At 40.7% G+C, this 72,089-nt stretch overlaps 1 long non-coding RNA gene across 1 annotated transcript; it reads left to right on the forward strand.

The window, feature by feature from the left end:
* The first annotated feature begins 2,233 nt into the window (after positions 1 to 2,233).
* On the forward strand, positions 2,234 to 53,000 carry LOC123596138. The gene is made up of 4 exons (XR_006711552.1): positions 2,234 to 3,350; positions 25,498 to 25,674; positions 50,001 to 50,092; positions 50,744 to 53,000. It is a non-coding gene; the product is annotated as an uncharacterized LOC123596138 (long non-coding RNA).
* Positions 53,001 to 72,089: the final 19,089 nt, after the last annotated feature.

The raw sequence follows: 72,089 nt of genomic DNA on the forward strand, positions 1-72,089 counted from the left end.
TCTGATTGGCCTAACTTGGGTCAGATTCCATCCTCATGGTTAGGGGCACACAGGACATTCCAAGTGACATTCCCACCAGGTATAGTCAGTGGAAAAGTAATACCCAAAAGATATGGGCACAGTTATCAAAGGAAGGCAAAACAGATGTTCGGCAGCCAAAAATAGCATCCATCTACTATATCCTTTTAGAAAGAATTGCAAGTAGCTGTACTCTGATAGTTTTTCAGGAAAGAAATTTAAAAATGGAAGAGTACGTATGTAGGGACAAAAGGACTGGGAAGAATTATAAAAAGATATAAATAATTTTCTGTGAGTTGTGGGACTAGGGTTAGTTCCTCTTTTGTTTTTTGTTCCAGTACAGTGTGTATTTATTACTTAATTTTTTTTAAGTTTATTTATTTATTTTGAGAGAGGAAAGCACACGGGAGGGGCAGAGAGAGAGGGAGAGGGAGAGAGAGGGAAAATCCCAGGCAGACTCCACACTGTCATAGTGTGGAGCCTGACGTGGGGCTTAAACTCACAAACTGTGAAATCATGACCTGAGCCGAAGTCAAAAGTCAGTCGCTTAACTGACTGAGCCACCCAGGCACCCCTTATTACTTTTTGAATAAAAAAGAAACTTTATTTTTTGAGATAAATGGAATGAAGAAGGGGAGTCCCTTTTGATGGTCTGAGGACACAATGACTAGCTACTCTATATTAATAATAGGACCATACATTTCACATAAAATGCAACAACCAACTTATATTAAACTCTAAACAGAAACAAAACAAAACACCCAAAAAGCTCAACACCAAAAGAACACCCAATTTGGAAAAGACTGCGTGTGGGTCGGGTACAGAAGGAAGAGATTTCCCTCCATTTTCTGCCTGAGCAGTCCTTTTGCACTTTGATATTTGTTTTGCCAATAAGGTGTTTCATTATTCCTCCTACCCAAAAGCCCGTGCTGTTATGAGATGCTGTTGAAGCCTCTGGTTTGCCCAGACGCGTCTCAGTGAATGGGACCTCTGGGGAGACAGGATCCTTTCTCAGGGTTGGAAAAGAGAACAAAAAAGTACAGCCTTTGCCCTGCGGGGATGTTAGAACACACTCTTTCCTAATCAGAGGGGCACTCACCTCGGTGCTGTGTTGGGGAGAATCATCATCTAATTCCAAGCCTAAGGCTGGGTCATCAGACACACTGTCTTCTCCCGGCCCGTCTTCTAGCTTCTCGCACCAGTTTTCGTGATCCAATTTCTCTGCTCCCTCAGACAGGCTGAGAAGGAAGTTATGAGCTCTCTCCATCATTTGCCACTCTCCTAGGCCCTTCCTTCTTGGCGGTTTTCCCATTTGGGGTCTTTTTTTCTCTTCTTCTCACTGTTTCTCCTCCTCTCCCCACAACCTCTGTATCTCTGGGGGGGAGTCCTGTCTGTGCCTCTGGGCCTTTCTCTTTCTATTTAGTTCTCAGAACCCATTCTGGGATTCTATTTTAGTCCATCCATCCATCCAACTGATCAGGGTTGAAACCAGAAGTGCAATCAGTCCAAGCCGCTGGAGGCACCGGCTGCGGTTCTGCCCCATGTTGCCTTGTTTGTGGGCTATTTTCTGTTTCCCGTCATGCTCTAGGAGAACTGCCTGTCAGAGCGGGGTTGTGCTTTTTTCTCCTCCTGCCAGTGGGCCCTGCCTCTGAAACCCAGATTAGAAAAGATGGGACATTAAAAAAAAAAAAAAAAAAAAAGGATTCTGCCCGATCTTGGCATTTCCTTTTTCAATAGCAGATTTCTTATGCTTTGATAATTCCAGAGTGAGAACACAAATTGGTAAGTGGGCTGTGGGGGGAGGGTTCTAGTCAAAGATAAAGTTTTCTCCTTTGGGCCTCTTCCTGTGCTCTGAATCCCGTTCCTGGCTTTTTTCACTTAGTACTCATATGGTGCATGTATACACCACCTTCTCCCTCCAGCCAGGGGGGTCCTAGAGGCCAGGGACTCTGTCTCCCAGGCTTTTATGCCCAGTAGGTGATCAGCCCCAATATGGATTAAAGAAATTTTTCTCCTCCTGGAGATTTGTCTTCAAGCCCAGCCACCCATCGAATATGTCCTGATATCCTGGGTGGTTGCAACTGAGTCCAGCTGAGAAGACAACGATGGGGGGGCAGGGAGGGAAGAAGAGGTGCAGGCTAGAAGGAGGAGAGCAATGCAGGGCCCCAGAGGTCAGGGCCTGAGTTAACGCTGCTGAAGCAGAAAGAGTAAAAGAGCCCATTGGTCCTCTCATCTCAGAGGACCTGATCCATTCCTTCGAATCTCACCACATTCAGGGATAATGAAAAGGAAATAATACTGTTAATAGTAGCTCATAATTGATGCTAATACCCCCATGCAGGGCCTGTTCTAAAGGCTTTACATTTACTTCTTTTTGTCCTCATCACAATCCTAAAATGTGTGTTCTGTTCTTGCCATCTCCACTGTACACGAGGCAACAGAGACCGAGAAGTTTGCCCGCAGTCACATGGTTGGCGCATGTAGGATGGAAATCGTGAGTCCAGGCAGGTGCTCCAGAGCTCAGTCTTGGTAACCATCAAACCTCTGGTGATTCCCAAGTGTTTATCTCCAGGACCGGCTTGTCTCCTGAGGGTCCACTGACTGCAGCCTTCCTGGGATGACTGTAGACCTGGACACTTGGTCCTATCTCTGTGCTCCCCATGGTCATCTAGAACCGCCCAGGGAGGAAATTGAAGAAGGGTCTGGTGAGACCACAGGAGGGAAAGAAGGAATGGGGAGGCCCCACACATGAGCCTATTTCTTCTCCTTCCCACCTCCCCCAACAGCACTTCATTCCAAACAACCTGGGACCCAAGGACCCTATGAATTTCCTTGTGCTTCTGTCTCCTGTGCTCTCACTTCCTCTGTTACCATGACTTGCTCCTCAATCTCAATTAGGCTCCACACTCAGCATGGAGCCCAACGCGGGGCTTGAACTCACCACCCCGAGATCATGACCTCAGCCGAAATCAAGAGTCGGATGCTCAACTGACTGAGCCACCCAGGCACCCTGCTCCTCTGGCTTCTTAATGCTGTTCATGTCCTCCTCCTGCAGGGATGACCACTGCCCAAATTTCTGGTCCCTTCCTCACTTTCTGGGCCCACTGAGGCAGTGTCCTTTGGGTGTCTCCATCAACTAGAGCAGTATCTAACCCACGCTGGATAAAACACAGACTGCTGGGCCCCTGCCCAGATTCTGACTCACTGGGCCTGGAGCAGGGCCTGGGAACGTGCCTAATGCCACGTCACAGTGCCTGCGTCATTTACCTCACTTCATCTCATCACATGGGCATTCGTTATCTCAAATCATCAACATCAGCATCATCGGAATGGTGAGTAAGGTACAATGTGGTATTTTGAGGGAGACAAAGACCTCATTCATCTAAGTTATGTTACAGTATATTGTTATAATTGTTCTATTTATTATTGGTTGTTGTTATTCATCTCTTACTGTTCCTTATTATAAATTAAGCATTACCATAGGTGTGTATGCATAGGAAAAAACATAGTATGCATAGAATTTGGTACTATTCACGATTTCAAGCATCCCTGGGGATCCTGGAACGTGTCCCCTTCAGATTAGCGGGGGACAGCTGTATGTGGTAGCATTGTTATTGTAGGGTCAGCACTGATGTCTGCAGGGGTCCTCTTGGGGGCAAGGTCTGACTTTTCTTTAGGTTACAGCCTCGAGAGCCTGTGCAGGGCCTGGCTGCTGCGAGTCCCTCCCACAAACAGAGCTTGCTCCTTGGTCTCACCCTCCCTCTTGCCCAGGCTGGGCCAGCCTCTCTCTTTCCCTCTGGATCTAGCTTCTTTAGAAGTGCATGGGGCCATCTGAGACATGAAACACCAGTGTCGTACTGGGCAGCTTCTTTCATGGACTCCCATTAACAATGCTGTTGATCCAACAGTAATCTTGGCTAGACAGGATCTGTGTCTCTCGTCCCTGCAGCTTGTGTCCTGGTGCCTTCTAGGGGGACATTTCCTGCTAGTTGCCCAAGTAATTATTACTGTCACTGTCTGTGTGCTTTTTTTCCTGCCAAACCAGTAGGAGAAGGGAGTGCAGAACTGTGAGAAAGAACTCACGGTGCATTCAAAGAAACTGCAGTTGCAGAATTGTTTCCTGACTTGCTCTTATCTGAATATTCAGGTAAATATTCCACACTTTTGAATGGAATTCAAATTTCCAAAGAAGCCTGCATGTGGTCACTGATTAAATCCCCCACCCCCACTGTAAGCCAGTGGACAAGTCCTTGGGTGTCCCCTGAGGCTCCTGCTCCCTCTTCCATGGAATAAGAACTTTAGAGTACATGAACTCTGAGGATTTGTCCTTAGAAGTCCTGAATCCTGTCATTATGGGAATTTTGGCTGTTCCTAATTAACCTTGACCTTGTTCTTTCTGTAGCCTCAGGCTAAGCCTGCCTGCAAGAGAGTTGAAAAAACCTCAGGATACATTACTGCTGGGTAAGAGGGAGAGGAGTCAGCTCTTAGGAAAATCAATTTGGATTCAGCAAATATTTGTTGAGCTTCCTACTCTTATGCCATTTCCTGTGCTAGATTTACCTGCAGATACACAGAGTCTTCAGGAAGGCCTGTCTTGCATCAAGATGGCCCTGTAAATAAGTAAATAAGTAAAGCGACCAGGTAGACAACTAGACTCCATTTGTCCACGTGACCATCTGTAACCAGTTGCTTTCTTTGCTGTATTTAAATTGAATTTGCATGTTTGATTTAGTTTCTTGAGCCTTTGGTTTCCTCTGATCTCGCAATTTAAACATTTGCTTTCAGATTGAAGACATTTCACAAGATGGTCTCTTATTTAAGTATCTTGATATGACTTAGGGAAGAGGCCCAAATAACAGAAAATCCAGACTCTACCCGCAGAGCCTCAGCTCAAGTCCATTGTAAAGCCAGTTGAATGCAGGACTTTCTGCAGCACAGTAGGGCTCCCTGGGGAAGAAAGGAGATCCTGTAGTCTTTGGTGGATCATTGCTGGGCAGAAGGTCAATGCTCTGTAAAGTCTGTTGAATTTAGAGTCTTTCTTTTCCACCCAGAGCATCTCTTGGAGAATGTAACACTGAGAGGTGAGGTGTTCCCCCACCTCACTTCTCAGAGCACCAGGTTCCTCCCTCCCTCCCTCCCCATCCTATACAGCAGCCTTGCTGTCCTTCCCACTGTGGGTTTGGTGGGGCAACTGCCCTCGTTATCAGCCCTCTGTTTTGTGTGCCAAGCACCTGTTCAATGTCTCTAGCTTTTAAAACATAGACAATTAGGGCTTGAAGAAAGATCATAAACTTGGAATTCTTGATTGCGACTTTTGGATTCTGATGGTAGTCAACCATAGGAATTTAGGAGTGAATTGTTTAGTAGAATTTAACCTTGACAGAGGATAGCTGTTTGGGCTGTTATTTAATGTTATTAATATGGCCCCAATTCAACAGAGGAGACTCTTTTCCCAACCTTATCTTATTATCACTCTCAATGTCCTCTAGGGAGGGTAAACGGAAAAGTGGGTTTATAATGAACATGATGTTTTATATTACAGTTCATGGTACATAGTAGGCACTTAACAAATGTTAGTTCTCTTGTCTAGCTAAAATGGCATTATCCTGAAATATGGTCTTTCTATAGAGTTTCTGAAACCGAGGTTCCAACCTTTGTTCATGAGTGTGGATGAAAAAGAACAGCACTATTATTCTCACTTATTGCTAACTAAAATTCGGGATGTCTTTTGGTGATGAATGTGAATAACAAACCATAGTAGTATCAGCTTTCATATTCTACTACAGTTGTGGAAGATATGCTGAAATATCATTTGTGCTTATTTATTATTATTATACTATTTATTATGACTTATTTATTATTAGGCCCACCACTTACTATTTCAGGCATCAATAAGGAAGCACACATATCACTTAGTCTCGAATTTGTGTGCTTTAACATTTTGTTAGCTTTATTTCAATATAATTTGTTTCTTTTGTAAGCATATGCATTTATTTTGTATACTCAGAACTTTATTCTGAGAAGGGCTCCATAGGACTCACCAGATGGCCTTAATCTTGGCACAAAGATCAAGGACTTGTTTTCTTACGATATTCTCCTGGTCTTTATATGGCTTATATGTTTCTTGTTCCATCCCTTCCTCTTTAATGTTGCTTGGGATACTTAAATACCTCCTTCTTTTTCCTGATTACCCCCACCTTCTCTTTCTTGGTAGAAATAATACATGCACTTTAAAGTTTCAGGGAATAGAGAAAAATGACCATTACCTAACTATATTCACTGTCAACATCTTGGTAAATTCTGAGAAATATTTATTTTTTTTAACGTATTTGTAATTAAATCGTTAATCCCAATTTTGCAATATGCTTCATCTATTTAAAAAAAAAAAAACTAGTGAAATACCCTGTGTCATTTTAGTTTGTTCTTGCCCCCTACACCCCCTCCCTGTTAACAAGGTTAAGGATTATACTGTTGCTTATTTTTTCTGAGTTATAGATGACTCTTCTTTGCTTTTTGAAAGTAGGTAGGTATGCTGTCCTCGGAATGTATTTGGCCTCCTTTGGATCAATCTATTCTTGGTTTATGTGTATTTTTGGATCTTGCATATTTAACACCACTTTTAGTAATGTCTTCATCATTCTAATAGGATAGACTTTGGGAGAATTATAGTGGGAAATTTAAATCCCTAACAGTTTAATTGGTGGAGTCAATAGTTTTTTAAATATGCCATCTGATGCCTTCTCTCAGATAACCAGGTTCCAGGGTTCTGATATTGTAGGAATTTATATCAGCCATTGGGGGGATATGAGGCATCTCCCTCCTGAAGCTGCACTATACAGAGCTTAGGGATAGAGGTGGAAGACAGCATTTGAGGGAGATGGCAAATCAAAACCAGATAAACTGCTGGCATGAAAGGCCAGTCCCCAAGAAGCTAGGCCAAGAGGGGGTAGGGGTGGAAAACTCACATACTTTTGAACCCAAAGACTTTCGCTTAAATCCATTCACTCACATAGTGACCCTGAGAGAGCCAAAGATTATGAGCTCAATTTTTCCATCTGTAAAAATAGAGCAATGTTAACACCCATATTTCAGAGCTGGTTGTGTGGATCAAATGGAATAGTATACATACTAGTAATGTGTTGGTGTTATTTTATGACTATTCCTGGTTGATATACCAAAAAAATGTGATGGTATTTGGATGAGATGTTACAGACTATTCAAATAACTCCCCTTTCCATGAAGACTTTTAAATCCCCCCAGTGGTTAGTTGTTCCTTGTCTTTGTCCTCAAACTACTTTGTTCATGTCACTGTAGTATTACTCGCCACTGTGTTGTCATATCTGATCCGTGTCTTTCTCTCCCTCCACCAGACTCTGAGGATAGACATCTGTGTCATTTATTATTCTGACCTTAGCACCTAGCACAGTACCTGGCATATAAAGGTCCTCAATAAGTCCATGAGTATGGGCACCTGGTGGCTCAGTCAGTTGAACATCTGACTCTTGATTTCAGTTCAGGTCATGATCCCAGAGTCATGGGTTTGAGCCCCACATCGGACCCCACACTGAGCGTGGAATCTGCTTAAGATTCTCTCTCTCTCTCTCTCTCTCTCTCCTTCTGCTCCTCTCCCCTGCTCTCACCCTCTCTCTCTCTCTCTCTCTCTAAAAAAATAAGCCAATGAGTGAAGAGACATCAGTGTATAAACTGGCAGAAGAGAGAAGTTGTACACAGATGCCTATCCAGGAAAGTGGGGGACACTTAGGGAGACCGATTGCATAACAGGGCTGCACAAAGAGAGACTGGTTAGTGTTGTAGGAAGAGTTCAGGGAAGACTTCTTGGGGAAGGCAGATTTTGGGCTAAAACATGAATGTCATTTGCATATCAATTGTGCTATAACAGATAGATATATAGATATAATTTGTATATATTTTCATAAGAGCCTCAAAATGCATCTAAATTCAATGTGCATGAAATTCAACATGTGTGCCTTTGCCTGGTTAAGTGAGTCCCAAGGGAGCACTGTTAGGATTACTATATGGTATTAAGAGAAAACACACATTCTGGAAGTTCCTTGTTGCTTTACACATCCAATGATTTGAAAACCCAGCTCTACACATTTGATGTGGAAAACAAAGAAACAAGCCCGAAATCTGTTAATTGGGATAATGGCTAACCTGCTGTAACAAAGATACCCTCAATACCATGACTTAAGAAAGAGGAGTATATTGTACTCTCATGAAACATCCCTGAGGTGAATAATAAGGGTTGATGTGCTGCTGTACTTCATGTGGCCATTCATGGACCCAGTTTCCTTTCTTTCATGTTATTGGTGTGCATTCCTTAAGGCTTTGTCCTCATTTGCATGGTCCCCCTGTGATGCTGTTCATGGTAAAGGAATTAGAAACTCTCTAGGACCAGTGACTTGGCGATGGTGCAGAAGGTCCACATGTCACTGCCATTCACATCCCATTGGTCTAAACTTAGTCGTGCACTTAGCATGCATAGCTAGCTGTAAGGAGGTCTGGGAAATGTGGGCATAACCTAGAAATGCCCATGCTTAAATTTTATTCCTATGGAAGAAGGAATACATGGATTCTGGTGGATAGCCACTAGTGTTTGCCAAAGGAGGACTACAAACAAAATGATCAGCCCTTTATGAGCATATACAGGGAATTTGGGCAAACATTTAGATCAGTCTTTTATTGCAGGCCTAAGAGTTACAAATATTCTAAACCATCCAGAATCCACAGGGGGGTAGATGTTCTGATGGCTTCTCTAGTCCAATTCTAGATGGGGGATTTAGTTGGAGTCTCTTAGGACACACCCAGAACTTCTTCCTTTCCCTCTCTTCCCACACGAGCCTTTGCCCGTTTTCATCCATTACTCTTTTCTTAAATCTGCCTGCTTCCAGTGTCTTACCTTAAACTTGTGTCATTCCCTGCTCCACATGGTCCCACTGCTGGGAAGGGGCATGGGGCAGACTGAGGATTTCACATGTTGCCATTAAAAGGAAGGGAAAAGGCAGAGAAGTCCTCACCAAGGTCTGGCTTCAAGACCTTAAAGACATTTAACCTCTTACACTTTAAGGGTCGACTTCTGGTAGGTGATACTCTCAAAGAGTCTGTGAGTCTTTCTCCTCTCTGAGTTCAAGGCACAGTCCTTTCTTGTAGGCAGTAGCAGAGAGCAGGTGATGGAAAGAGGAGAGAAATGCCCACTCTACCACAATGGAAAGAACTGATGAATGAATGAGTGAGTGAGTGGATGAACAAATGGGATTCCTGCCTTGCCTCTGATTCCTCATTGTGTAGGGATATAGCAGGATGCAAGTGAGAGGTGGTCCCCTCTCCCATGGGGGTTCAGTCTGGAGGTGAAGAGAGCCCTGAATGAGTCATTCAGAGTGTCCTGAATTTTACAAGGGGATTTGACACCCATAATTGGGTGACCTTGGTTGGCATACAAGGTAAGGACAGACTCATCCTCAAGGCAAGATTCAGACTAAGATTTAAATGGCCTGAAAGAGTTAACCAGATGAGGAATGAGTGAGTGAGTGAGTGGGGTGGAGGATGGGCAGGAGAGAAGAACATTCCAGGAACAGAGAAAAATATCATGAGAACCCTGAGGCAAGGGTGAGTGTGGCCCCTTAATGGAACCAAGAGACGTTCACTCTGGCTGGAGAGCAGGAAATGATGGGGTGAGGGCACCCTGGCTGTGTAATTCTCTCCAAGGAGTTTGAACTGATTCTGAGGGCAAGAGGAAACGACTGGAGAATTTTAAGTAGGCAAGTGATATGAATAGATTTGCACTTTAAAAGAAATCCATCTGGAATCCAAGTGGAGAATAAATTGGTGGAGGGAAGGGAGAAGGGCAAAGCAGAAGGCCATTGCCACGAACTCAGAATGAGAGGGTGACCAGGAAAGATGGTGGAGAGATTGGAGGGAGGGAGGTTCAAGAGTCTTTGGGTTCTAGCCAGAGGATGCATTGGAAACCAGGGAGAGGACAGAGGATTTGCCCCAGGGAATCTCATTCATGGGCAGGGGAGCCCTAAGACCCTAAGCTTTAACTGCACTGTCCCTGTCAACCAGTGGCTGGTGAGAACAAGTCTTCTGACCAAGTGGCAATGGGTGGTTATTGATGAGGAAACCGAGGCTGTGAATGGCTACCTAATTAGCCTAACATCAAATAGGCAGAAGTGGTTGATCGGGACTCAAACCCACACAGGTGGACCCACAAAGCCCACGTCCTTCTCCATTGTAGCTGCGTCTGGGGAGAAACCCCAGTGCTGCTCTGCCTCTGAGTCTGCTTTCTCTGCACACATCCTCTCTTGCACCATGAATATTAACTCCTGCCATGTGTTATACTCAACAACATTGTGGCTCCTTCTGAGTTATAGAGCACAGTACTCTCTTACAGCTTTAGTCTCCTAAGGTAGCAGAAAAAGAGTGATGGAAAGAGGAGAGATGTGACCACTTCACCAAAATTGAAACTGTGGCCATCCTGGGGTTTGGGAGTGGAGAAAGAATTTAGAAATAGAGGGAATGTAACAGAAGAGCTAAGAGTGGGAAAAATCTCACCCTGAGTCTAGAGAACCATGACCTTTCTCATTTCCTAATCTTCCCCATGATCCAACCACATGGCAGCATAGAAAGTGCAGGGCTTTGGATTCAGGTAGTCTGGGATATGAGTCTGGTTTTACTTATTAGTGGCTCTGAGGTTTTCAGCCATTTGTATCAACTTACTGAGCCTCAATTTCTTTATCTGGACAATGGGGATAATAACATTCATATTAAGGATTCTGAGGTAGATTGAAAAAGAACATGCATGGAGAATGGCTGATCGAGGCATCTGGTGCATGGTCAGTACTGAAAACACTAAGTTCCCTCATTCCTGGGTGACCGTTTAACTTATCATCCAATGGGGACCCTTGTGAGGAAAAAAGGGGATGCTATAATAATTTCACTAGGACAATAGACAAAAACGGAACTGTCCCAGCAAACTGGGAAATATGGGCAGCCTGTTCACATCCAACTCTGTCACCAGGAGCCATAAAATCACTGCTGTACCAATTCTTCCTGGGTCCAGATTTCTGCTCTGGGGTTGCTGGAACTCTTCATTCCTTCAGATCATTCATTCATACATTCAGCAAAATAATGCTGAGTGAAAAGGAGGCAGTAGCCAACAAGATCCACTGCACGATACATCTCTTGCAGGAGCTCAGAGTTTCATGGAGGAGCCAGGCAGTGACACCACACTATGATCATTGCAAGCTTATGTGTGATGGCAGTGTGTCTGGAGGTGGGGCATGGATGCATGGAGTTCAGTCTTGGAAGAGTCCCTTGAGACTTAGTGCATTTCTTTCATTTTACAATTAAAGATACCAAGGCCCAGAGAGGTAAACTGACTTGATTAAAATCACCCAGCTAATTAGTATCCACATGGCTGACTAGAGCCCACAAGGTTTATTTTAATGCATGATACCCAGGATATTGGTGACACAACAGCTCTGGCCAGCCAGACATCCTCTCTGGGCTCTGCCCAGCATCTGTCCTATCTTATCCCCCATTGGGCTCATCTCTGGACCATCTCTTCTCTGCTCACTCCCTCTCTTCCTTTTCTCTCTTCTATGTATTCAGTTAGATATTGTGGGAGATGCAGACGTGAACGATGAGGTTGTAGCCCTTTGGGAGATGAATGAATGAAAAGTAAATGAAAAAAATTGTTCACTGGAGATAAAAGTGATGTGCACTGGTAATTTAAGATGATTAATTCTGGTGGTGGGATTGGAGAAAGCTTCTTTTGAAAGGTGGCATTGATACTGAGTTGGACATTTATTAGGAACTTTTTCCATAGGTAGAGAGATGGGAAAGGCAGACTGAGAACAATGTGATCAGGAGCATGAAAGTGGAAACACATTTCCTATTTATGTGATTGTTGATAGGGGCCCAGGAAGACATTAAGTTTGAGGAACAATGAGGTAAATAGGTCATAAGGAATCTGAAACGCCTTTTGAAGTTTTTTTTTGAAATGACAATAACAAGTAACACCACCACCACCACCAATAATAATTCAGTGACTGCCAAAGGCAGCCATGCTTGTGACTGTATTTAGATGTATACCTCATGGCAAATACTTGCGTTGGATGTTGTAGCCCCATTGTACAGATGAGGAAATATAAGCTCACAGAAGCTCCCTGTTCCTCTGAGTTCATGGGGTTGGTAAATGACAAGCAGATGAGCTATTTGAATGCAGGCCCCGTTGGAATAGGCAGAGGCCTCAGAGAAATGTGGAATGAGGTGTGAGGATGGGCTTTGCCACCAAAGTGACCTGGGTTTGAATCTTGCTGATGCCACTTCCCAACCATGTGGCCTTGGCTGTGTCACCTTACCTCTCTCAGCCTCACCTTTCCCATCTCGTAGGCAGGCATAATTATAGTGTGCATTCCAGGAGTGATACTAAAAGTATATAGGAACTGGTTGGCATGAATGGCACTGACCCATCAGAATGGATACAATTCATATGTGAGCACCAGCTCCGCCCACTTCATCAGGCTGTTGTGAAAATTAAGTGATTTTAAATCATTGGGAACAGTACTTAGCACATTGTGAGCACTCAAATCTTGGCAAGTTAGAGAGCTTAGGGTAGAAAAAGCAGAGTTTGGAAAGGAGAGGTCAGATGGGGAGACACTGTGGAGTGGATTCTGAAGGACCCACACTGGGACATATCTCTATACAGGAACAAGAGGTTAGGAGTTAGGCTTTCACAAAGCCAAGTTTGAATTTCTGCTTCTTGCTTGGTAACTAATTTGTGATATGACTCTAGGCATATCACTTAACTGCTTTGAGCTGAAGAGACCTCACATGTAAACAAGATGAAAACAACCTTCCTTATAGAGTGATTGCAAAGACCACATGTTATGGACTGAGTATATGTGTCTGCTCCAAATTCACATGTTAAAATCCTAACTGGATGGGATAGTATTAAGAAGCGGGGTCTTTGGGAGGTGCTAGATCTGTGAGTGGTGTCCTCATGGATGAGAATTTGGTCTCTTTCTCTCTGCTCTCTGCTCTATGAGGCTACTCCAGAATATGACTATCTGCAAACCAGGGAGAGGGCTGTCATCAGACACGGGACCTGCCAGCACCCTGATCTTGGACTTACCAATCTCCACAACTGTGAGAAATAAACGTTGTTGTTTAAGCCAGCCACTCTGTGGTAATTTGTTACAGCAGCCTGAGCTAAGATACCATGTTAATGAAACCTGGAAAGGGCTGACTTCATGGCTTCACACATAGTCACAGAAGGTGACTTCTCTCACTATGCAGTAGCCCATCACTCATTGGCAAGGGGGGTGTTCACTTTCTCTTCCCTGCCATGGGAGGAAATATTTCCCAAATGGTGGTTGAATATATCTTGATGTATCATAGTAACGTAGGTCATTGTGATATTAAATTTTTTTTCTTGTTTTACTGGGTTCAAGATGTTGAATGTTCGGTTCAGTTGGCATTTTCCATATGTTATTATAAATTGACACAGATGAGAAGTTTAGGTGGAGGCAATGCATGGGGTGGCTATTTATTTGTTTGTGGCTTAAAATTGCACCAAGAAGTAGAAAGAACAAAGGCCAATTGGCAGAATGAAGCTTGAGCTTCTTCTTTTTTCCCAGAGCTGCTGGTTGCCTAGCAAGGTGTGGGTGGGATGCGTGGATGCTGGGCTCCCAGGATAGTTAAAAGTCAAGAAGACAGATTCTAGTGGGGGAGGCAAGGGGATGTGGGCAGCTTGATCTTGGCTGAGCGGAGGTTTTGAAATGATAGAGATTTCAGTTTGAATCCAGGCTCTGAAACATGGATGCCCTTGGGCAGGTGGCTTTGTATGTGTCAGTAACTAAGCATAAACATAGCACAGGGTGGGAGGGAAAGAATGAGGCAGTGTGGGATAAAACATGCTGCCTCAACATGCAGAAGTCATGGCTGCATCCCAACGTCATGTTTCAACATCCCGGAGGAAAGAGTCCTTTGTGCCTTCTAAGAAGATGTTTGAATTGGCTTAATCAGCTAGGGTTTGAAACTGAGTCTTTCAGTTTGCAAAGCCCAAGTTCTGGGTTTCATTTTCTGAACTATTTTGTGCTTTATCATTTTGGCATGTTTATTCATGAGTTCCCTTTCTAGGGATGCCTTCATCTTTGCAAGTCTAAATCTTACCAATATTTCAAAACCAGCTCAAATGCTACCTTCTCAAAAAAAAAAAAACTTATCTTTTTCTCTCTTTAAGTACTTGTATATTTTTACATTTTGTTAGATTACATGAATTAGCTCCCCTGATACACTATAAACTCTCAGATAAGCTCAGCTCTGGATCTTACATAGCACCTAGGACAGTGTAATGTCCATGATAGGTGTTTTATGCTTGTTTGTTGTATTGCTGAATATTTCCAGAGAGACAGGCTATTTGTTGAAAGGACTCAGGAAGCAAAGAAATGCAAGACATAGGAAGGCAGTGGAATTCTGGAAAAGTAGGTTTTATGATGCTTCCCATCCAAATATTTGCCCATTAAGGCTTCTTAGATTTCTCATTCTCGTAATGTTTGAAGGGGAGATCATGCTTCTGCACAATGATTCTATTTGTCTTAAATTTGTTTTTCTCACTGCCAAGGCAAAGTAGATCTCCATTAGATGTATTTCCTCATAACAAGCTCCTACACTGTTATTGGCTTCTTATTGTGGTTATCAGAAATTCTCTATACTTGAATAATTTGAAATGAAACAAGAAGGAAAGGAGAATAGGACCAGTGTTAGAGATATTTGCCATGAATTTCTGAAGCTTTTTTTCTTGATTTGTTAGAGTGATTAAAATTCTTAGCTAAGACAAAGGCCAGAATTAAGAATTAAAGAAAGCAGATTTGGATCGAAACCAACCTTATGAGATGGATATTGAAAGTAAAACTACAACCAAAAGAAAAGATATGTTGTATATTGTAGATGATGAGAATATTCAAGATGCATTGCTGGAGGCAGCCATTAACTCATGAGTTTAATGAAAACACTTTTGGTTTTGCAAATAGTCTTCTGGTTTGTACACACATACGCATTGCTAAAATACATGTATGTGTTAACCTTAAATGTGTGAAAGATAACAGACATTCGTGTTGTGGTGAGAGCCCCATTCCAGAGAGCTTGAAATATCATAAAATCCCTAATTACATCTTTAGTTTTAGTCATAATCTTCAACAATACATTATTGATGATATTTTGTACGTTAATCTTTTGCTTCTTTCCCTTCACAATTAATCACATGTCTGGTCGGCCCATGATGCGTTCATTAAACATTGAATTGAAATGAAGCTCGGCTGCTCTGGGTGATCTTAAAGATTTCCATCTTAATTTTGATTGTAATATGTTTATGAGGCTTATGTTTTCTCTCACTTGTGTCAAGACCGTTTTCCAATTTCCCATTTTTATTAAGAAAAGGACAAAATGTAATAACACAGTGGTTTGGTGGAAAAACACAAGCAAACAAACAATGGAATTCTCTTCAAATAAAGTCTTCCCAGGATCCCAGTCTGCAAAACATACAGAAATGGAGTGATCTCGATTGGAAAGGGGAGAGGAACACAGGGTCTCAGAGGCCCCCCTGGGGGCTCTCCAGAACCCGTTTGAAGATCTTTGCAATATTGCACTCATATTTATGCATTAAACACCACTGTACAGCCCAAGGTGGTGACATTGTTAGAATGGACCTTGGCAAGTGCTAGTATTAAATAGTTCAAAGTGTTCATTTGTCAGCTCATGGAGGAAAGTCTTTCCTGGGTAGATCAAAGGCAGTTATGGTGTTGGTGTGTGCTGTATGAACAGGAAGGTTGTCTAAAAATACAACTTTTAGAAGTGGACGACTGTCTGCATTTCACTGGTCTAGAACCACCTGTCTAGCTGTAGTCCTGGGACAGCTCTGCCCTCTTCTCTCCTCTGATGGGTGAGCCCTTGCCCTGAGCCCCATCCTTGTACTCACCTGTCCTTCAACCCAAGACCATGTCCCTCTGCTCTGTACTCTCTGGGCACCCATGCTGCTTCACAGGTAGAGAATGAGGAGGCTGACTTTTCAAGGCTTTGAAGTTCTTAAGGCCTGTGCAGTATGTGGCCAGTTTGACCTTCGACACCAACCCTGCACAATTTTTTGTGTTGGAATTGCTGTGATGTCAGGTGTTTCCCTAAGTCTTCACTCTGCTCATTTGGAAAATTAGTTCTTTGTTCACGTGTGTTAGCTTTTTATTCAACACACATTTGCTAGTGCCCGATATAGGTAAAGCACTGTGCTAAACGTTGTGGGTCCCCTTCCTCTTTCAAAAGCCTATGCAGACAGCACCTCCTCTGTGAACTTTTCCCATCTTCAGTCTGTAAAATTAGTGTTCCTGGCTCTGGATGGTGCTTTGTATATAACTACATGCAGGCATTTATTACAGGCTACAATTTAGCCATTCACAGGACTGTGTTTTCCACTTGTATATGACCTTCTTGAGGATAGGGGCTTGCCTTAATCATTTTTGTTTCACTCATCATGGTGTGATTTATACATATCAGGCCATCTACATATTGAAGGAAGGAGGGAAGCCTACGTACAGTGGACATGCCCAAAGGGGGCCCCCAGTGAATACACCTTTGTATATCCCCTCCCCTGGAGTGTGGGTGGCACCTGTGACTTCTTCAGACAACAGAATATAGTAAAGCTGGTATATGCAGAATATGGTAATCATTTCCACCATTGTGTTAAGTTATATAAAACTCTGAGCAGATTGGAGTGAGAGATACTTCTGCTGGTTTTGAAGAAGCGATCTGCAGTTTGTGGGAGGGCCTATGGAGGACCCATGTGGCAAGGAACTGAGGGTGGCTGAGGACCAGTCCCGGCCCCTGGATGACAGAAAGCAAGAAAACATGGACCTGAATCATACACCTGCAAGGAAATGAATTTTTGTGAAAACTTGAGTAGGTTTGCAAGGAGATTCTTCCCCAGTCAAGCCTCCAGATACAAATAGAGCTGAGCTGATGGCTTTATTGTAGCCTTCTGAAAGCCTGAGTGGAGGTCCAAGATAAACTGTGCCCGGACTCCTGACCCATGGAAACTGTGAGATGGTGGATGTATGTTATTTCAAGCCTAGGATCTGTAACAATCTGTTATGCAGTAGTAGAAGATTTATACTGTGGGAGAGGATATTGAGCAGGACTTCATCCTGTGGCTGTAGAAGAACTACCTCAAGTCCAGAGTAGAGGGCAAAGAGGCAGTGGTTCCAGCAACCTAAAAAGAGCTGCTAGCACTCCTCACAGGGGACAAGACAGACCTCACCAAAACCCCTCCCTGGTTCCTCACCCAGACTATAAAGGAGAGGATGGGGACGTAGAAGGGAGAGAGCCTATGGGTTGTGCTGATGGAGAGTGTTCAGGTGAGAAGTGACTATCCCCACCTTCCTCCTCAAAGTCAAATGATAGGAATCACCAGAGTCCCTTGTAGGATTGGAGCTAGCCATAAGAAGTGGTAATGGTCATCTTGGTCCTTAGTTAGATCTGTTCTTTGGTAGTGGGTCTGCCTCTTGAGTGGAAGAAAAAGGAATGGGAATGAGTTGGCAAGGCTTAGGAAAGGCTGACAACCAGGCAATCAGCACTCTCATCATTGGCATGCCCCATGTTGTAGTTTTCCTGGAGATTGAGAAGCTGCTGCACAGCAAACTGGGATGGATCAACTCAGGCTGTTTACTGATAGGGAGACTGCAACACCAGTGGGAGCTGAGTGGGGGGGCCAGAGAGGCAATCCATGTTTCCCATGGAAGAGATCTGTGCTTCACAGAAGGGGAGACTTCACAGGGCCCTGGAGGGAGCCACTTAGGAGAGTCAGCACATAAACACCCACCACATAAAGGGTGGTTTTCTGGTTAAAAGCAGCAAATCAAATGAGAGGATTCAACCATGTTAGTTGAGTAAGGAAACCTTTACCCCTTTCCTGTTCCCCCCATCTCTTCTCTAGTCCCAACTATTGAAGAGCTAAGGGTCTGTCTTGAGGGAGAAGAAGGACGAAGTGAAAAATTAGATCAAACACCCTCTCCCTCAATTTCTTTTAAACCGTGTGTCCATCCCATAGGACTGAGGAGGGTAGTTTTGTATCCAAGATGAAATTGAAATTTTAAAATAGAAAGGACTTTTAATTACTGAAAGTAACCACGAAGTGATGTATTCTACCCAATCATCATCAAGGGATGGAAGACAGGGCTTCAACAGAGTATGGCTGAAAGCAGTGATTGGAAAAGAGAATGATCATTTCATGTATGTGACCCCAATGAGTTAAGACTCCCTAATACACTTAGGCTTTGCCTTCAGTGAGCTCACAGGTGAGTAGGGGAGATTTAATAAAGTTAGAAATAATTTAACACGTACTAGAGAGGATGAGAATGAATGTACCATATCAAGGGTTCTGGGAATTCAGAGGATAGATGGACTTTTCTGATTGGGAGACCAAAGGAGGTATCACATGTTGTCCATAAATTTTCCTTTAACATCATCTCAATAATTATGATATACGTTTGAAAGCAAAAAGTTCTCCATGGCTAACATCCCCAAATCATAAAAGATGTTGGACTCTCTTTGTTTCATTTATTTTATATATTGATGGATTTTTTACAGGATTGGACTCTGCACAATTGGCTGAGTATCAAGCTAAAAAACCCTGAGCTATGTTCTACCTTTTCTTCCACTGCTAAGAAATGGCCAATTAAAGTAACAGCTTAAACTGTCTTTTCTTCCTCCTTGTCCTCTCAAATGTAACCTTAGTGAGGATAGAAAAAGCAGAAATGAAGTATGTTCTTGATATTATGGTAATTCAAAATGATAATGAACTCAATCCCTTTCTGATAGCTGTGTTTTAATGCTGAGTCCTGGAAAATAAGGAAATAGGAGTCAAAGCATCATATAAAGCTGAGTTGGCAAGGATATTAGAGTTTATTTCACATGACCTAACTGAGAGAGTGACAGTGTGAATTGAGAGGAGGGATGGATTTTCAAGTTCTTCAGGGCTTGATTGTTGGATGTGGGGGTGGATAAGGGAGAAGGAGAAATGGGGAAGATATCACAGATTCTTCCTTGGGCTTCTGGATGGGGAATGGTATCATCATGGAATCAGAAAATCCTGGAGAAAGTGAAAAATGTAGGAGAAATATGTTGCACTCTGTTTTGAGTTCCTGTGAAGGTTTGTTGAAATCAGGAAAGATGGGTTCTATGAGCTCAGTGACCATCTCCCAAGGTCATGGTTATCAAAGTGCTTTAGTTTTGGTGGGTTTTTCTGATTGTCAAGTTGAATACCAAACTACCACAAAGGGTACAAAGGCAGAACAGGTACGTACATGGGTACATTCATGCATGCTCTCATTCAATAATATTCTTTGTGTGCCACTATGTGTCAGGCATTTTTCTGGTTCCAGGAATAGCCTTGTGAGGCAATGGTCAACAGCTTTGTCCTCCTGCAGCTTACATTTGCATGCGTGTATCAGATAATAAATGAATAAGTGGACAAGAGAAATATGAGATTGAACTCAGTTCCATATAGAAATGAAAAGCTTCCTTGTGCTAAAGAGTGAGTGCCTGGGGCTATGTAACATTGGATGTTGTAGTCACTACTGAATGTCCTTTACTTATTTATTTATTTATTTACTTATTTATTTATTTATTTATCTTTTTAAATTAATTAATTAATTAATTTTAAAATCTACATCCAAGTTAGTATATAGTGCAACAATGATTTCAGGAGTAGATTCCAGTGATTCATCCCCTCTGATTGTCTTTTAATAGCCATTCCTGCTCCAACCCCAGCCTTCCTCCTTGTTCTTGCTGGCACAACTTTGATTTTCTCTGGGTGCTTACCTTCTGGTCATCATAAGAATATGACCTTGCCCCAGAGCCCTCCCAATGTCCGTCATGGTTGTCTTTTCCTTCTTGCCAGTGATTAGTTTGAGTAAAACTAAGTCCTGGCCAGTGTGGTCAGAGAGTTGGCAGCTGGGAGGCCTCCAATATAGATTTTTCTTGCTCATCAGAACTGCATAGAGAAAAATGTCTATCTTCTTCAGTGAACACAATTGTGTCCTCATGATGTATAGAACTTGTGACCCCAAAGGGAGCGTTTTTGGCATCTCGAAGTCTCAGAGTGGAAAGTTGGAAAGGACCTAGGTCTTTGATGAAGTCCCAATGCCAATGACTTATCCAACCACAGAACTATCCTTCCCTTGTGCTATATGTTGTGTGAAGCTTTGTTTTCACTATTTCTGGCTGGGTCTTCTTTGTTACTTGTTGGTGAAAATATCTTAAATGATACATGTGGGTCAAGGAAGGACTTGTAGAGAAGGTGAATTTCAATCTGATATATGACTTCATGAAGGAATGAAGTTTTGTGAAGACCTTGGGGTAGGGTAGGGGAGGGGGGAAGAGAGCATTCTAGGCAGTGGGAACAGCAAATGCAGAGTCCTAGAGTTGGAAGCAGGCATGATGGGTTCGAAACAATGAGAGCTGACCACTAAGGCGGTATGTTGAGTGATGGGAACATACATGGAAATAAGGTCAGAGAGGTAGGACATCGCCCACCCACACAAGGAGCTTGGTCTTCCCCCTCTCCCCCCAAACTTTTCTTATTGTAGTGAAATAGAGGAGCATTAATCTACATGCAGTGGAAGCCACTGGAAGGGCAGTTCCATTTCTTTCATTTCTCTATCCTCTGCACTCAGCACGTAGTTGAACTAAATTCTAGCTTACAGGTTTTTAGTTTGATCAAAATAATTCCAATAACAGAAAGATCACTTGAAAGTGAATATTTTTCTCTAATGCTCCAGTGTAAAGAGATAAGACCTTTTCCTTGACAACAGGCAAAGGGGTTTCTCACAATTCTTTGATCAGACACAACTTCAGAAACTAAGTTTACAGGTAAAGAAAGTCAGGAGCACGTGCAAAACTGCAGATATGATGACTGCTAATTAGCTGCATCAAATGACTCTTGGCATTCCTAATTTTCACCTTTTTGTAACAATTCAATTCATTCCAAGGTTTTACCAGAGTAGACAGGCATGAAATGAATTCTCCACGGTAGGTTACCAATGGCAGAGAAATTGCGAGCTCTGAAATGGCTGGAAGAAATCATATGAGCTCTGGCTCTTGCTTTTCCCTAAACTCTGTGGATTCTGTCAACATTAATTCTGTGAAATATGTAGGCTGCACTATTTGGGAGAAATGAACAGTTTTTATTTTCTCTAAGCCTTATCTGTATTCCATCTTTTCCCCAAGCGCCCCTGTCTTGGGGAGGGTATTCACTAGTGGGCACGTAGAGTAGTGGATGAGAACTAGGAATCAGGATGGCTGGGTGCTAGTTGGGTCTGGATGTGGGGAAAAGATAACGAGACAGGGGGTTTCAGCTGACAGTGTGCTCTCTGGAAATCAGTAGTGTGATGGGGCTGCCATCATCTGACCTGCTGAGTTTTTCCTCTGCTCTCATTCTCTGATACTTCCCCATATGCCAGCCGCATGTTACTGTTTGCACTCCATTAAAAAAGTCATACTATTTCCTCCCATTGGGTCTTAAAATTTTTTTTAATTATTTATTTTTGAGAGAGAGAGAGAGAAGAGAAAAAGAGAGAGAGAGAATCAGAGAGAGAGGGGGACAGAGAATTCCAAGCAGGCTCCACGCTGACAGCAGAGAGCCCCATGTGGAGCTCCATCTCAGGAACTGTGAGAGCATGACCTGAGCCAAAGTTGGTTGCTTAACTGACTGAGCCACCCAGTTTATCATGTTTATCTCCCTCCTCCTCCCATTGGGTCTTTTAAAATGCACCATGCCTTCTACCTGGAACATCCTTACTCCGATTCTCTGTCCTTTAAAATGCAAAACTTTCTCTGTCAAGCTTCCTGTGTTGGGCATAAACCTTCTGTGCCTTCTCAGATTCTCTTGAGCACCCCCTTCTTTCCCATGTGGTTGCACACTTTCTGGATAATGTCATCCCCTCCTTCGCTGGCATCCTTATGAGATCCCTGAGCTGGTTGGAGTCTGAACTGAAGCCCCGGACTTGCATTACCTTTATGCATCACATGCTAAGCCCCTCCCCTTTCAAACTTCTGAGGCTGAGGCTGAAAAGTCCTACTGTTTGGATATGGGATCTGGTTTCTTGATTGGATGCTGAGGGGCTGGAAGATGCACTTGAGGTATAGAGGAATCAACTCAATGTGGGGTGACCCTGCACTAGTGGAAGCCAGCAGATTAGAGAGAGGAGCAGGGTCAATAAATTTCAACTCCTTTTGCCTTTTTTTGGGTTGCCCAGAGATGTAGTTTGTCTTTGTGAACTTTCCAGAGAAATCTTGCAAGGTGAGTAAACCTGCCTTTTGAGTTGCCAGCTATGTGCTGCACTGTACTGTGATGTTCAGTATCTTTCTTTATTTCACACCCCCTTTCTCCCCTAACCCTTAATACCCTGGGCTTGCACCTCCTAAGTGGCAAGACTTTAATTCTTTTGGGACATCCTTCTTCTTCTTTTTTTTCTTTTAGAAAGAATCTTAAGGATTTTTTTTTCATGTTTATTTATTTGAGAGAGAGAGAGAGAGAAGGGAAGGGTCAGAGAGAGGACGATGAGGATCCAAAGCAGGTTCCGTGCTGACAACAGTGAGCTCATTACAGGGCTTGAACTCACGAGTTGTGAGATCAGGACCTGAGCCGAAGTTGGTCGCTCAACCGACTGAACCACACAGATGCCCCTTGTCTTAGGATCTTCTTGACCTCTTCCCACATGGCTTTGTTCCTTTACTGTGGGACAGAGAAGCTCTCTTAGCCCATATCTTCTTAACCTACTCTTGGATTGCCCAATGCTTTCCATTTCTTCTGCAAACCACACTCTGAATGCTCATTGCCAGTAGACCCCTTGCTGGAGTCTAGATGCACTAATTCTCCCACCTGAGTTGTATGCTTATCAAGAGTCAGTTGGGAGCACTTGGGTGGCTCAGTTGGTTATGTGTCCAACTCTTAGTTTTGGCCCAGGTCATGATCTCATGACTCCTGAGTTTGAACCCTGCACTGAGCTCTGCGCTGACAGCGGGGAGCCTGCTTGGGATTCTCTGTCACCCTCTCCTTCTACCCCTCCCCCACCTCACACCCTCTGTCTCAAAAATAAATAAGTAAACATTGAAAAAAGGAGTCAGTTATACTTTCTCTAATTTTGTGTACACGATGTCCACTTATTATTATCATTGTATGATGTAATTAAATGTTACATAAGCCAATACGTTATGGGTGTGAAAATAATAAAAAGAGTTGTTTCTATGAAAATCCAGTTGAATAATTTAGGTTTTAGGGAATGCTGCTTAAGAAGGAACTACAATCAAATGACATGTGGTAAGAAAGTTATAAAAGTTTGGGGGAACTCTGTAGCATCTAGAAGGGCTCTAATCATATGGCTTTCCAAGTATGTTTAAATTCTTATTCTACTTTAAAAACAAATCCTAAAACTAATTATCAGAGCTGATATATTATTGGAGTTTTCTCATGCAAGAAAAAATACACAGAATGCCGATTTGTGGACCAATAGTTACAGAAAAGGCCTTGGCCCTGCACCAAAAGATTGGCCTCTCTGAAAGCTTTACAGCAGTTGATGGATGACTTCTACGTAGAAAAAAGCTGTGCTACCCAGGCATTGGGCCCTGGAGTGCACAGATTACCTGTGGATCAATCTGCTGCTTGAAAATTTACAGAGGAGTTAAAGTCACTTATCAATAGGGGAAATTTTCTTAGGGAAAAACTCTCCAATAGAGTTGAAACAGTTCTAAATTATAAGGTGTTTTCCAGAAACCATGGTAGAAAAGGTGAAGCGAGTGCCAGTATGTATGAAGTCCCAGCAAAGATTCTCAGCAGCTGCCCATGGCAATGCTTCTGGAATTCCAAATTCTGACTTTTTATTAGTGGCAAAAGTAAAAGTCTCCAAGATTTAAGAGATATAAATTGTTTTTTTCGAGACAGGAACTCTTCACAAAAATCAGTGTTGACAGACCCTGAATTATTCTATAAATTGATATTTTTTCCCCCATGAATTTATTCATTCTGTGAGGAAACACTTGAAGAAAATAGACATCTGGGGGTGCCTGGGTGGCGTCCGACGTCAGCTCAGGTCATAATCTCACAGTTCGTGAGTTCGAGCCCTGTACCAGGCTGTCAGTATAAGGCCCACTTCGGATTCTGTGTCTCCCTCTCTCTATGCCCCTCCCCTGCTTGTGCTCTCTCTCTCTCTCTCTCTTTCAAAAATAAATAAACATTAAAAAGAGTTTAAAAAAAAAGACAATAGACATCTGGAAACCTAATTCTTTATCAATGTTTTTCAAATTGTGGGTCTTGATTCTAGTGGGGGAGGATCATAGAATTTATTGGGAGAAAGATTTTAAAAAATGAAATAGAATAAAGCAGAATGGAAAATACCAGTGTGCATTGTGTGCTGTGAAGCCATTTCATGAGAATTGTTCTTATATGTATGTATGTGTGAGTGTGGCATATATGTTATACGTGATAGGAAATTTCTAACTGTTGTAAAATTTCTCTTGCCTTGTATTACTGGCAAAAACTTTGAAAGCCTGTGTTATAGAATGTTTTGGTTATGAATAAAGAAAGTGATTTAAATAAGCGCCAGGTTTTTATAACAGAATGCATTTCTTTGTTCCAAGGTAGGGATCAAGGGGCTATGAAATGTTTTTAAAAATAATATTGGAGTTTCATTTTAGGAGAAACAAAAGACAAGAATAGAGGTTACATACAATCATTAAAAATTGTTAACGTTAAAGGAGATTTTTTCTTTTTTTCCCCAAAGTAGCAGTTAGTGGGGAGTGAAACTCCCAGTTCGACATTTACTAAATCTCAGAGAAGGGAAAAATGTTGCCTGAGGTTGACAGTATTGGAAAAACTCTGAACTACAAGACAATAATTAAGAACATGGTTTAGTAACCTATCCCAGACAAATTGGCGGTTCCAATGATTTACAGACAGATGATATATAACAATGAACTAATGATTCCTATTTATTGCAGTATAAACTTAGCATCAGGGAAGAAGTCCTTCAAGCTATGACAGAAACAGACAAGTCAAAAAACGAAGAATACAGGGAAAAGGACGTGTGATATCAAATCTAGAGGCCAAATCTCATCATTCAGAAGCCAAAGCGGCCCTGGGAGGAGTTTGTTATATTGAATTGCTAGTCAACTATGTTATGACAAAAATGTACATGCTTCAAAAATATGCTCCAAAACCTGTGTTTCTTTTTCTAATCAACTTTCAAACATTGATTTTATTAAATGAATTAATATGTATATTAAATGAAAGTAAAAATATGTACAGTTTACATGTATCATTTTGATGATTCTCCATTTTAATTGACTTTCCATTGATATGATCAATACAAGGTTTTCCATTGGCCTTGTTGATCTTTTTGCCTTTCATGCTAGGGCCTGATGTCACTGAAATGGGCAGATTCTGGATTCAGACCTCCTGGTGGGACCTTACCTCCGCAAACCACCCACTGATGAGACCTTGGACATGCAACTCAGTCTCTCTGAGCCCGAGTTCTCCTTTTGGAAGGATGGGGCTGGGATATCATTCAACTTCATTGGATTAAAGCCCAGGTAATGTATGTATGTAAAGCTCTAAGCATAGGGTCAGGTACACAGTAGATACTCAATCAATGATAGTTTTCCCCACTATGATGTCTTAAATTTACCATAAATGTAATCAGTATTATCTTTTATAATTTCAAAACATTTTTTCCAGCATAAGTTTTAGAGTGCCTGGCATGGGCTAAACATCATTCTCATTGCTCCCAGAATCTCAGGATTTTTCTCAGAATAGTAACAGTCAAAAATGATAGCATTAGCTTATGTTTTCATGGCATTTTATAACTTTTAAATTCCACATGAGTGACACAATAGGCCTGATTTTCCGGGTTTCATAGTTCAGGATGACAAGACTCAGAGAGGTTAATTTACTCACCCAAGGTCACCCAGCTCGTGGATGGGGAGAGAGGACTGACCCCAGATCCCCTGACACCAAGGCTGGTTCCTTCCAACCAATGTTGTCCTGTGTATAGTCCCGTGTGTGAGCCAACGATGCGCCGCATGGAAAAAGCAGCCTTCCCTGAGAACCTGGAAACTGGTCCAACTTGGAGAAATCTCATTATCACTTTTTGAAGCTTTACCCTGACGGCATGTTAAGTTGTATAATTTTTCTGGATTTGGATCTCAGTTGGGACGCTGGTGATTGGCACGTACTGTGTCTCATTCGGGAAAAATTTCCCTCAACCTATATTAAAAGACTGGAAAAGAAAAACAAAACAAAACCCCTTTGAATAAAAGGCATTTAGGGACTGTACTGCTATTTGACCTACAAAGAGAATGACAATGATTCAGTAAGTTTATTATCTAATTTTTTGTTTTTAAGACCTAAGGATTTATGCCATCTGGACCCCTTGATTGGTCTCTGTTCAGTTTCTCCATGAAGCCCCTAACTCCTTTTAGCCATAGCGGAAATAAAGCCCACAGCTGGGCTTCTCTTACTGTCCACATATACAATAGTTGCTGACTTTTATTATTATTATTATTATTTCGGTTTATTATTTCGGATTTCGGTTGCTTGGAAATTTGTGATGTTAGTGATGTTTGCTACTTTTTATCTTGATATATATTTTTTAATCCCATCTAAATTTTCTACATTGTTGGCTGGGGTCAAATCATCCTGCATTTTTGCTGCTTTGTTTGCTTTCCCAGGCCTTCCTAGATTTGGAAAGCTTAATTTATTCTTTTCTCTGTTTTTATTATGCTCACTTTCACCCTTAAAAGAATCAAAATCTCATCCAGAAACAACTTGCTGGCTCCCTCCTAGAATTTATATGGTTTTAGGAGAGCAGCAAACTGATTTAATAAAACGGAAGTTCTTTTATGAAAGTGTTTTTGCCATTGTCTGTGTTCATTTTTCTGTTCTGGTGTTTTCACCCCGTCACACTACAGCATGAACCCAGCTAGACCTGGGTTTGAGTCCCCAGCTCCTTTTCCATTCTTGTGTGTTTTTAGGGGCCTGGAAGGAATGTTTCTAGGAAGGAATTTCCCATGTCCTCTCCATTGTTTAGGGTGGTCTGCTCTCTTCACTCATGTTCTAGAATGATCCCTTGCATATGGCCATTTAGGGACTGGTGAGGGAAAGTCAGGGTCAAGATAAACACAAGGAGGAAGGAGTAGGAGCATTTAGGAAAGACTGTTTCCCTCAACAGCACACAATCAGGTTAAACACAGAGGCAAATGGGGAGGATTTGGGTGCACCTCAAGTCCACAAGAGAGGTGGTTAGAGCTTAAAGTTAAAAGCCGTGGTTTTTCAGAATAAAGACTCCCCCAGATCTTAAGGACCCAAACCATTTGCGGTCCACCTATCTTCACTTGTAACTTGGAATTAACATTTGTCTTGAAAATGCACAACACAGCCTTTTCTGGAGGATGAGATGTTTAGGAATTTTTCTGCAGTGGTAGACATTAGTGACTGTTTTTGTATATATAGAGCCTTTGAACACCCTTCATCTATTTGGAAGATTCCACTCTGTAGAGTTTATTCCTCCTAAGCTAGAAACCAGAAGTCTCTTCCCCAGACTCCCTTAGAGCTTTGGTACATTCACGTTAGCAAAAATCTCTCTGCAGGGGTGCCTGGATGGCTCTGTCAGTTAAGTTTCTGACTCTTGGTTTTGGCTCAGGTCATGATTTCATGGTTCATGAGTTCAAGACCCACATTGGTGCAGAGCCTGCTTGGGGTTCTCCCTCTCCTTCTTTCTCTGTCCCTCCCCTGCTTGCTCTCTCTGTCTCTCAAAATAAAGAAATAAACTTCAAAAAAAAATTCATAAAATCTATCTGCAGATGGCCTGTCAATTAGAAGCCAGTGATACCCAAAATGTGGGGTCCCAAAGAATCCGTGCTGTGAGGATGGCACAGATGTATCCAGGATCCAGGGACCACAGGGGCCGCAGGGGCAGAGTTCCTGGTGGTGTTAGAGGCTGGGGTCTTTCTGCGGATTTCCAGTTACAGTGGGGTTACAAAGTGATTTGGGTTTATTCCTGGGGGTGTCACCTTTACTTGGTTTCCACAGTGATAAGAACAGAGCTGCTCATGGAAACTCCTAGAATCAGTAGCTAGTTGTCCCATGAATTTAAGTCCTGAGCTGATCAGACAAGATTCTGCCAGATGTAAGTCCCCAGTTCTATGGCAACACAAAGGAGGGGCATTCTAGCAGCCAAAGGGGTAAAGACAAAAGGGCAGGGAAAGAGGCTTCTAGGTGGAGGTGGGGGGGGGGCGGCAACAAGAGTGAAGAGTAAGCTCCAAACCATCTGGCCAGGAGAAAGGTGAGAACCAGGAATGCAAGCTGGTGGCCTAGAGGGCTTCGCATGGGCTTCGGGCTGTGCTCTTGCGGTCTGTTGTGGTGTTGCATAATTACTGACATGGAAAGTTGTTTACAGTATGTTCTTAAATGATAAAAGCAGATTACAGAGCAGTAAATGCAATATGAAATGGTTTTTGTGTAGTATAGTTGTACATACACATGCATGCATAAATGTGTGTATTATGTGTATGTATGGATAGTTATGGTATATACACACATAAAAATACTTAATATTAGGTTGTTACATCACAGGCGACATTTAAAAAGAATCTTTTTAATTACCTAGAGTTGATGATTTGCCTTCAATGAATCTAGATTATTTGTGTAATAAAAATAAAAGTTAAAAGAGAGAAAAATATCATGTTCCTAAGTTGTCCTCAAACACATGACACTTTATTTCACTGAGGTCTGTTGTTGGATATTGGGTGGTGTTCAGGTTTCCTTATCCTAAAAAATGCTGGCTTTAATCAAGTGGCATTTTGTTGGTTTATTCTCTCTTTTTTTTTTTTTTTGGGAGGTATCTTTGAGGGGCCCCTGGGTGTCTCAGTCACTTAAGTGTCTGGCTTTGGCTCAGGTCATGATCTCACGGTTCGTGGGATCGAGCCCTGAATTGGGCTCTGTGCTGACAGCTCAGCGCCTGGAGCCTGCTTCGGATTCTGGGTTTCCCTCTCTCTCTCTGCCTCTCCCCACTCACACTCTGTCTCTCACTCTCTCTCTCAAAAATAAATAAACAACAAAATAAAAGAAAGGTATCTTTGATTACTTAAGAGACTTGGTTTGGCTGTTCTATATCTTTTTCAATATATTTTGAAGGAAGGAATTTTTTTTTTTTTTTTTACATTCCCTCTCTCCTGCTTCTTTATAAAATGTCCTTGAACTTCCAGAATAGATGAAGCTCCAAGGTAAACTGGAACTCTAATTTTCTGGACATTCATGAAACGAGATAATACATGCCAAATTGCAAACGGAGCATAAGTGTTGCAAGGTGCTCTCTCCATCCTTAAGAAAAGAGAACACTTAACACAGAAACTAAAGATGAAATACCCAAACTGAAAAGGCTCTTTAAAATAGCAGACATTCTACATTTTCTCACTTGATCATCAAAACAAAACCAAACTAAACCAGAAAGAATATTTCTTTACTACACGTTCGTTTTGCCAACACATTCCTTTATATTAAAAATGAAAAGACCTTAAAATACCCTAACAGATAGCAAAGCCTTGGAGAGCAAGTTTACATGCAGGGCTGGAGATATTCATTAAAATTGTAATTAGACTCACAATTAAATTCATTCACAGTAGAAACTTTGCTTGTAAGTGTTGCTACAGGAAGAAACCTCCGTCTGAAAATTAGTTCAGCAGTCTGAGCGATTTTAATTATGCAGAGTTGATTATCGCTAGAGAAGGAAACCTTTATTGCAGCCACAGAATGAAGACCTTCCCCCCCCGACACTTTTTTTTTTTTTTTTTGGTTTCTTGAGCTAATATGAGGTCCATATTTTGATATCCAAATGTTTCTCTAGGCAAAGAAAATGTGAGAAAATTTCCACAGCAGGACAGCCGAAATTCCAACATGGTCCCCGGCTAAATAAGATACGCAACACTACACCCTGCATCTTTTTTTCATTATACGCCTCGATCCTCGTCATTTGGTTAAGGGAAAGGCAAGGAGACAGAAATAGCATTTATTTGACATTTACTATGTGCCATCCTCTGTCACCGGCAGTTTCTTTTCCCAGGTCCCCCCTTTGGATCATTGTTCCATTTCACAGACGGAGAAACTGGTGAAGGGGAGGTGAAGTGAGTGTCCTAGAAGGGGAGCTGCATTTCAGCATTTCTCTTCCTCATTCGGTGCCCGCTCTCACAAGCTGTGTTACCCTTCCCGCCGTCACACGCTATCTTAGCAAGTGCTTGCACGCCAGCCGTGCTTTGAGCCGTGAGTCCGGGTGAGGCTGAGGGCAGCACTTCTACAGGCCCAGCCCCACTCCTCACTTTGGCCCAAACCTCAGAGGCTGCAGGACTGTGCTGGGTAGAGTGGAAATGGGGTGGAGGAGGCAGCGGGAAGATTGCCCACGTGATTTGGGAAAGTCACTTTGTCTGGAGTTCCATTTCTCCTCTGTAAAATGCTTGCTCGGTATGGGAGGCCCTCAGGGCAGCGAGCTTCCAGGATTCCCTGATGTAGGAGTGTTGGCAACACTGACTCCATCTTTGGCCTTCCATCTTGTTCGTGCCGGAGCCGTGGCCTCCCTTGGGGCTACACGTTCCAGACCCCTTGGAGGTCAATGTGTGCCTTGACCGGAATGCAGGGAGGCTTGTTCTCATCTTTCCTACAGTTCTTCAGATATCTAGTAGAGATGACATAGTTTCTGCCCCTCCCCCGCTCTGGCACACGGATGGCACCATGAGGTCTGTTAAATATGAAGCTCTTTGACCTCACTACAGTGACTTCTGCACCTGCCCTTGTTGTACAAAATCTGTGCACTAAGTTCCTGACTTTGTGGAGAATAGCTCGGTCCGTAAGTTAACTTGAAAAACTTTTTGAATGTTTTATTTATTTTTAAGAGAAAGGGTGCAAGTGGGGGAAGAAGAGAGTAGAGAGAGAGGGACGGAAGAGCTGAAGTGGGCTCTGTGCCGACAGCAGCAAGCCGGATGGATGCAGGGCTCAAATTCACGAACCTTGAGATCGTGACCTGAGCCGAAGTCGGACACTCAACCGACTGAGCCACCAGGGCCCCATTAAGTTATCTTAAGTAAAACTCTGTAAATGGAATGGAGTTGCCTGCTTCGTTTTCAGGTCTCAAAGTGACTTCTCAGTTTGGAAGATACTTTATGGTCCCTCCTCCACCTTCTAATAGGTGTCCGTTGAACTTTCAAAGCAACCGCAGGCAGAATCTTGTTGAAACTCGAGTGCCTCTCCTCCAGAGCCCAAAGCCCTGCGGAGTGCTCCTATTTCTAAAAATAGGCTGGCTCAGTCTGTAGAGCATGCAATTCCTGATCTCAGGGTCCTGAGTTCAAGCCTCACTTTGGGCATAGAGCTTACTTAAAAAAAATATTCATGAAAGTGTGAAGCAGTAGAGAGGAAGAAGTTTAATGAACCCTCATTTACCCATTATGTGGATTTAACAACTGTTTACATTATCCACATATACCCACCACATTGGTTGTAAGTATAACGTTGTGCTGAAATCTAAAGGAAATTACAGACACAGTATCATTTCAACCACAAATACTTCAGCATACATCTCTAAAAAGCAAAGGTCATTTTTTCTACATAATAGTCACAGAATTTTCACACCTAATATAATTAATAATAATTTCTTCAGATCATCAAATAGCCAGTTCACTCTCAGATTTCTCTAATTGCCCCCAGATATTACAGCTGGTTTGTTTCAAGGAGGATCCCATCAATGCCCCTGCATTACATTGTTTCTTGTGTTTCTTAAGTCGTTTTTAATCTCGTATAGTCTCCCTCTATTTTTTTTTTTCCCCAGTACATTGACTTGTGGAGGAGTTTCAGGAAACTGGGGCTCATTGTCCGGTTGAAAGTTTCTCTTTCTGAATTGTCTGATTGCTTCCTCATGGTGTTAGCTTTCTTGTTCTGCTCTAAGTCCTGCCTAAGCTGAAAATTAGAACTAAACACTGAGTGGATCCAAGATCAACATTTTGTCGAGAACATGTCATGGACGATGCTGTGTCCTGCATATTTAATCACTTCAGGAGACAAGTGAGGCAGTGGTAGCTTGGCCCCACCTCTGGAAAGTTACATTCCCTTTGTCGCCAGCTTGTAGCCTGTGAGTGATACTTTGCCATCAGGTCAATATCTAATTCCCCATCAATCTTTCGGCTACACGTCTTAGCATCATTGATAATCCTTGCCCTTATCAGCTGACCAATGGTGATTATCCAATTCTGTATTTCCTTTTGATTTATTAGCTGACATTCTTCCATGCAAAAGTGTTTTCTGGAAACTCATCTTGACAAAAGCATGGTCTAGAACCCCAAGGCTTCTTGCATTCATTCCTTGCATTCATTCTTGCATTCATTCCTTGCATTCATTCTTGCATTCATTCCTTGGCTTCTTGCATTAAGTCTTAAGCCGGGTTTTAACTTAATTGGCCTTAATTTGGATTTGAGAAGAATGTTTCTCAGGATTGCTGGATTCAGGATCCCTATTTCAATAAGCTTGGCTTCCAAGGAAACAAAGGCAAGCCTGGCTCATATAATTGGAAGCATTTCCTTTTTCTCTTGAAAACCAAAGAAACACTAGGAAACAGGCAATGCAGTGCCTGCAGAATATTTTGAAAGTATACATTGTCAACGAAGCTCACATAGAATTGTAAAAAATTGTCTTCCCCAGAACAACTTTCTTCTTCAAGTGGAACTGTTAACTTCTGACATACCACATGCAGATGTGTTAGCCATATTCTTAGGAGACACAGACTAAATCAGCTTGTCTCTGCCATCTTTGATGTTAGCTGGAGGCTGTCTTCTTGTCTTTTCCTTGTGAGTTATAGGCATCTTGCCTCACTCTGCCCCAAAGCTCCAAAAGATGTGAAAATTTATAGGCAACCAGGGCTTGAGTCTGTGGCCCATGATGATATGAATTCCAACCTTTCGGAGCTTCCATGAAACAACCAGTGGGAAAGACAAAAACTTCTGTAAAGTGGTGCATATGTAGGACATCAATTCAGTGGATGCCTCCGCTTGATTGATGATGTGCAAGCAAGAAATCAGTGAGAACATGTATTCCTGAATTATCTGGGCTTCAGACCTCCAAATCTTGAATGGAGAGCCTAGATTGAACTCTGAGATATACTCTGAAGGTCAGAAGGAAAATAGAACTTTGATACAACCAAAGAATCTTTGAAGGGGTGCCACATAAACTGTTCAGTGCATTCTCTGAGATGGTGTGGCTTGAAGTTAGGCAGACCTGAGGTTCCAATTTCCAACCTTTACCAGCTGGGTCAATTTATTAGCCTTTAAAGGGTGAGTTGCTTCATTTGTCTGTAGCTGGAGCCCCATGTGAGCGAAAGTTGGAACTCAGAGATGTCTTTGTGTATCTGATGAAATCATGGGCCTGTCATGCTAGGAATCACTTGGCATGAGGCATTTTGGCCCAAGGGAAATGAGAGCAGAGGGTTTTACAGATGCTTGAGTATGGAGAAGGGAAAGTGAGGTTTATAAGGAGTCTGGGTCAGATGAGTCTTTAAGCTTAGCCTCAAGGCTGTGTCTAATCTCAAGGTGGCAGTGGTCACAAATTGAAGGGGATGCTTGCACTGTGGCTCTGAAGGTTAATTTTGGTGCCCAGGAGTCAAAGTGAGACACATAGGGGGTGGACCTCCGTGGTCCTTACCCACACTCTGCATGGAGCTCAGCATGCTCACAATATAGTGAGGACAACAGAAAACAAGTCCTTTTCTTTTCTTTTCTTCTCTTCTCTTCTCTTCTCTTCTCTTCTCTTCTCTTTTCTTCCTCTTTCCTTTCCTTTCCTTTCTTTTCTTTCTTTCTTTCTGTCTTTCTTTTTTTTTTTTTTTTTTTTTTGCAATTTAAGGTCTGATGACTTTGGGAGCCTCATAGGGTGAGAAGATGCTTGTTAGGATTACCAGTTTTCTTGTGGAGAGAGCCAGTAGATGGGAACTGAGGTGAGTTCCCAACTTCAAGGGTTTTCATGGGCAACAGGCCTCATGGAGTAAGTGTCCAGAGCTTGAGAAGGGTGGCTGTGAGTCAGGTGAAGCACTCCTGCATCTTAGAGATCCTGTAGAAAGGATGCAGGGAGCCTGCAAGATTTATATTTCAAGTGTTCATGTTGGTTTGAACCTACTGCATTTACAGACTTGTGTGATAATCTTGCTAGGGCTAGATTTAGAGGAGTTAGCCCTACTGCAAAGAATTGCCTTGGGGCTGAAATAAAGAAAGTGTGTAACACAATACTTGGCACAAAGCAGCAGTTTCAGAACTGTTAGCTCCCTCATGTTTTATTTTTATCCCCATCTCCATGGAGATACATAAGGTCTTCTTTTGAGGTCTAACTTCTGGGTAAGTATTGTCATTGTTATGTTCATTGGTTTATTTATTTTGCTGAGTTTTCTATACAAGAACACATTTTCTCATTGCCCTTTTGATTCCTTTCCACTGTTCTTAGAAACAATGGCAATAACAACCAAACATGGGTGGCCTTCCATTAAAATCCCACAACTGTAAATGGAACTGGTAAAAAAAAGAAAAGAAAAGGATAGGTCCAAATTAAAGCGATAAATGTATTCCCGTATTCTTGTTAATGCACAGATATCCAACCTGCATAACTTTTTCTTCTAGTCATGCAAGAGGCAAAGGTAATTTAGAAACACTCATGCTCTCTTTGTCACGCTATTGACAAAAAGGCTCAGAGAAAACATAATACACCGTTGTTGAAAATAAACATGAAAAAGCCCTTAAGACATGCAAAGGAAGGTCTATAATTTAGAGCAAATTTTTTAGCCTGAATAAATCACATCTGTTATTTCCTTAGTGCCAAAGAAAGGCTAGGCTGTTCCCGGAACAGGGCGATTCCTTCTACATATGTTTCCCAAAGGGCCTTGATGATGTCAGGAAGTAGTGCCCTCTGTGATATGGTCAGGCAGAAACTGGCCAGTAATATTAATTATGGAAAAGGATCATTTCTTATGGACCCGAGTCCAGTCATTTGGCTTGAATGATCCAATTGAATCTCCTGAAAGCACATTACAAATATAGTTTCTGAATTTTAGTAAGTTCTCTCTTATTTAGAATCTCTCATGCCTTCTTCCCATCCCCTGCTGTCCTTTAGAGGCAGATTCCATCACCTCCCACCATCTCCAGTGGACTTTACCACCCATTTTCCATGATGCTTCTGCACTCTGTATTTACTTCTGTTGGGGCATCTGTCAGGCATGTTACAGATGCACCCCAACTTACCATGGTTCGACTTGTAATTTAAAAAAATTTTTTTTTTGTTTTCAGACAGGTGCAAGCAGGGGAGGGGCAGACAGAGGGGGACAGAGGATCCAAAGTGGGCTTTGCACTGACAGGCTGTCAGCAGCAAGCCCCACGTGGGGCTTGAACTCATGAACTGAGAGATCAGGACCTGAGCCAAAGTCAGACGCTCAGATGACTCAGCCACCCAGGTGCCCCTTGACTTATAATTTTTTGACTTTATCATGGTGTGAAAGCTATGCCCAGTGGAAACCATACTTCAGATTTTGAATTTGATCTTTTCCTGGGCTAGTGACATGCAGTGCATGCTCTCTTGTGATGATGGGCAGAGGCAGCCACACGATCACGAGGGTCAGCTGGATCCTACACAGACAACCACTCTGTGCCCATGCAACCATTCTGTTTTTCACTTTCATACAGTATTCAATAAATTATATAAACTGTTCAACGCGGTGTTATCAAATAGGCTTTGTGTTAGATGATTTTGCCTAACTATGGGCTAATGTAAGTGCTCTGAGCATGTTTGAGGTAGGCTAGGCTAAGCTATGATGTTCAGTAGGTTAGATGTAGTAAACGCATTGTCGACTTATGATATTTTCAACTTACAGTAGGTTTATCAGGACACAACCCCATCATAAGTCAAAGAAGAGCTGCATGGATTTTTGTTTTTATGACTGTGTCTCTCACTAAAGAGTTATTTCCTTGAGGGACATCTGGGTGGCTCAGTTGGTTTGGAGTCTGACTCAGGCTCAGATCACGATCTCGTGGTTTGTGGGTTCAAGCCCCATGTCAGACTCTGTGCTGACAGCTCAGAGCCTGGAGCCTTGTTTCAGATTCTGTGTCTCCCTCTCCCTGTCCCTCCCTCACTTGCACTCTGTCTCTCTCTCCCTCTAAAAAATAAAGAAACATTAAAAAAAAAGAGTTATTTCCTTGAGGAGAGGGCCTCATTTTTCTATTATTTTGCCCCCAGAAATGAACTCAGTTCCTACCTCTAGCATAATGTTCAATGAATATTTGCTGGAGGGGTTCATAGAGTCTTGGGTTTGGAAGGAAACCTTTTGGTCATTTTAGGAAACAGAATAGTGGAGCAGATAACATCTGAGCCATGCCCTCCCCTCATTTAGCAGAGGGAGCCGTGGGACTGGATCAGGATTGCACAGTAAGCTAGAGGCAAGCAGAAGCCAGAATTCAGAAGTCCCATATCAGTTCATGGACATAACATTCTGTGGAACATTTGGATGTTATCAGTTACTTTGAGAAAAAAAATGGGCTGTATATTCCAGTTAGTTGGCCAGCTTTATTCATTGTAAAACTTCCTTGTGATGTTTCTAGACTGAGCTATGGTTTATAGCGTTTCACAAACATATTTCCTCATGAACCCTTTCCGCATGTACCGTCTCACTGAACTGATGTTCCCCAAAATGCACTTTGGAAAACACAGTTGTGGTAGGCAGAATAATGCCCCCTCCCAAATGTTCAAGCTATAGAACCTATGTATATGTTAGGTTACAAGGTTATAGAACCTGTAGGCATGTTAGGTTACAAAACAAAGGGGAATTTAAGGTATTGGATGGAATTAAATTTACAAATCAGCTGATCTTCAGCCAGGGAGATTATCCTGGGTTATTGGGGTGGATCCAACATAATTAGATCCTTAAAAGTGGAAGAGGGAGACAGAAGAGGAGGTCAGAGTGATGCACTGTGGGAAGTAGTCACTGAGCAATTGCTGGCTTTGAAGTTTCAGGAAGGGACCAGGAGCCAAGGAATGCAGGTAGCCTTTAGAAGCTGGAAAGCATGGAATGGATTATCCCTTAGAATCTTGAGAATGAAAATGTAGTGCTACTACGTAGTGGCTATCATCATTGTAGCCAAGTCTATAGCCGAACTATGCCAGACTTCTGATCCCCAGAACTATTAGGTAATAAATTTGTGTTCTTTCAAGCCACTAAGAGTGTGGTAATCTGTTATAGCAGCAATAGAAATTTAATGCAATTTTGCTGATGTCGTAAACTGCATGTTTAACATGCTCCCAGATAAGCTTGGAAATTGTTTATATTCATGAGTATATTGTTTGTATTGATGTCTCTATGGTGAGTTGGAATGATTCGCCTAATTGGCTGCAAACTGATCTCAAAAAACCATATTTTATTCAATTTTTATAACTTTTGCTAAATTCAATTTTTTAGAAGAAAGGAACTAGGTCCAGCTACACTCTAAGGGAGGAAATGACCAACTGCCTGAGTACCAAGAGACAAGGATCATTGGGAGTCATTCTAGAAGCTGCCTACTGTAGACAGAAAGGGATTAGTGGATTTGTTTTTCAAGTTTATATTTCTATTCTTACCAGTGAGTTTCAAAGTTTCTTAAAGTTCTACTACAGGTGAGGTGACCATATAAGTTATCATCCAAGCCAGAAATCTTTTGAGATAATGGAATGCACAGTGCTGTAAACAACCACACTGGGATAATCAGTATAGACTGTCCCCAGAACTGTAGATGTACGGTCCCCCCAGTTGAAGATCACATTTCTGGGCCTCTTTCTTAGCCATTAGCATAATACCAACACAACAAATATTTAGCACAGTCCTGCTTATGGAATGGCAAAATGATTTGAAGATACACAAGGGCACTAGGGCCACTAAATGTACGGTTCTTATGTGTCAGTCTTATTAGGGAGGCTAAGAAACCCTCCTACCCTATTTAATCTTACTTTATTTTTTATCTTTTATTTTTTAATGTTATTTATTTATTTATATATTTATTTTAATGTGTATTTATTTATTTATTTTTTTGAGAGAGAGAGAGACAGAGTGTGAGCAGGGGAGGGGCAGAGAGAGGGAGACTCAGAGAATTCAAAGCAGCTCCGGGCTCAGAGCTGTCAGCTCAGAGCCCAAAGTGGGGCTCAAACCCACAAACCATGAGATCATGACCTGAGCCGAAGTTGGACGCTCAACTGACTGAGCCACCCAGGGGCCCTTAATCCTACTTTTTAGTTAAAAAATAAATCTATGACAACAGAGATTACACTCTAGGAATAAATACCGAGAGAAGGGTGAGTGTTGGATTACAGAGGTATTGGTTTTTAGCATTTGTTCTCATGAATACAAGGACATACAGTGTATGGTGAGGACCAGCTGGGTCTTTAGCATCATAGACTTGGGAGTTAGGACAAAAAAAAAAAAAAAAAAAAGGAAAACATTGCTTTTTTTGTCTTGTGATGAGAGTTTCTAGGATTTCCTCTCTTAGCAACCTTCACGAAATATGCCATACAGCAGTGTTAACTATAGTCGTCATGCTGGACATTACATTTCCAGTACTTACTTACTTTGTAACTGGAAGTTTGTGTCTTTTGATCACCTTCATTTAATTCTCCCAGCCCTATCTGTTCTAGAATATATTTAAGATATGTATGTTGCTACACAATCTGAGGTTTACCAGAGTCCTTAACAAAGTCTATTAGAATTCCTAAACTTACAGTAATTTATCATTTTAACTGTCAAAGATAGTAGAAACTGAAAGCCATAACCAATTTAAGACAATGCTGATACGCCACGGATGAAAACAGTTGGTCCTTTCAAATTACAGGAATTTCAATTATTTACATAAGTTCTTTCAGAGAACTTTCTTTCTCTGAAAGAACTTATAAGTTTTGTACCCAGATGGCATGAGAGAGTAATAAATTCAAGTTTTCGCTACAAAAATGTTGCCATTTCTGGTTTATAAAAAACAAGTTTTTGTAATCCTTAAATAACTCATAGTTACTAATAATTAATTCTTAATTATACATGAACACGGGGTTTTAAACAATTTTGCCTCTTAGAGAAGAAATCTGAATTTCAAATAAACATGGAATAATTTTTTAGTGTCAGTATGTCCCATGCAATATTTGGGATACACTTAAACTAAAAACTATTCTGTATTTATCTGAAATTTAATTTTAACTGGAAGATCTCTTGGTTAATTTTATTCCTAAGAATTTTATTCTTTTTGATGCTATTATAAATGGAATTATTTTCTTAATTTCCTTTCCAGATTATCCATTGTTAGTAGATAGAAACATAACTGATTTTTGTATGTTTACTTTGCATCCAGCATTTTTTTTGTGGAACGTTTGGGGTTTTCTAATTATAAGATCATGTCATCTGAAAACAGAGGCTATTTTACTTCTTCCTTTCCAGTTTGCATATCTTTTATTCCTTTTTTTTGCTTAACGGTGCTGGCTGAGACTTCCCGTAGTATGTTGAATAGCAGGGACAAAATATTCTTCTGTATCTTATTCCTGATCTTGGAGAAAAGATTTTACGACTGAGTGTGATGTTAGCTATGGGTTTTCATACATGGCTTTTATAATTTTGAAGTAGTTTCTTTCTGTGCCTAGTTTACTGAGTGTTTTTTTTTCTTTTTTATCATGAAAAGGTGTTGAATTTTGTCAAATGCTTTTTCTTCCCCCCTTTTCTGTTAATGTGGTGTATTACATTTATTGGTTTTCATACATTGAACCATTCTTGAATTCCAGGAATAAATCCCATTTGGTTATGGTCTATAGTCTTTTAAATGTCTGTTAACTTCTATTTGCTAGTATTTTGTTGAGGAATTTTGCATTAATATTCATCAGGGATATTGGTTTATAGTTTTTTTTTTCTTTCTGGGAGTATCTTTGGCTCTGGTACAGGGTAATGCTGGCCTTATAAGAGAGTTTGGAAGCATTCCTTCCTCTTTAATTTTTTGGGAGAGTTTGAAGAGGATTGGTGTTAATTTTTCTTTAGATGTTTGGCTAGAATTCATCAGTGAAGCCATCTGGTCCTGAGCTTTTCTTTGTTGGAAGGTATTTGGTTACTAGTTCAATTTCCTTACTCATTATAAGTCTGTTCAGATTTTCTATTTCTTCATGATTTAGTCTGGTAGGTTGTGTGTTTCTAGGACATTGTCCATTTCATCTAGGTTATCAAAACTGTTGGTATACAATTGTTCATGGTATTCTCTGATAATTTTTTATTTCTATAAAATTGGTTGAAAGGTCCTGTCCTTCATTTCTGATTTGAGTCTTCTATTTTTCTTAAACTAGCTAAAGTTTTGTAATTTTGTTAATCATTTTGAAGAATCCACTATTCATTCTGTTTTCTTTTCCTTTTGTTTTTCTATTCTTTTATTCCACTGATTTCTGCTCTAACCCTCATTATTTTCTTCCTTCTGCTAGTTTTGGGTTTAGTTCTTCTTTTCCTAGTTCTGAGATCATTCCTCTATTTTAATGCACACATATACAGCTATAAATTTCCCTCTTAGCACTGCTTTGGGTGTCATGTATTTTTATTTGCTAAATATGGCAACTCTACCTATAAAGAACTGTGGCTTCTGTCTTATGTGTACTCCCTCTTACACCCACTTCCTCACTCTGTTAAAACCAGCTGCCTGGCCATGAGCTGCACTCTAGAAGTCAAACAAGGACTAAGGGAGGTCCCAGTGCAACAACTAATGAGACACCAACTCTTGTCAACAACTACCTGAATGAGCTTAAAAACAGATCAGGGTGCATATGTCCCTTCAAAGCAGCACACTTGTATCCCTTGGATAAATGCCTAGTAGTGCAATTGCTGGGTCATAGGGTAGTTCAATTTTTAGTTTTTTGAGGAAACTCCATACTGTTTTCCAGAGTGGCTGCACCAGCTTGCATTCCCACCAACAATGCAAAAGATCCTCTTTCTCCGCATCCTCGCCAACATCTGTTGTTGCCTGAGTTGTTAATGTTAGCCATTCTGACAGGTGTAAGGTGGTATCTCATTGTGGTTTTGATTTGTATTTCCCTGATGATGAGTGATGTTGAGCATTTTTTTCATGTGTCAGTTGGCCATCTGGATGTTTTCATTGGAGAAGTGTCTATTCATGTCTTTTGCCCATTTCTTCACCCAATGTTTATAGACAAAGTATGGAAAGAGCCCAAATGTCCATCGATGGATGAATGGATAAAGAAGATGTGGTATATATATACACAATGGAGTACTACTCGGCAATCAAAAAGAATGAAATCTTGCCATTTGCAACTACGTGGATGGAACTGGAGGGTATTAAGCTAAGCGAAATTAGTCAGTCAGAGAAAGACAAATATCATATGACTTCACTCATATGAGGACTTTAAGAGACAAAACAGATGAACATAAGGGGAGGGAAGCAAAAATAATATAAAAACAGGGAGGGGGACAAAACGTAACAGACCCTTAAATATGGAGAACAAACAGAGGGTTCCTGGAGGGGGTGTGGGAGGGGGGATGGGCTAAATGGGTAAAAGGCATTAAGGAATCTACTCCTGAAATCATTGCTGTAATATACACTAATTTGGGTGTAAATTAAAAAAAAAAAACAAAGACGAATCGGCCTCTCAGTTGAGTTTTGAGATGACTTCAAACCTGGCCCACACCTTGACTACAGCCTCGTAAGAGATCCGAGCCAGAGGAACTTGCTGAGCCAAGGCTGATTCCTGACCCGCAGAAATTATGCGGTAATAAATGTTTGTTGCATTAAGCCACTAAATTTTAGGATAATTTGTTATGTGGCAGTAGGTAACTAACTGACACAGTGTCTTAACATTTTCTTAAGGTTTACCAAGATAGTCTACATGACTTTACTTTCCTATATATATTTTTACAACCTTGAGAAATGTACCTTGCACATACATCTGGTAGGTGGGTTACTCAGGGACACGATTAGAGAATCTGGCATAAAAATAGGTCATTTAAATGACAGTCTGGATACAATAAAAATGCCTTGTGAGGAGGCATTTTATTGGTAATAAAACAAATAAAGCTATGCGTTTTGTTGGAACTGCTGGAGAGGGTACTCCTGAGAGATTCAGTAAGCAGAAAATAAAAGTAAAACAGACAGTATTTATGGTGTCTGTTTAGTTTGCTCTTTTCATTTTAGTGAACATAATACAGAGCTTATGTAACATAATTTTTAAATCCTGTTTTATATTGATTAAACTAATTATGGTGCATTCATCAATGGAAGACTCTAGTCCTTCAAGATAAGGGTCCAGAGTTATATCAATAGGATGGAGATTTGTTCACAGTAAAACATCAGGTAAAAAGGTGGGTTGCTTGCAGATGTTTGCTATTGTAAACAATACTGTGGGGGTGCCTGGGTGGTTCAGTTGGTTAAGTGTCCGACTTCAGCTCAGGTCATGATCTCATGGCTCGTGGGTTTGAGCCCCTCACCAGGCTCTGTGCTAACAGCTCAGAGCCTGGAGCCTGCTTCGGATTCTGTGTCTCCCTATCTCTTTGTCCCTCCCCCACTGATGCTCTGTCCCTCTCTCTCACTTGAAAAATTAATAAACAATACTGTGATGAACATCTCTGTAGGAAAATCTCTGCACACATCCACGATTTTATTAGTCTTGGTTCTCTAGAGAAACAGAACCAACAGGAAATACATATATATTTATTGTAAGCAATTCTCTCATGTGGTTATGGGGGCTGGGAAGTCCAAGATCTGCAGGTAGTAAACTGAGGACTAGGAGACTGATACAGTTCCAGTCTAGGTCCAAAGGCCTGAGAACCAGGACAGCCAAAGGTGTTCTAGAGTCTGAGTCTGAAGGCAGGTGGAGACTGATGTTCCAGCTCAGAGTCAGACAGACAGAGAGAAAGAATTCTTTTTTTTTTTTTTTTTTAATTTTTAACGTTTATTTGAGAGAGAGAGAGACCTAGCACGAGTGGGGGAGGGACAGGGAGAGGGAGACAGAGGATCTGAAGCAGGCCCTGTGTTGTGGGGCTCAAACCCCCGAACCATGAGATCATGACCTGAGCTGAAATCAAGAGTTGGACGTTTAACTGACTGAGCCGCCCAAAGAATGAATTCTTTCTTATTCAGCCTTTTATTCTATTCAGGTCTTCAACTGATTGAATAAGGCTCACCCAACTGGGGAGAACAACCTACTCTACTTAGTCTAAGAATTCAAAAGTTAATCTCATCCAGAAGCACCCTCACAGACACACTCTGAAATAAAGTTTCAGCTAATATCTGGGCACCCTGTGATTCAGGCAGGTTGACACCCCCAAATGTAGCCATCACAGTGGTTATTTACCTAGAATGAATCCTTAGGAGTAAAATTGCTAGATTCAGTGTATGCCACTTTTTAAGGGTTGTGTTTTGGTTCAATCCGTTTCTGATCATTCCAGGTGACCATGCTAACGGGTTTTATCCTTGTCTCCAGTGTCTACTTGAACGTTTGCACATGCTAATGTGGGCCACATAGGAGGGACTCATCAAGCCTTTTGCCTCCAACCTCCCTACTCACTTCTCTCATGGAGTGGTTTACTGGCTAAGTCTCCATCATTCTACTGCTCTGTTAAATCTATTTCTAGGTGCTAGGTGGTCTTTTTTTTTTTTTTTTTTAAGATATTATGTTACTGACAGGTTCTGCATGAAATATATGTTTACCAGATACTCTTCTTTGGCTAAAAATCTGCCAATTTTTCCTTGTGCGTGTGTAAAAACAGAACGTAACTGTTTATCTTCAGAGGGAAACTAACCTGACTTTATCTGTAACTTAATTACCATGAAGTCCCACGTGTGGTCTGCAGAGCTGCATAAATTAATAACGCTGTAATTGTGGAGTTCACATACCAGGAATCCTTACTGCCCTCTCTAGAGAGCCAGGCTAGCAAACAGGCTTTGCATTCACATGTATTCTCTGAGCGGACTTTTTTTTTCCCCCTCCCTGAACATTTCCACCCCTTCCCTGCCCCCCCCCCTTTTTTTATGTCCCTTTTACTCTCCTTGGAAGCCGTCTGTGGCATGCTTATAGCCACTGCCTCTCCTCTGGGTGGCTATTGAAATATCCCCCTAATATTTCTCCATTATAATGCGAGCCGTCAATAGCACAATGCCTTGTTGGCCTGCCTTTCCAGGACAAAGTACGGAGCGATTCCATTACTCTGGCATCCATCAGGACAATAAGCCACAAATCTTTTTCAGTGCAGCTCCAGACGTGGCTGCCTTTGGGCTGGAAGGCAGGGAGAGGCAGGAATGTTTCCCCAGCGTGGAGAGAAATCAAACGCGTGTATTCTGGTTTCTTCTGCATGTGCTCTTTGGAATGAGTCACCGCGTACTTTTAACGAGATTGGAAGGAGGGAAAAGTTTTCTTTGGTGAAATGATTCAGTCAGAGAGATTGCAGGAGTCCACTGGGGACAAGATTCCAATATGTGCTTAATTTTCTTTGGAGGATTTGCTAATGATTGGTGGGAGCCCCAGTTCCTATTTATTACTTACTTTTCTTAATAATGAAAAAGAGACCATATGCTGGGTGTGCAGCTTGCTGATAAACTCACTTAGAGCAATGACTGGCAAGTGTGTGTATTTTGTACGCTGTGCTATTAAGGGGGGAAATCCTAAACTCTATTAAGAAATTTGCCGCCTTTGAAGCTGGTACCACTTGGCCTTCAAGGTTTATGCTAATACCAGCTAAACATGTGAGGCGTTAAGTGTTTTATTTTTTAGAAGAATTTTGAACATTTCTTACCTCACTAGGAACATCAGAATAAATTCCAGATGGATTAAAGAGTTAAATATTTAAAAACCTTAACTGTTAGAAAATCTGGAAGAAAATAGATGTGAATATTTATCAAGCCTCCTAAGGGGGAGAGTTTTCTAAGCTTAGAATTGATGGAATAAATCACTAAGGATGTGATTGATAGATGTGACTACATAAAAATTTAAAACTTTTATACATCAAAAAAAAAATCACCAAGATTAAAAAGCAATCAACAAAACTAGAGATGATGCTGTAGGAAGTTTGACAAAGGGTAACTTCTTGTAATAAATGTAAAACTCATATAAATTCAATAACACAAATACCAGGACCCCAGGAAATACACGGAGAAAGGATATAAATAGGCAAAACACAAATATCAAGTATGTTGGTAAATGACGGCACACATTTTTTTTTTTAAACTTCCCTGAGTAACCAAATAAATGCAAATGAAAACAATAGTGAGGGCTTATTTTCCCCTTTCAAAAATTCCCCATCCAAATAGCTGGTGTTTAAAACAAAATAATGGTCCCTAATGTTGATAAGGTGTAGTAAAATAATCACTTTCATTCATTGATTAAGAGAAAGTTAACAGATAACATCCAGCTTTAAAAAAAATCCCTTAAAATAAAAATTTATATTGCAAATAATTGGTGGGCTGACTTTACGTGATGAGACTTCAGAGTGGTTTAAAAAATGTCTGTTTTTCAATTTTTTTCCTACTTTAAATTTTTTTTAATGTTTATTTATTTTTTGAGAGAGAGAGAGAGAGTGTGGGAGCGAGCATGAGTGGAGGAAGGGCAGAGACAGAGGGAGACACAGAATCCGAAGCAGGCTCCAGGCTCTGAGCTGTCAGCACAGAGCCCCATGTGGGGCTCAAACCCATGAACTGTGAGATCATGACCTGAGCCGAAGTCAGACAACTGACTGAGCCACCCAGGTGCCCCTACATTTTATAGAACATCGTCATATATTGCTTTTACTCAAAAGAAGTCATAGTCTCATCAAGTTCGGCTCTGTGATGCCATGGAAACGTCAACCAGCTTTTTTTTTTTTTTTTTGTGAATGCCAGTTCTAATACAGTTATATCATTTTTTCTTTCTTAGAATCAAAGCTCTAGATCCTTCTATGCATTGTACTATAACCCTCCTTTCTTGCCATCACTATGGACAGTCTTTGCTGACAATAGTCACACCCAAGAAAGAAAGAACATAAAGAGCCTTATGTTAGTTTAGATCAACTTGTGCTGCCAAATATATAGGAGGAAACTGGGTTTTAGAGATGATTGAATTTTGAAATCAAGGGTAAGAAATCTTGTGTAAGAAGGATAGTCAGTTTTTTTTGTTTTGTTTTGTTCTAATAGTGAAGGTAATAGGTAGTCATTGAGAGATTCTGTTCAAGGAAGTGATACCATCTTGTTGGGTGGTAGAAAAAATTGTGTGCCACCTTTGTAGAGGGTGAATTAGGGGAAGGAGCCAAAAGCTTCTTTGATTTTCCCTGAACCCTCCTCCTGACCCTGTTGCTGTCTTTGAACCTCCTTTTGACAGTTTTTACTCTTTTTATCACCATCTGGAGCTCTCCTTCCTGATCTGTACCTTGCTCTCTTTGTAGGCACACTGGTCCTCCTTCCCAGGGGAGTGAGTTTCCATTCATCTTAAGTCCCATTTGCCCCAGAGACTTCCCCTGCGTGCATTGAGAAGCCCCTGCCTTTCTTCCTCAGTGTCCACACTTCTTGTTCATACTGCCGGCCATCTGCCTGTGGCATTCAGAGCTTTAGTTTTCTCTAAGAGAAAGAAGAGGTCGTCCGCAGGTGAGGAAACGATGGCCCAGAGAGGGGTGTGAAAGAGCAAGTTGGCATCCAAGATGGTTCTAGAACCCAGCTGCTATGGATTGAATTCTTGTGTTCCTCCACAAGCCACACATTGAAGCCTAGTCCCCAGTGTGACATTATTTGGAAGCAGGGCCTTTGGGAACTAATTAGGTCATGCGGGTGGAGCCCTCATGAAAGAGATTAGTGCCCTTAAAAGAAAAGTCAGAAGAGACGTGGTTACTCTCTATGCCTTGTGAGGAAGATGGCTATTCGCAATCCAGGAAGAGTTCTTACCAGAACCTGCCCATGCTGGCACACTGATCTCAGACTTCCAGCTTCTAGAACTGGTATAAATCCGTGTCTGTTGTTCAAGTCCTGTGTTCTGCAGTATTTATCGTAGCAGCCTGAACTGACCAAAACATCAGGTCTCCTGGACCCTCCTTTGCAATCCTTTCCCCTGCCCTGCTGTTGGTGGGCTATGGCATTCTAAGAGTTTGGTGTGTATCTTGGCTGTCTTTTCTTTTTGAGGGACAATTTGAAGGCAGAATTTGGTGGTATCTTTTTTATATTACTCTTTACAATGCTTGACAAGATGCCGAAGAAATGATGATTTAGATTCTAGGTTAACCTTTTATACTGGATCAGTATTTAAGAGCTAGAGTCACTATTTCATTCTTAACCAAAGATGTTTTTGATAGACAATAGTATGGTTATTGTTGTTTTGGGTTAATTATTTTACAACTTGCGATTGCATTTTACCAGCCGAAGAGAAGATGGCTGGCATAATAGGAACTGACCGCCGAGGAAATGCAACCTAGCTCTTTATTATTTTTCAAACTTTGATCCTGAATCTTCCTTTCCTTTAACCATGAGAAGAAGACAATAGGAAGAAAGCTTGTGTGATGCTTACAAAACAGCATATTACCTAAAGAGCATTATTTAAATAAGATATTCCCTTTTGCCAAGCGTTTTAATAAACATTCAGCGACTTGATGGAGATGTTAAAAAGAGGAAAGAGAAAAATGCCAATCTATAAACAGATTTCAAACACCTTAAGCAGTATACCTCTTTCCCCCCACCTCCCCAACTATTTTATTCTCTTTTACTCCCTCAATTTTCCCTGGGCATTGAAAAAGGAATTACTCCCACAATACTTTGCAACGGATACATATGAGCTATTCTGAAGTATATTTCAGGTGGTCTATAAATAGCCCACTGGAGCAGCATGGTGCTGCTGCTGGGAGACAGGACAGGAAGGCAAAATTCAGAAATCAGCAAAGCCTGTCAGAATGTTTCAGGGGGAGGAGTTTGATCCATTTAGGCCTTGTGATCTTTCGTGTTGGATCTGACTGTTGGGGTTTGCTGGTGTGGCTGTTGGGGCTCGCTGGATGCCTGACTTATGATCACAGATGGTTTCTCTGGATGTGGAAGACTGGATCTTAGTGCTGCCACATGACCTTGGGCATGTAAGCCACAGTTTCTTCACGTGGCAAACGTATACACTTGCATCAAAAGATTGTTCCAAAGTCTAAACCAGATGAAATGGAACTATATAGTGATACACCCAGCACATAGAAAGAAATTCTCAACAGATCTTGGCCTAATGAGGCCTCATACCTAGTGGGAAAGCGTGGTCTTTGGACTCAAGAGTCTTGGATGCAAATCCCGCTCCCTCTCATTTACTCAAGGGGTAAACCAGAGTAAGTTACTTAATATTTTTCTGGACTCAGTTTCCTCATCTATAAAATGATGATAGCAAGTTGATGACATAATGATGCTAAGGGTTCAACTTTATTTATTAAAGAAATGTTAAGTTCATAGTGTCAACTAAGTACTGTTGTGGGCTCTGGGGATAAAATAGTGTGTACAACTTATTCCTTGACCTTAAGGTGCTCAGATACTCACTCTGGGGGCAGATAATTGCAATATAGATATTGTACCAACTATAATTATATTATATATATAATTATATATTATATTATATATATTATATTATAATATATAATATATATAATATAATATAATATAATATAATATAATATATAATTATATTAGAGTGTGATAAGCACCCTGTTGGGTAAGGACAAGATTCAAATGGGAACACCTATTGAGGAAACTAATCTAGAGTTTGGGAGTTATAGAGAGCTTTTTAAAAGAAGTGGTGTCTCAGAACCTTCACTGAAAAAAGAGTGAGCTGGTTGACATGTGCCTGGAAAGAGCTGATTATGCATAATCATTATCTAAAATATTTTATATTTCTCACTTCATCCTCACGGCGATCCTAAGACGGTCTTACTATTACCCCAATTTTACAGAGGAGGAAACTAAGGACTAGAGAGCCATGTACAGATTTACTCTAGAAGGCAGTTTTTGGAGTCTTTGTAGAGTTCACCATATTCTCTTTCCTCTAGAAATGCCCTCTCTTCACTCCCTGTGCACACAGAGGTGTCTCTAGCAATGCGTCTCCACCATATATACCCATTCTGATCCACAGTCTATTAGACCAAAGATGAATCTGACCAAAGGTTGGCCACATACATTACCTTACGATTCTATGATGCCAAACTATTATTATGCTTAATAAGATAAGTGAGGCAATATACATATTAGCTTGAAACATAACCTCAAAAAATAATGTATTTAAAATATGTGCAATAGCTGGCACATAATAGATAAAATGAAAGCCAGTTCTTTTTTGCTCATATCCTTTGTTCAGTAGAGTCACAAATGACATGCTGACTTCAGTCTAACACCAATATGCTCAACATGCTAGGGTCATGTTTTTCCTCACTCATGCTCCCCATTCAGATTTAAGCTCTTTACATTCCAAAATATCTCCCCCCAAAGCAATTCCTCCTTTATTCAATAAGCCACTCACATGGAACTAGTTGATTAAATAATAGCTTCTAGAATTTTCCATGGATGGCAATGGAAGTTCCAGATGACCATCTCTTGTCTATTTCTGTGTACAGTTAGAGAAGAGTGAGAAGGAAAATTTATTTTACCAAGAAAATAATAACTTGGTAATGCAAATTCAAAAAAGCCCTAAATTATACTTGAACTAAATTAATCTATATGAATTAGACAGATATTTAAATTGTTTCCTTTGTATGAATTTCATTATAGTCACCCTAAACATCCTGCTGTGTGGGGTGTCAAGTGGTTCATGAATAAAGCCGAAATGCCAAAATTAATAGCACAGCTGTGTGTAGAGCAGAATCTGAGCTTTAACTTCTTTATGATTTTCCTTCTTGCAGATGAATATTGTCACACATATTTTACATTTGAGCAAAGGATTTGAGGAAGATGAACCTTCAGATATACAGCAAGTGGTGCAGTAGGTGCCAGGGTAACATTAGCACAGGTGGGAGAACGTTATCAGCTTCCAGATTGAATGGAGACCATCTTTCCTTCACAGCCCGCTCAGCCCCACTGCTCTGAGCATGCTCTGTTGTATCTTGTTATTGGCAAAGCTGCATGTGAACTTCAAGCTGCAACAGGCAGCCATGGAGCTAGAGACCGCATGGCTCCATGCAGTGTCTAGATTCTTTGACAGTACAAAGACATCTGGGTTAGTCCACACGAGGGTATCAAAACCCCGCCCCAAATGAAGGCCCCAGTGGGCCTGATACAGTGAAAGTCCCTGAGTGGACTTTCAATCCCTGGGAGCTGTGTACAAAGCCCATAGTATCATTTCTTCCAGGCCTATGTCCTTGTAGCTTCCTCAGAACAATAATACAATGTCTTTCCCCTACGGGGTGCGGGAGCTGGCATAAGGCTTCTATCACTTTGGTTTTTAAGATTAAAACTCTCTACAGCACCCACATATCCAGATTAATAGAACAGCCAATACCCCCTCCTTTACTACCCTGAATTATCCAAGAATTTTAGCGTTTACATAGTTCAAAAGATCCCATCCTGCCCCTTTCTTGAAGGGGAAACTTGGCAATCTCATAAACCCATCTTCAGCCCCTGTTTTCTCTTCTCATTGCTTTTGTAGCTGTCATGTAGCCTTGATCTTGAAAACAGAAGACTATGCCCAGTTATGTGCCCTCTAGGGGTCATACTTTTCTTCCTGAATCTCCTGTGCCGCTCTGGGCATCAGGCCATTTCATCCGGTGATAGGGCATCTCCAGGAGGAAAGGGGAATCTCTCCCCAAAATGCTGTCTCTGGGCTCCCGAGTTCCCAGCAGTGTAACAGAATGTGGACAAGATGCTCCAGCAGTGAGTGGGAAAGGACCTTTCAGCCACCTCAGAGTTGCATCAGCCAAGGATTCTCTGAGTCAGCACTGGCCTGGACTCTGACGTTATAACTCTCGATTGTCTCCAATCTGACACCAGCCCATCCCCAGGATGGCTGTGTAAGACACTGGTTCTGGAGCCCGTGACCTCAGGGGCCCTGACACTATTCCCCTTCTACCTTCACACTTCTGCCTTGGAAGCAATGCCTTGAAGTCCTTCCTCCTTTCTTTCCAAGTCTCCATCCATTTCCTGTCACAGAAGGAATGACAACTGCTTTCAAGAGTCCAACACTGTTCAGTCACATGCCAATAGCAATGGAAAGAATGATACCGAACATAGGGTCCACGCATACAGTAGATTTTCTTAGTGTAATTTTATAGATGAGGACACTGAGGCTTAGAGAGGCTAAGTGACTTGCTCAAGGACACACAGCTGAGCCAGAGATAGATCCCAGGTCTGTCTGATTCCCAACTAATGAATCTGTAGGTATGAGCATTATTTTGGGAATCATCAGCTGGAACAGAAAGGACAGGAAGGAATGAATGCATTTGGGTGCACAGGTTGTGATACTAGTGACTCCATCAGGGATGACCCAGAACCCAGGCAAAAATCCATCCAGAACAATTTATGGAACTGCATTTTCTAGGAACCCTCTGTCTGTCTAGGTCCTTCTATTTACTTCCTCCCTTGGTTCCCTTCCTGTCACGCATAAGGCCAAGATATCAGGTCCCTGTGATACATTAGGTGGGGTCTCTGTCCTTGTAGATGCTGCCACTGATTGGACCCTGAGGGGCAGAAATGGGAACTTCCTGGGGTCCAGAGCTTAGTAGGTACCAGCCCGTTATAGTCTCTTAATTACTGTTTTTTACATGGATGTTCACTAGACATGTTCAACATGACACCTGCTATTCAGTCCCACCCACAACAGGTCACTCTGACATAGTTCCTTAAATAAAGAGTTGCTACTTACTAGATTGGTAGTAAATATTTGACTTGAAGGCAGCCAATTCGTAGGCTGGCCACTGAGCCATAATGAAGATTGGCCTGAAAAATAAGGGCAATGGTAATCAGCTAGAATAGCCAGATTTTCTCCTTTTGGAATGTCACTCAGAAAATACAGAAAGCAAGCCAGTTTGTCAGAGAACAAGAAGACATAAATAGAAGGAGAGAACAAACGGAAAAATCCCAGCATTGGTGATGCCTTGAATTGAAGACAACAAACTGGCTTCTTTTGTGATCCAGTCTCTTTTGTTGACTGTGCGTCCTGACAATAAATGTTTATTTTTTGAGACAGCTTAAAAGAGTCTCTGTTTCTAACAAACCCCAAAGAACTCTTTCTGAGGTGGGTAAGAGACAGTTCTGTTTTGGGGGTGCTGGCTTCTCACTAACACATAATTTACTACTCCTACCTTGGCCTCGCCTGACTCTGTGCTTGGTTCTGGGTCAGGTTGGTATATTTTCTTTCCAGATCCCCTTGTGCTGTTCTTGGCCTCTTCCCAAGGTAGGGCAGGTAGCTCCATGGCCTCCTTCAGCATGGAGGCCTGCCAGGTCCTAACGTGGGGGCACCACCCTCCAGGGATGGATGCTGCATCACTGGACAGTAGAGAATGTTAATAAGAGCCACTTCCTACTACCTGTTCCGTCATGGTTTTCTCTTTACAACGCTTCCTCTGACAGCCTGAGTTTGTTTCTTCCTCTGGGGCTGCTGCTCTGGAAGCCACCTATCTGTCTCAGGTCTGGGGCCCTCTTGTTTATTTGGCTTTCTCTCTGGGTCTCACCTGGCTTCCAGTTTCCTGTGTCATCCTTTGGTCCATCCAAGATCTCCCTGGGGACACCAGCCACATCAGCAAAAAGAAAATGAAGTGAGCAGGGAGACTGACCCCCTAAAACTGCATGATGAAGGGATTTGCAAACCTTGTGTATTTTGGAAGATTCCATTCCTAGAGACTGGCGTAACTCTCTGGTTAATTTAAAACCTAAGTAGGGGGTGAAGACTATTTTCTAGAGCATTCTGTTCTAAAAGCCAAACCCCTTGCCTAAAGTCACACAGCAGGGTAGTTTCAGATCCTCTAAAGAACCCTGAAATCCTGACCCCTGCTGCATTGCCTATCACAGACCTTTCCTGAAGTGTTTTATTGAAGGTGTAAGCCACAAAAAGAATCAGTTTAGTGAGGTTGTTAAGGAGGGAGGAAGGGGAGGTGTGTTTGTACAAACTGTGTGCCACATGTGTTATTGATACTTCCTCATGTAATCACCCCATGATATGCTTATTATTGTGCCCACTTAATAAAAAATAAAACTGAGGCTCAGGGAGGTTGGGTAATGACAACGATCATGGCTATCACTTACTGAGCACCTGCTATATGCTAGTTCCCAGTGACGTGCAGATACTTCTCAACCCTGCTCACAACAGCCCTTTCAGGTAAATACTATCACTAAGTGAATTCCCTAAGGACACACAGCTTGGATTTGAATCAGGTCCTATCACCCTGACAGCTGCCTTTGAGCTGAAGCAGATGTTCTTAGAGAAAATCAAACTTTTATGTAAAAATGTGTGGGAAACTTTACTGAACTAGCATCAAGTATGCAAACATGTTAACTGCATTTGTATCTTAGGAAAACAAACAAAAATCTCTGATAGGTGGATTGGCAAGGTTTATTTCACGTTTGTTTCCCTGGTCCAGTTAGCTGGTAGGGTTTAACAAGTGTTATTGAATGGATAAATGAATGAATATCAGGTATTTCTATTGCACTGTCATGAACTGAGTTTGTGACTTTGAGCAATGACTTGGTTTCTCTGAGCCTTTACTTCCTACTTGCAAAATGCAGGGGAGAAAAAGAAAGAGGCATGAAGTCCTAACCAGTCAGCTTAACTTCTGTGCTGAATTTTTGGGAGGGCCTTGAACCACCACCTTGGGGCCTTCAGAGTGCTGGGGGAAGAGTGCAAGGTCTGAGCCCACTCTTTCAGAGTAATATTCCCTTTTACACCAGGTCTTGTCAGGAATCACTCCTTAGGAGTCAAGCTGGTGTTAACTAGGTGGGACCATGATCTTTATTCCCTGGTAATTGGCCTACAAATATGTTATGGCACATTGCAAAATGAACTTTGTAGTTGGAGTTAAAGTTGCTAACCAGCTGATCCTAAAATTGAAAGACTGTTCTGGATTATTCAAGTGGCCCAGATGTAGTCCCATGGGTCTTTATAGTCAGAGGAATAAAATGAAACAGTTAGTTAGAACTTGTAAAAGATAAGGAGGCAGAAGAGATAGAAAGGATACACCTTGATGAGAACCACACCCACTGTTGCTGGCTTTCAAGATGGAAGAAGGGGCCATGGGCCAAGGTATACAGGCAGTCTCTAGAAGTTGTGAACAGCTCCTGGAAGGTAGCCAGCAGGGAAATGGAAAGCTCAGGTCTACAACTGCACAGAACTAAATTCTGCCAATAACTGAATATCCTAAGATACAGATTCTCCCTTGGCCTCCAGAAGGGAATACAGGTCAGCAAGATGACCAAATGGGACATCCTTCACAGCTATCTTACCCTTAACAAGAGCAATTTGGCCTCCACCTATGGACAAAAGTGCCTTTGTGGGAGGTTTGGGATTCAGGTAAGAGACGGTGAAACTCTGGTGCAGTCCAAGACCGAGAAGAGCCACTTTGGGAAGGCAGGCCTGCACCCAGGTGGCTAACTCACTGATTATGGTCTGGGCTGCAGATCCAGAAATAGCTTCATACCCCTGAGGACTCAGCTACAACCCTATTTGGCTTTGGTTCTGTCATCAGCACCATTTGTCAAGGGAAAAGTCATGCCATGCATTGGGTGATAGACATATAGACCTCAGTCTCAGCTGTGGACTCTCAAGTCACCCATAAACCAGTTGTAGCCCCTCTTGGTCACAGTCTGGGAATCCCTGAAGGTATGCCTGCTAAATTTGGTCAGGATATGGATTCTGAAAGGGTCCTATAACTGAACTCCCACCCATCCCAGTCACAGTTCATGAATAGTCCTGCTGGCACAGAGACCCTGCAGGTGACACTCCTATCTGCACCCCCAGAGATGCTGAAGAGGCCCTCTACTTGACTCCAATCCCCTTAGAGCTGCAGGATATGAGCAGGACTAGCACTAGTCCTGAAGGCCCTGAAAAGACCCTAAACTTGACTCTAGCCCTTTTTGCCACGGTCAGGGACAAGTCCGGTCCACTCAGGGGACCTGGCAAGAGACATGGCCATCCATTCTGCCAGATGAGATGAAAGCAGTAATCAAAACCCTTCCAACAAAGAAAAGCCCAGGACCAGATGGTTTCATGGGTGAATTCCACCAACCATTTAAAGAAGAATTAATGCCAACCCTTCTTAAACTCTTCCAAAAATTTGAAGAAACACTTCCAAATTCATTTTACAAGGCCAGTTCACCCTAATATGAAGTCAGATAAGGACACGACAAGAAAAGGAAACTACAGGCCAATGTTCCTGATGAATACAGAGGCCAAAATTCTCAGCACGATACCAGAAAACTGAATTCAATAACGCATTAAAAGGACCATACACCACAACAGTGGGATTTATCCCTTGTATCATATGCAGGGATGGTCCGACATATGCAAATCAATAGACGTGATACGCACATTAATAGGATGAAGGGTAAAACTTGTAAGGTCCTCTCAATACATGCAGACAAAGCATTTGACAAAATTCAACACCACTTTATGATAATTCAATAAATTGGGTATAAAGTAACATACCTCAACATAATAAAGCCTATGAACAACCCACAGCTAACATCACTCCCAATGGTAGAAAACTGGAAGCTTTTCCTTTAGAATCAAGAATAAGACAGGGGTGATCACTCTCACCATTCTTGTTCAACAGAAGACTGCAAATCCAAGCTAGAGTCAATTCAATGGCAAAAACAAAATAATCTGATGTAAAACAAACAATCCAATTTATGGACAGAGGATCTAAATAGACATTTTTGCAAAGAAGAACTACAAATGAGTAACAGGTATATGGAAAGGTGCTCAACATCACTAATCGTTAAGGAATGCAAATGAAAAATATCTCCTCCTGTTAGAATAAGCATTATAAAAAAGACAACATATAATAAGTGCTGGTGAGGACATGGAACAAAGGGAATCCTTGTGTGTTCTTGGTGGGAATGTATATTGTTATAGCCACTGTGGAAAACAGTATGGAGATTTCTCAAGAAATTAAAAATAGAGCTACTGTATGATCCAGCAATCCTACCCCTGGGTATATATTCAAAAGAAATGAAATCACTATCTCAAAGAGATATCTGTACTCCAATGCTTATTTCAGCATTATTCACAATAGTCAGTACATGGAAACAACCTAAGAATCCATCAACAGGTGAACACACACACACACACACACACACACACACACAATGGAATATTACACATGTGTGGATCTTGGTGGCATTGTGCTAAGTGATGTAAGTCAGAAAGGAAAAGACAATGACTCCACGATCGCACTTACATGTAGAACCTTAAAAAAAAAGAAGCTAAATCCATATAAACAGCAAATAGAGTGGTGGTTTGCCATGGACTGGGGGGTAGGGGAAATGGGAAGATGTTGATGGACTGGGGGGTAGGGGAAACGGGAAGATGTTGGTCAAAGGCCACAAACGTCTAGTTATAAGATGAATAAGTTTTGGGGATCTAATATACATCGTGATGACTATAATTAACACCACCGTACTGTATACTTGAAAGTTGCTAGGAGAGTAAACCATATATTTAACACTACAGGAAAGTTGTAATTATGTGAAGTGATGGATGTGTTAACTAACCTTTTTGTGGTAATCATTTTCACAGTATATACGTGTATCAGATCATCACATTGCGCACCTTAAACTTACACAGTGTTATATGTCAATTATATCTCCATAAAGCTGGAAAAAACGAGAAAGGAAGTGGCCCTACTGACACCTGGATTTCAGCCCTTATGAAACTCAGAGCAGAGGCACCAGCCAAGCCCACTGGGTTCCTCACCCATACGACCATGAGATAATAAATCCGTGTGGTTTTAAGCCGCTTAATTTGTGGCGATTTGCTATGGAAACAATAGAATACTAATGACGAGGCTAACCATGAAAACAGGAACCACTTTGAGTATTTGCAACAAGATAAACTGTAGGCATATACTTGGTTACCCTTGTGGCGGAAGAGCCAAAAAGCAGAAGAGGAAACGAGGAAAATTTAGACACTGGGAATAGCAGGAATAAAGGGAGGCTAGATGACTGGAACGTTGGGCAGGATAAGCAGGTGGGATCTGGACCGGAGTGCAGATGCTGCTGTTGCCACGGAAACGACGTTTGGTAAAGAAAGAGAGAAGTGCGTTCCCATTGGCCAATCCAGCCGGAATCCAGCTGCGGGGGTGGGCGGAGCTGGAGCTCAGGTAATAGGTCTAATATTGACAGAACAGATTTCTGAAGGTGAGATGGGACGTAGCTTTGATCTTTATCATGGATTGGGTGTTTTTTTTTTTTTTTTTTTTTTTTTGGTCTTTTTGGGTATATTTTGAGGCCATACTATTAGGTCATAGTAGTTTATAGTTACATTTTTGAAGTAAACTAAAACATTGCTGTGATGTAGTGCTTTTCTTTAACTGTAATGTTTTTGGCCTTAAAGTATATTTTCTCCCTGATGTCATGAAAGCGATTTTTTTTGTTGTTTAATATATTCTGGGTGTATAGTGGTTTTTTTTCCCCTTTTACTTTGAACCTGTGTTCTTCTATTTAAGATGTGCTCATACACAGCATTCAGCTGGGTTTTTTTTGTTTTGTTTTGTTTTTATTCTTACCTAATGGTCTTTATCTTTTTTTTTTTAAGGTTTGTTTTACTTATTTTTATTTTTGAGAGAGAGGGAGGGAGAGAGAGAGTATGAGCAGGGGAGGGGGCAGAGGGAGGCAAAATCTTAAGCAGGCTCCACACTCAGTGTAGAGCCTGATGAGGGGATTGATCCCATGACTTTGGGATCATGACCTGAGCTAAAATCAAGAGTTGGCCGCTCAACCGAGTCAACCAGTGCCCCCTAATGGTCTTTATATTTTAATGAGTGAGTATAGTCACTTATATTCGTTGTGCTTGCTGATTATTTGGCTTAATTTCTACATCTTACTTGGTATTTTTTATCAGTTCTACTATTTTTATGTTTTATTTTTCTTTCCTGACTTCTGGTTTGAATGTCCTTCTGTTGTTTCATTTATTCTTAATTGTTACCCACGCTATTTTACCATGCTTATCTAGCTTAAAGTCTCATAGTAATCAAACTTGCTCTGTACATTATAAGGATCCTAGAAATACCTTAATTCAGGTAACCTACTTCCAACCTTACTTGTTATTATTTTCTAGTATTTTATATCTATCTCGCTTTGTCTTCTTGTAATCTATTTTAAATATTTGATACATATAAAATAATATATGCAAACTATAAAGCAGAATAATATAATGGAGACTACAACCCCATCACCAAATGTTTGGCTTAAACATTAACCATAACTCAGTTTCAGCTTCTCCTTTATTTCATCCCCCTTCATTCCCTCCTCAGAGGGAACCACTGTTCTGATTTTGCATTTATTATGTAACTGTATTTTAAAAAGTCTGTTTAGTTGCAATAACAAGAGAAAACATTTAAAATAAGCTAAATTTGTTAAACACATTTGTGGAACAAATTTGGGGTGTTTAATATGTACATTTTCTAGGTTGTGCCCGTAAAAGGAAAGTATCTTGTTCTTCTCACTCCCTTCTCCATGATTCCATTGGATGAAATGTGGTCATGGTGACAAGCCATCTTGGATTAGGTGAATAAAGGTCTTCCTAACTTGATGCTTATTTATAAGAGGAAAATAAACTTCTGATTTTAAGGCACTGCCATTTTAGTTTCTGTCGTGGTATCCAAACCTATATCCTAACTCAGAAATCAAAAGATAACATCTGAAGTTGAACCGAGAATGAGTGCTATAAGGATGTTATTTAGAAATATTGAATCATATGCCAGAAGAAATAGCTAAAAGACTTGAAAAATGTTGCCACTGGGAGTCTTGATTTTCTAGAGAGGAATGGAGTAGGCGACCACTATTTGTCCTTTTAAATTGTGTACATGCATTATTTCCATTAAAATTACTTTAAAATAAGTCTTTCTCACACACAAATTTGTAATTTGTGGCTGCTGTCACTTTGAATGAAATATGTTTTTGCACAGGAGATTGAGATTTAAGGTATTAGACAAAACACTTAGTTATCACGCATCTTATTTGAAACTGTACCACTGCCGACAAAAGCTTGATCAACGACATCACTCTCATATTTGCAATCCCGCAGTATAAATATATTATAAGACTAAAGGATTATTTCAAAACAGCCAAACTATTACATGACAGTCAAGAAATTTGAAAAGAAAAAAGAAATGATTCGATGAGACCATGGGTCACCATTTCAGGGGTAACTGAAACAATGACTGCTGAGGACACTGTAAAGCTGCAAACCTACTTTCCTGAAGTATGGCCATGATTTAAGAAAAATACATGTGGTCTGCTTGTGACATGGACTGAAGGTGCTGTCCTGGTCTCAGCAATGGTGTAAGAATGTGAACAAGACAGTTTGCTGATGGTACCGTTTGGAGATCCAGGGGTAGGGCCGTGCCTCATCGTGTTTTGGTCTCACTTGAAAACATTACTAAGGGATCCATAGTTCTTTTATGAGCTTGTAGATAGACAAGACATTCAGGAATTCAAAAATTATCACGGCCCTGTGGACAAACGAATTGGTGTTTGCCTCAGAGAAAGGAAATCTGAGATCTTGCAGTAGTAGATATGGAGGTCACTTACTGCAATAGTCTCACTTTTTGTGAGGAAAATGAGGCCCAGTGAGCTTTGTTAATGGTCCATACACATTCTGGGTTAAGGGCACTTCTCTCAGATGAAGGGAGTGAAACACAGAAGCCACAGAGTGAGGGTCAAGTAGAGAGAGTGAGAAGACCATATTGTCTCCCAACCTTGGCATAGGTCCCTGGTTCATGGGGCAGGCCTGACCTTAAGCCGGTTAGGAAGAAGAGGTGGGGGTGGGGGAAAGAAGATTTAAATTGGGTGAGAAATTGAAGTTGTGACTTAAAAAACACTGAACTTGAAAGTGAGTTACAGAGAGCTCAGTGTGATTGCTCTTGTGTTTGAAAAAGGTGCAAAAGATGGTCACGGTGCTTGAAATGTGCTCTGAGGAAGGGCAAAGAAAGGAGGCGTAAGCAGGAGTGGTTGATTTCAATGATGGAGCAAAAATGAAACAATGGTCTCATTGTATCTGACTTAGTCCTGTTCAGCAAGTTATATTTGTCTACACCCCATCTCATCTGTAGGCCTCTTGGAGAACACTGGGTGGTCTATCCTGGCTTTTATGGAACAAAGAAGAACAAGAGGAGGAGAGAGTAGTAGAGACAGTTGAGTTGAATTTGCTGTTGTCGAGTTGGAGGGACTTCAGAAATGCCCCTGTGCAAATGATGAGTAGAGGGTATCCTCTTTTTTTTTTTTTTTTTTTTTCATAAGACTGTAGCTTAGGAGAAAGATCTGGAATGGAGATGGAATTTGGGAGACATTAGATTTTAGATGGTGGTTGAAATAATGGAAGGTAATGCCATTATCTACTGAGAGGTGAAAGAGAAGAGTCTGAAGGTAAGGCATAGGGGACCCAGATATTTGAAGGTATAGCTGAGGAACAGGAGTCCACAAAGGGAAATGTAAGGAAAACCAGAAAGACAAACATCATGGAGGATATGGCAAGAGTTTTAAGAAGGAGTTGTTAAGGAGTCAACAGTCAAATGAAGCAAAGAAGTCAAAATGGAAGGCTACTTTTGTCCTTTGGATTTAGTAAAATGAAAGTCGTTTGTGATCTTGGTAAAAGAATTTGGGAGAAATGATGAGGGTAGAACACGATACTGGAAAGAGAGAGAGAGAGGGAGAGAGAGAGAGAGAGAGAGAGTGTGTGTGTGTGTGTGTGTGTGTGTGATAAGAGACTGAGCATGTTTAAAGCTACTGGGAAGGGACTTTAGGCAGGAAGAAGTTGCATAGAAAGTAAGCAAGGTTGTAGATGATGGTATAAAATCCTTGGAAAGGCAGAATGAGATAGGGTTAAAAGTCCAAGGGGGAGGAATTGATTTTAATAATGTGAGGAATGACTCTTCTTCAGATAGGAAATTGGGAAAGAGTGGGTATGGGGATGTCAGTTGAGTAGCTACTGAAAAAGCTGATACACTTTGGCCTCATTAGCAGAGGTATGGCATCAAAATCAAAGGAGGTGACAATCTCCCTGAACTGTGGTCTGGACAGACATTCCAGGCAATGCTGTGTGCATTTCTTGGGGGGCACAGATTAAGTGGGAGATTGAGCACCTGTAGAGTGTGCTTATAAGAGTTAAGCCCTAATTAATGTCTGAAAATGATTGAGGAACAGGGAAATGTTAGCCCAAAGACATGAAGATTTGCCAGAGAAATAATCGCAGTCTTCAAACATCTGGAAGAGAGACCAGGGTTATCCTGCTTGGTATTAGAGGGCCGATGTAGGCAATGAAGGGAATTATAGGAGACAAACTTTTTTAGCAATATATTGTGTCTTGAATTTAAGTGTAGACTGACTTTTTGGTAAGGGATATAGGAAAAGTAGTTCACAGGGAAATATCCACTTAGCCAAGATTTCACAGAGAGCTTAGGAGTACATAAATGTTTCATTCCAAAAGTATTGAGTTTTTATACTGTGCCAGATACTATGCTGGCTCTGGCCACACAATCTGAATCAGACAATTAGCCTGGAATGAAGTGTGGGAAACAGACATATAAAAAGATACTTATAATACAACCAGCCGCACTTGGCATAGGACACACCATTCTAGAAGACGCTCGTAGCTATTAATACAGTATTAATGTGTTCCATCTATTTATTCATATATTTCATTGCAAAGACGATTAAGAACCTTATTCTTCTCAGATACAACATTTTGTGAGTCCAGTGACCGAACTCCTTAAAGAAAACACACAGTTGTCCATAACTAACATGAGGTTTTCAAAGGTAGAAGCAAAATTATGTCAAGAGTTCCTGTTCTCCTGTGAGAGGATCAGAAAGATCACAGGTGCACCGTATTCAAAATAATCCACTAAGTTAAAAAAGAGATAGAGTAATTGGTGCCTAGAAACGTACAAATGTTGTCTAAATATCCCTAACTACCTGTCACTTGTCTGTGTCAATATTTATAAGTTAATATAGTTTTCACATGATACCTGCATGTCCATTGGTTCAATGACTGGGAGAAACCAGGTCCAGCGGAATCTGGGAAACCCACGCAAGGGTTTTAGGTAATGTGCCCGAGTTTAGTGCAGAGATAACAGATATGTGGAAACACGAGATCTGAGATTAGAGGATCCTAACCCAAGACTGGGTGTGGGGTGTGGAAGGAAGGGGAGTAGTCATGGGAGGTAACGATGGCATAGAATGGAACCAGCCAGATGGATGGGAAGAAGAATCCAGCCGAGGCGGACCGCAAAACTAAAGTCCTGCTGAGTGAACCAGCATGAGGTGTGTGCACATATGTGCATGCCTGACTGTTAGTGGTACAGCAAAGAGGTCAGGTGGCTGCCAGTGATGGGATAGAGAAGAAGGCCTTTGAGCAGGGCTGAAAAATCGGAGAGGAGTGTGGAGCCATCCAAGTGACCACACTGGAATCCCCGAGACCAGCAGATCCTGCAGCTGGTGTCCAGAAAGAGGTGATACGTGTCTGGACCCTGCAGTGGCTCAGAGTCAGGGAAGGAGATGCCCTGAGACATCCCTAAGACTTGATTTTGAGAATGATGTAGGATTTTGTCATCTGAAGTAGAGGAGAGAGCCTTGATCAGAGATTGGGGAAATAAATACAGATGCCTATGCCTTATGTGACCAAGTACGTACCTTCAGGAAACCCATCAGTTTTTAGGCATCGGTTTCTACATCTGCAAAATGGAGCTGAAGGAGATAACGGCAAAGGTATCTTCAGGCACAACAGCTTATGATTCTTTTGTTTTTCGCCCAGGATGAGCAGAGCATGATGATACTGTCATTCATACATTCAAGAAATGTTTGCGACTGAAGAGGAGGAAGACATTGTTTCCTTCCTTCACAGGGAAGGATTAGGTCCTGGTCCCCAGAGCAAGTGTATTCTCCTCCCTGCTCAAGAGGTTTTCACCTTCATTGTTATTCTCTTGGGAACCAGGCCCATTAAGCATGATTAAAAACAGGTCTCATCTAGAGTCAAAGCTGTGCTCTGAGATGAAAATCCTGGGTGCCGTGAACTAAATTTCCTGTAAGAATAAAAGAACCCGCCGAATACAGGCCTTGCTCTAGCTAGTTGTCTATGCTCAAAGCGTAGTATTAAGACTCATCATTTATCTTCATTGTGGGAATTTGTCCTTATGAAAGAATTTTTTTTGGATGTGCATTTTACCACTCTTAGAAAGCTGGTAGTTTTGACAAATCCACAAAATATGTTTCTAATTCCATTCTGTTCCTATTGCGTCCCGGTAATTCTCACATTATTTCTGGAAGATTAGCAGACATGCAGTGGTAGTGACATAATTAGTATTCGGAGGAGATAATAATGTCAAGGGATTTTGTTGTTCTTGGAACCTACATGGAAATAGAAGGAGAGCAAAAGTTGGATTTGTGATAATTTTTTGGCATATATTGGTGTTTGTTCAGGAAAATTTTAATGCCGTAAATGAGATTGTTTAATGAAAACATGTTGAATAAGACACTTAGAAGAAAGTAGATATTGTATTCTTTGTTTTCCCCACAGCTTCCTCTCTGTAAGGAAAAAGCATTTCTCTTTCTGCAGAATTCCCTTTCTGATATGAAATGGTTAATCCTGAGAATTGTTTCAGGCAATAAAACACTGACTGGAATCTTTCCGACAATACTTTCCTTCTTGATCTTTTTTTATGACTAATTGAAATGAAAGCCCAGGGAAGCTTAATGTTAAGGAAACACTGTGTGTTCTGTGATGTGATTCTGCAAAGGGGGTGTCTGTGTGGTGGGGAGCTCTCTGCTCTGGAATTTTAAGTTAGAGACCTAACTGAAGAATCAATATTTCAATTAGATGCTGTAGTGGGTTTGGGATTACTGCTACTGTAGCTGGAAGATTGCTGGGTCTTTTCTTGGGAGGGGTCATTACTGTGAGCTGTTTTTTATTTTCTTTTTAATCCTAGCTCTCAGAGTTTGTCTGCACTTGAACCACCGGGGTGACCAACTAGAAAAGAACAAAAAATGTAAATTATTCGTACTTCCCTAATAGCCATCCGAGATGAAACAACCAGTATTTCTTATTTTGTAGACTCCTAGGAGCAGTGGCCCTTTGAATTGACAGGACCAGTTTTCAAATCGTGCTTCTGATATGCCCCGATTCGAGAGACCCCCCAAAAACAAACCACCAGAGTCCAGAGTCAAAGCCAAGCGGCAAGGGTCGTTTATTGCAGGTTCGAACCCGGTCCTCCGCGCACTTGTTGCCGGTGACGCTAAGAGGCCCCGAGCAAGGATCTTACAGCTTCTTTTATAGACAGGCACAAACAAGTTAGGGATTTTTTTTTTGAGGTTACAGAGCTGTTATTGGTTGACATTTAAATTTGAACGCTCAGCAGAACTTGTTTGGTTCCCGCCTTTATTTCAAACCACGCAGTAGAACTTGATTGGTTCCCGCCTTTAGGTCAGACTACAACCGGGCACGCCCTGGCCGGTTTCGGGAATGGCTGGGGGGGGGGGGGGTCTTTTCTTTGCAGTTGTGAGTACACCTGGTAATTTTTCTCTTAGTCTCTCACTTCAGTGATCAATCACCTGGAGGCATAGTCAGTAAAGAGGTCCTGGGGACGCAATGTGCATGGGCCTCCTGTCCCCCACCCTGGATTTAGTCAACTAAAGTTGTTCTACTTTGATCTATTTTATATACCAGCATGCCTCATTTCATGGTGCTTTGCTTTATTGTGCTTTGCAGATACTGCATTTTTGCAAACTAAAGTTGTATGGCAACCCTGCATCAGACAAGTCTACTGGCACCATTTATTCCAAAATCATTTGCTCCCATCATGTCTTTGTGTCATATTTTGGTAATTCTTGCATATTTCAAAGTCTTCCATTATTATTATATTTGAATTGCTGCAATCTCATGATAAAGTTTTAATGGATGAGGAGTTGCTTCTTATGGTTGAACAAAGGAGGTGGTCTCTTGATATGGAATATATTCCTGGCGAAGATGCTGTGAAGATCGATGAAATGACACCAAAGAATGTAGATGATCACATCAACTTAGTTGATAAAGCAACAGAAGGGTTTCGAAGAATTGGCTCCGATTTTGAAAGAAGTTCTACTGTGGGTAAAATTCTATCAGACAGCATCCCATGCTACAGAGAAATTGTTCATGAAATGAAGAGTCCATTGGTGTGGCAACCTTCACTGTTGTCTATTTTAAGAATAGACACAGCTGCCCCCAACCGTCAGCAGCCACCATCCTGATCAGTCAGTAGCCATCCACATCGAGGTAAGACCCTCCTGCAGCAAAAAGATTATGAGTCACTGAAAGCTTAAATGATGTCTAGCATCTTTTAGTAATAACGTGTTTTTATTTTTCATTTTTTAAAGCGTATTTATTTTGAGAGAGAGAGAGAGAGAGGCACGTGTGAGTGGGCAGAGAGAGAGGGAGAGGGAGAATCCCAAGCAGACTCCGCCCTGACAGCACAGAGCCCCATGCGAGGCTTGATCCCACAACCGTGAGATCATGACCTGAGCCAAAATCAAGAGTGGGTCGCTCAACTGACCAAGCCACCCAGGTGCCCCAGCAAAAAAGTATTATTAATTTAAGGAATGCACATTGTTTTTTTTTAGACACAATGCTGTTGCACACTTAACAGACTACTGTGTAGTATAAAACACAAATTTTATATGCACTGGGAAAACAAAAAATTCATTTGGCTTGCTTTATTGTGGTGGTCTGGAACCAAACCTGCAGTATCTTCAAGGTAATACCTATATTGAGTTTCATGTGAAGTTTGATTTGAAAAATGGTTTTGTTATTTACAAACCATGAGTGAAAGTGACTGATCATAGATCAAACATCCTGGACTTCCTCGCAGTCATCTGTTTTCCACACCATTTCTAGGGTGGAGCAGTCATGACTTTGTCATTTTACATAAAATTATCACCAGCGCCAGTATGGATTGAAAATATTTGGGCCACGATATTCCCACCTGCTTTTGAAATCTTTCTTCATCAGGATGACATTTTGTCACCAAATGCTGTTTCACAGTATGGCCAAGAATAGTTATTGTAATCCTGGGAATAAATGGAATACCTTTCCCTCTTCCTTCTGGTTTTTCCAAAAGAGGCACAGCAGCTCTATGAAGTGATTATTTCTCCAGTCCTTTTTGCCTGTGTTTCTGTCAACACTTGTAGCATCTTTATTTAAAATCATGTCATATAATATAGAACACGATCTGGAAGAGACATCAGAAATATTTAGTCTTATCCAACAGTCTTATATTCCCCAACTATCTCCTCCACACCTACTGTATTGCACCAGTATAATGAAAGCAAAGAGTGATGGCTAAGTTAGAGAAAATTACGTGTTATCTGTTTTTCCTACTAACTTTTTGAGAACAGGGATTACATTTTATTCAACTATCCTCAGGCCCAAGAGCACTGCCTAGCACCCAATAGATACTTAACAAATGCATTTTGTTAATCTGGAATCAGAACACCTGTGTTTGAGTTCCTTCCAAGTCATTTACTGGCTGACCTTCAACAAAACATTTCACTCCTCTGAGCTTCCACTTCTTCAAATGTAATTTGTGGGAATTAGAACATTATCTCAGGTTGTTGAAAGAATTGAATGAAAGACTATGAAACACTATCAAAAACCCGAGTGAAGAAATAAACAGATTATTAGAAGGATTTACAGTCTAAGCATTTATCAAGACACTTAAAACTTTGTCTTAGGATCAAATTAAATCCTAAGACTGATCACATACTATCTTATTTGGCACCTCATAGAATCTCCATCAAATTACTTTTAATTATAGTTTTTCAATTATTTCAATGTGTATGAACTATATGAAACAGTTACAAGGATCTTACAGTTCTATTCCCTATAAAATGTTGACAAGGAAGACATTTTACCACAGTGCTCAGAACTCCCTATATACTCATTTAACATTTAGTACCATGAAGAGATTTAATTCTTTTAAAGGACTGGTATATTTTGATATTAGAGAATAATGTAACTGACTATGTTACCATTTTTCCTTTGGCTGTTGGGAAGCTCAGAGCAAAATTTGAGGCTAAATTAGAGGCAATTAAATTACCAAAAACAGCAGCAAGAGTAACTGATCTCGTCATTCTTTTTGGTTTGTATTACATAGTCTTGATTTGTTTTTTAACCTATACATCTATCTATCCAGCAGCCGATTCACATTCATGTTTTAAATTTTAAAATTGTTTTATTGACTGTCTTTCTCAAGTTACTTATGGAATAATTAACTACACAGGTAAATAAAATACCTGCATATAAAAGAATATTTTGTGAAATTTAAACATCTATTGTTTAAGTGGCTAGTACTTAGTTCATCTTTGGAAAACTTCAGAACAATATGGAAATGGACCCTAACAGATATTGTACTGTTAGAATCTGGGGTGAATTTTTCCTTAGCAATAAGATTTATTGAGTTGGATTAAGGAAAACAATTAGAGACATAATCATGGATTATTAAGGAAAACAATTAGAGACATAATCTCTGCCTGCCTGATGAATTTAAATCCACTATTGCATTCTTAGAGATTAGTTTCCCCAAATTAGGTGCTGAGTTTGGGAGCAGAGGCTGGAAGAACTTGTATCTCATTGGCTCAGAGTACCAGAGGTTCAGGTGTGGATAACTTCCTTGAAGTGAGCATTGTGGGAGGGAAGAGAGGTGATATTCAGCATCCATCCTTTCTTCTCATATTCTCATTATTCTCAAATTGAGAATATTTCTTCTCATATTTCTCATTATGTATGTAGATTTGGTGGGATGCAGAACCCACTTAACACAATGTGAAGGAGGAAATCTGGGAGATTCTTATGATAGTCCCTAGCAGCCTGGGGCATGAGTATGTAACTGAAGTTGATCCAAAATAAGTGCAGTCTGGGACCTTAGTTTTATAATTTTGAGGGGAAAAAAACCTCTCAGAGCTTTTCAGTATAGTGACGTGTATAGAACTTTCAAAGCCACAAACAAAATCCAGCTGAAGATAAAGTCGATACAGAGAAGTGGGAAGTGTGGAGAGAAAGGCAGAAAATGAGTCTAGAGCTGTGATCCTACTACATCTGAAACCTGCTCATCTTTGAAATTTCCAATTATTGTTTAAACTAATTTAAATTAGATTTTGTATTCCTTGCAACCAAAACACTCTAACTGGTATAACACTCACCCCCCCCCCCCGGTCTAATAATTAATGTATATATCTACGTTTATGAAGGTCTAAGAGATGCTGGGAATAGCTCAGAAGCTATATAATATTAACTGTGCTCCATCAGGAAATCCAAAAGCACCAATTCCAGAAAATCCATTATAAGGGGGGAAAAAGTGGAAAGTGGAAACAACACAGGTCCTGTGAAAATTTATTGTAAACTAAATAGCACTCAAAACTCAGAGGAAATACGGTTGTTGGAAAACGACTTACACTGGATCCAAAAGAACATTTTACGAATTTTTTTTTGTAACCTCAATAATGTCAGAAGAACATGGCCTCTATGGGAGAAGAAAAACTAATACATGAAAGCTAATTGAATAAGAAATAATGTGACAGTATATATTCAAAAGTCAAAAGGATAAGATGTAAAGGCAACAAAATAAAATGAGGAGGGATCTGGGTGAGGAAAAGGATGATTAAAAGGAAGTGATTATTGCAATCAGAGAATTAAAATCTGTATTTGAGGAAGTAAAGAGTAAATTTGACCTTAGAAAATCAAATTACATGAAAATTAAACTTCAGAAGCATTCTGAGAGAGACAGAGGTTATATATAAACAGACGAAAATCATCACCTCTAATTAGTCAGGTGATAGGTGATTTCTTTTCCCTTTGTTTATTAGTTTTTAAGAACATTTCTTGTATAATCAGTATGTATCAATTTTTAAAGGAAAAGGTTTGTTTTCAAATTGTGTTTTTAATTTGTATTCCACTCCTGGATATCTACCCAACCTGAAATTCCTCAGGATACAAAAAAAAAATCATAATCCTAATTTTCATAGGAAGGAACAATAAAAAGATCCATACATTGTGGTGATACAGATGTTGGAATTATCTAATAGCATTTTAACACAGTTATTGTAAAAATGTTTCAAGAATGAATGCGACACCACTAAAATGAATAGAATAGCAGTCTTGGCAAAGTATAAGGTAAAAAGAAGAACAAATGAAAATTTAGAATGGGGAGGTACAAAAAAAATTAACTGGATGGATTCATAGCAGAATATGACAGAAGAGAAAGTCAATGAACTTGAAGATAGATCAATAGAAAACATCCAGTATGAACAGTATAGGCAGACTATACCAAGAAGTCTAACATTTGTGTTTCTAAGAGTTCAAGAAGAGAAAGTCTAGTGCTCATAAAATACTTGAAGAAATGTGACTGAAAATGTGGCAGAGTTGACAAAAGAAACAAAGTATAGTGAATCCTGAACAGTATAAACCCAAAGAAATTGATGCCCAGATACATTATAATAAAATTGATGAAAACTAAAAACAGAAAAAAATTTGAGAGCAGTTTGAGAAAATTGATACATTACTTAGAAAGGACCAATGATTCAAAACTTTATGGTTTTCTCACTGAAAACCATAAAGTTGAGAAGGAAGTGACACAACACTTTTAAACTGCTGAAGAAAAAAAAAAAGAAATTCTATATTCAGTGAAAACATCCTTCAGCGATTAAAATGAAATAAAGACATGCTTGGATAAAGGATATCTGAGAGAAGTCATTCCCAGTGGACCTGCTCTAAAAGAATTGCTAAAGGGAGTTTCTATAGACAGAAAGATAAATGATAGCAGAAGGAAATTTGGAACTTCAAGAATAAAGGAGGTACAACAGAAATGGGAATTATCTGGGTAAATATAATAGACTCTCCTTCTCCTGTTGGGTTATTTGAAATGTTTGTTGGTTAAAGTAAAAATTATAACTGTCTGATGGGATATTCAATGAAAGGACATGTAGAAATAAGTCAACAGCATTATAAAAAGGAGAGGGTGAAGGCATTTATAGAGTAATGAAGTTTCTACATTCCACATGAAATGATAAAATATTGATTTTAAGTGAAGTGTTCAAAGTTAAGTATGGATATTGTAATCCTTAGAGAAACCATTAAAAATATACAAAGAGGTATATGAAAACACATTAGATAAATTAAAATAGAGTACTAAAAATGCTTATATAATCTAAAAGAAGGTAGGAACTGGGAAATAGAGAAAAAGAAAAATTGAGGAAAGAAAACAAATACTAAAATGGACATATTAAATCCAAACATATACTTATTACAATTGTAAATGGTCTAAACACACCAACTAAAAGGCAGAGATTGTCAGAATGGATTCAAAAGCAATATTTAACTGTATGAGGTCTATAAGAAACTCACTTTAACATACTTATATAGGTTTGCTAAAGAGTATAATGATGGAAATATATATACCATGGAAAACACTAATCAAGAGAAAACTAGAGAGGCTGTATTGATATCAGACAAAGTAGACTTCAGAGCAAAGAAAATTGCTGGGGATGAAAAAGGACTATATATTGATAAAAGTGTCAGTTTCCAAGAAGATATAAAAATTCTAAATATGTGTGACTAAAGAATAGAGCTTTACAATATTGCAAAGCAACAACCATCAGAACTGAAAGGGTATATAGATACTTCTATAATTATAATTATAGACTTAAAAACCCCTTTGTCTGTGCCTGATAAAGTAAGTAGAGAGAAAAACTTTCAAGTATAAAGGACTAAACACTATCAGCAACCAATTAGGTCTAATGGATGTTTATGAAACACTTCACTGAACAACAGCAGCACACACCCTTCTTTCCAATTTCACATGGAATATTCCTCAAGATAGATCATAAGAGGTAAAAGAATTTAAATCATATATAGTACATTCTTGGACTTTGACATAATTAAAATAGAAATGAATAACCCAAAGGTAATGGGAAAAAATCCAAACACCATGGGCCAAAGAGGAAGTTTTTAAGAAAATTATAAAATATATTGAACGAAATGAAAATGAAAACACAACATATCAAAATTTCTGGGAGGTAGATAAGCAGTGCTGAGAGGGAAATTTATAGCATTCAATGCTTTTGTTAAAAAGTCTTAAGTTTTTAATCTAAGTTAATGATATAAGTTTCCACCTTAAGAAACTAGAAAAAAGAGGAGCAGAATTAATACAAACAAAGCAGAAGGAAGGAAATTATAAGGATAAGAGCAGAAATCAGTGAAATCCAAAAGATGAGGACAAAAAAAAGGGAGTAAAAATCATAGAGAAAATTGATTATGCCAGAAATGACTCTTTAAAACCATCAGTAAAGTTGAGATATCTCTAGCAAGTTTGACAGAAAAAAAGAGGAGGAGGGGGAAGAGAGACCCAAATTACCAATATTAAAAATGAAAGATAGGATATCATTACAGACTCTGTAGACATTAAAACCACAAACAACTCTATACATATACATTTGATAATTTAAATAAAATGGATCAATTCTTTGAAAACCACAAACTACTGAAATTCATCCTAATTGAAATAACTAATCTGAATAGCCTTGTAACTATTACAGAAATTGAATTCATAGTTAAACATCTTCTGAAATGAAATATCCAGGCGTGGATAGTTTTACTGGCCAATTCTACCAAACATTTACAGAACAAATAACACCAATTTTACATAATCTCTTCCAGAAAACAAAAGATGAGGGAATAATTTCCAACTTGTTTTACAAGGCCGCCATTACCCTAATATTAAAACCAGACAAATACAGTACAAGAAAAGAAAACTACAGAGTAAGACCTT

Source organism: Leopardus geoffroyi, chromosome B1, assembly GCF_018350155.1.
Source record: "Leopardus geoffroyi isolate Oge1 chromosome B1, O.geoffroyi_Oge1_pat1.0, whole genome shotgun sequence".
NCBI lineage: Eukaryota > Metazoa > Chordata > Mammalia > Carnivora > Felidae > Leopardus > Leopardus geoffroyi.